At 38.1% G+C, this 72,089-nt stretch overlaps 1 protein-coding gene across 1 annotated transcript; it reads left to right on the top strand.

The window, feature by feature from the left end:
- Nucleotides 1-25,296: 25,296 nt before the first annotated feature.
- PSAT1 (phosphoserine aminotransferase 1) lies at nucleotides 25,297-64,439 on the top strand. Its single transcript, XM_043972430.1, is given in 10 exon segments — nucleotides 25,297-25,480; nucleotides 25,482-25,502; nucleotides 31,179-31,239; nucleotides 31,568-31,637; nucleotides 32,588-32,793; nucleotides 33,736-33,908; nucleotides 35,868-36,037; nucleotides 45,396-45,524; nucleotides 61,948-62,085; nucleotides 63,133-64,439. Coding segments are annotated over 10 exon segments (1,113 nt in total). The 5' UTR covers nucleotides 25,297-25,441; the 3' UTR covers nucleotides 63,239-64,439.
- The last annotated feature ends 7,650 nt before the right edge of the window (nucleotides 64,440-72,089 follow it).

Here is a 72,089-nt window from a genome sequence, read left to right as displayed (position 1 = left end):
AACTTAGCAGAGAGAGACTGGATACACAGGTATGAGAATCATTTACATAGATATAATTGAACCTATGGGAGCTGATGAGATCACTAAGTAAAATTATATAGAGTGAAAGGTAAATAAGGTCCAGGAAAAAACCTTGCAAGATATCCATGACTAGTGGGCATGATATAGATGACCAACCAGCAAAGGAGTCAGAGAAGGAGCAATTGGATAGTTAGAAGAATCAGGAAAGATCAGTGTCACAAAAACCCAAAGAGGAAAAGGTATTTAGGTGGAGGTGATCTATAGTACCAAATGCTGTAGAAGGGTTAAGAAGGATGAAGAACAGGAAAAGGCCATTAGATTTGACAATTAAAATTTAACTTTTGTGACTTATAGACACATCAGTTGAATGATGCAGTTGTAAGCTATATTGAAGAAGGTTTAAAGAGAATAAAAAGAGAATTGGAGGCAGCAAGTATAAGGAGAGATATAGGTCAATATCTATTAGGGATGAGAGAATAAAGAGCATACGTGGGTATATTTGTAGGTAGTAGGGAAGGAGCCAGTCAATATTGGGAGATAGAAGATAGGAGAGTGGATATGATAGTAGGGGCAGTTTACTAGAGTAGATGGAATCAAGGGTAAATGTAGAAGGGTAAGGGGTAGGAGCCTTGGCAAAGGAAAGGGATACTTCTTTCTTTCTTTTTTTTTTTCTTTTTTCTTTTAGCAACAAACATTTATTTTATTTTTTCCAGTTACATGTAAGGGTAGTTTTCAACATTCATTTTCGTAAGATTTAGAGTTCCAAATTTTTCTCCATCTTTCCCTCCCTTTCCTCCCCCCTCCACAAGATCACAATCAGGTTATATATGTATAATCCACAAGTGTTCTTTTTATCAGTTCTTACTATGAGGATGCACAGTAAGCTTCCTCATTAGTTCCCTGGGATTGTCTTGGATCATTGCACTGCTGAGAGTAGTCAAGTCATTCACAATTGCTCACCGAACAATACTGCTGTCACTATGCACAATGTCCTTCCAGCTCTGTTCACTTCACTATACATCAATGTTCATTAGTCTTTCCAGGTTTCGTGGGGATCATCCTGTTTGTCATTTCCTGTAGCACAAGACCATTCCACTACATTCATATAGCACAGCCCTTTCCATCATTCCTCATTTGATGAACATTCCCTTTATTCTCAATTTTTAGCCTCCACCAAAGGTTGCTATATATATTTTTTGTACAATTTTTCCCCCTTTTCTCTTTTTCATGATTACTATTATTAACTGTCTCCCTTCCATCCTATTCCCTTCCCCATGATATTTATTCTATTATCCATCTTCTTTCATCATATCAGTCTTCAAAAGGGATTTGCTTCTGTCTATCCCCTTCCCCACTCTGCCCTTCCTTCTTTTGACCCTCTCTCTTTATCCCCTCCTCCTCCTATTTTCCTGCAGGGTTAGAGAGATTACTCTACCCATTTGAGTGTGTACATTATTCCCTCCTTGAGCCAATTCTAATGAGATTGAGGTCTTTGAGCCAATTCTGATGAGTATTAGGCTCATTTACTGCCCAGATTAAATAGATTGCTCCACCCAGTTGGGTGGGTGTGTGTTAGTCCCTCCTTGAATCAGCTCTGATGAGTTTAAAGTCTTTGAGCCTTTTCTGATGAGTGTAAAATTCACTTACTGCCCTGCTTCTCTCTCATCTCTTCCCCCACTCCATAAGCCTTTTCCTGTTTCTTTCATGTAGGATTTCACCTCTGCCCTTCCCCCTCCCCCAGTGCATCCCCTTCACCCCTCAATTGAACCCTAAAGATATCATCACCTAGCTAGGTGACACAGTGGACAAAGCATCACCCCTGGACCCAGGGGGATCCCAGCCAAAACCCAGCCTCAGACACAAGACAGTCACCCACTGCATGACCCCAGGTATGTCCCCCAGCTCCAATTTTTTATGGTTCTCTAGGGTCTTGTATTTGAAAGTCAAATTTGCCATTCAGTTCAGGTCTTTTCATCACAAATATATGAAAGTCTTCCTTTTCATTAAAGTCCCATTTTTTCCTCCGAAAGATAAAGATGAGTTTTGCTGGGTAGGTGATTCTTGGTTGTAATCCCATTTCCTTTGCCCTCTGGAATATCATATTCCATGCCCTCCGGTCCTTTAATGTAGAAGCTGCTATATCTTGTGCTATCCTGACTGGGGCTCCACAGTACTTGAATTTTTTCTTTTTGGCAGCTTGCAATATTTTCTCCTTGACCTGAGAGCTCTGGAAATTGGCTATAATATTCCTAGGAGTTTTCCTTTTGGGAATCTCTCTCTGGTGGTGATTGGTGGATGCTTTCAATTTCTATTTTAGCTTCTTCTTCTAGAATTTCAGGGCAATTTTCCCTGAGAATATCTTGGAAGATGATGTCTAAGCTCTTTCCTTGATCATGGTTTTCAGGTAGACCAATAATTTTCAAATTATTTCTTCTGGATCTATTTTCCAGGTCAGCAGCTTTTCCCAGAAGATATTTCACATTTTTAAAAAAAAATTTATTCATTTGGATTTGCTTTATTTTGTCTTGGTTTCTCATAAAGTCACTGGCTTCCATTTGTTCAATCCTCTTTCTTAGGCAATTATTTTCATCAGAGAGTTTTTGGACCTCCTTTTCCATTTGGCCAATTTGACTTTTCAAGCTGTTGACTTTTTTCTCATGTCTTTCCTGCATCACCCTCATTTCTCTTTCCATTTTTTCCTCTACCTCTCTAACTTTATCTTCAAAGTCCTTTTTGAGCACCTCTATGGCCTGAGATCAATTCATATTTTTCATGGAAGCTTTAGATATAGGGGCCCTGATGTTGACATCTTCCTCTGAGGATGCCCCTTGGTCTTCCTTGTTACTGAAGAAACTTTCTATGGTCCTCACCTTTCTCTGTCTGCTCATCTTGCCTTTCTTTTACTTGACTTTTAGCTCCTTAAAGTGGAGCACTGTTTCCAGGCTGCAGTATCCCAAGCTTAAGAAGTCCCAGGTGGTATGATTTAAGTAGGATCAAGTTCTTCATTCGCTTGGCCTGTTCCCTGGTCAGTAGATAACCCCAGGCCAACTTGCTAATCAACCAGCTTTGTGTGTTGTGGTTGTTAGCTCCAAGAAGCCTGTGCCCCTCCCCCACCTGGGCCACTGCTACTCAAGTCTACTTCCTGGTTCTCAGGGGTAAAAAACCCAAGTTCTGCCTCAGCACCAGCATAGACCCCTGTAGTCTCCCCCCTGCCCAGGGCTCAGTCCTCTCACCAGACTGTGAGCTTAGTTCCAGATGACACTGGTGCTTCAGTTGATTCAGACGCTCTGGGAGTCTCTTTCTCTGGTGAGGCCTTCCTGGGACTGGATCTGTGTCAGGGTGACTGTGGAGTTGGGCTCAATTCCTGTATCAGTGCAGCAGCTTCCTCCTTCTGACCTTCCAAGCCATGATTGGTTAGAAGATGATTTCGGCACATTCTTCTATGAGTTTTGCTGCTCCAGGCATTTTCCTATGGCGTTATTTGGATGTTTTTTGGAGCAATTGTGTCATGAGTTTGAGAGCTCACTGCCTTTCCTCCGCTATCTTGGCTCCGCCCCGGAAGTCCTTCCCTCTTGTCTGGATTGGCCACCTCTTTCTTAAAGAGTGTAGGAGAAGATAGTGAGGTGAGGTCTGAATAATGTAAGCTGAGGAGGAGATCTGGGGGAGTAGTTCTCAAATGGTTTCAATTTTTTCAGTGAAATTTGGGGCAAGGTCATCAACTGAGAGGGTAGGAGGAAGGAGTTCCTAGGGATTGAAGAGAGATAAAAAGTTTTGGAATAGCTGCTGTGAAGAGTGCAATAGTGTATCAAGAGGAAGAGAATGTTTGCCTACTTACAGTAAAGGCTCAGTTGAGATTAGATCACATATATTTGTAGTGGATCACAGTCAGCAGGGTTTCATGATTTCCTACAGCTCTGTTCAGCAGCATGTGAATAGGAATGAAGGTGGCAAGTGGTGAAAGTTATTTAGGAATAGGGTTCTGCAAGACATGATTAGCCATAGGAAAAGGGGGTTAAGGTAGGGAAGGTAGTAGAGTGTAGTGAGTGCAGGGATGATTGCCTGGGAAAGAACTGAGGAATGGAAGCATTTGAGGTCACTTAGTGGATATTGGCTCTAGAGTCATAAGGCATAGGGGAAAATAGAATGACAGAAGTTCTCCATCAGATTAAGGAATTGAAGAGTGTGAACAAGGAAGTGATTGATACATGTGGGTGATGGCAAGATCAAGGATATGACCATCTGTCAATAGAAGAGGTGAAGGGGAGGAGTAGGTCATGAGGATTGAAGAAATTGAAGAACTGAGAAGTTAGGTTATTTGAAGAGGGTATTAATATGTATGTAGAAGCTGCTAGTGTGAGGGCAATAGATGAAGAGGAGAGAAATACAGTGAATCTGGCATTGAACTTTCTGAGGAAGAAAAATACCCTGAAGATTAGTAGATGATGGCCACAAGTATATAGAAGCTGGGATACATTTGGATAAAGTGAACCTCAAAAAAGGAGAGGTGCTAGACTCTTCTGGAAGGGGTGATGGGGAATAAGGATTAATATGACTCCCTCACCTTGATCAGTGAGTCAGGAAGTATGAGAGAAAGGGTAGGAATTACTAGAAAGTGTGGAGAGGGAAGCAATGTCATCAGGAGAAAGCCATCTCTCAGTGACAGCCAGAAGATGGAAGGAGTGAAAAAGGCTGTACTTGTATATATTGTTTTCCTTGTTTGTTTAACTATGTAGCAATTCATTCAATTGACCAATAAGCATTTATTAAGTACCTACTGTGCTAAACATATTAAACTTATTATTAAATTCACCATATGTCTCTGAATTCCTATTATTTTTCCCCTCTTTGTAAAACCAGTCTTATGATGCAATTGTCATGGGGAGCTCATACACCATAAGGAATTTACTGTAGAGTAAACTTCCCTTATAAATGTAGATTCATACCTACTCTGCAACTTAGAGAGTTAGAGAGTCACTTGAGGCACTGAGGCACTTGCTCAAGGCCAAATAGCCAGTATGTGGCTGAGGTAGGACTTGAACCCCAGTTTTCCTGGTATATGGATTGAGGATAGAACAAAAACAGTTAATAGAGAACTTCAATCCACAATAAGTGAAGCGATAGTAAGAGCTTAATCTAGCTGCCCTCTGAGTACAAATCACCAAGGTTAGATGGCCCATATTCCTGGAGACAGAAAGAATTTCAGTAGTGTTTACTGAGGCCACATTGGTGGGCTTCTCATTATTAATCTTTTCCTATTTCTGCTGTATTCGACCCTTTTCACCCCATCTACTCCTGGAAATTTCCTCTTTTCTGAGTTTTCATGTCATTAATCTCTTTTAGTTTTCTTACCTATCTGACCTCTTAGTCTTCTTTGTTGGATCATCATCAATTCCATATTGACATCTCAAGTATAAATAAAACCAGCAACTAATGGAAGGACAGCTTACAGAGTTTCCAAGAGGTGAAACCTGGGCAAGTCATTTAACCCTCTTTGCCTCAGTTTCCCTCATCTCTAAAAATGATCTGGAGGGATATTTTTTTCATTATATGGTTGAAAGAAATACATAGATCCGTTGTACTTTGTAAAGCCAATTTCAGTCCATCAATGTTGTCCAATACAGTGATGTATTTTTTTTTATTCTTTCACTGTGTCATGGTATGCTGAGCATTATACTATTGGGGAGTGTTTTGGCAACATTAAAGAATTTTGCCAAAAATTTCCAAATCTATGGTCTTCCCTATGTGGTGGATTTGCATTTATCCTTTATGTTTAGAGATTACCTGACTTCATGCTCACAGCTCCTTGACTAGACATTTACAATTTTGATAGCTCTAAGTCACAATCTAAGAACCATAACCTTACTCATGATATATGTCATCCTAATAATTCTATATCAATACTTATGTTCGTTTAAAATAAATTCATTTCAACCTTCATTACTTTTGCAAATTTGTAATATATAGTTGAACTTCTTTCAAATGATGCATTCTTATGTGTTTGATTCTAACATTCACTTTTCCTTCACTTCTAAAACATGTTTGTTTTCCTCATTTTTTTAGGGAGACCTCAACTCCATGTTAGTAGCATGGTATAATGGAAAGGTAGATTGGCTCTAGACTTCAAATCCCTGGGATTCAAATCTTACCTTAATACTAAATAGCTATGTGACTTTAGGTAACATACTTAGGAAAATCTACTTGCTCCATACTGAAACCCTTAATGAAGATGCCCTCAATCCATGGATAGATTACTTTCATAAGATATTTGTGTAGATGAGAGAGCAGGTATATATGTCAGTAGTCATTTTTGCCCTCTTAGGCATCTTTTAAATAATATAATATAGTTAAATATATAATATAGTTAATAATATATTTTAATATTAAATACAATACTTTAATATTTAATAATATAATTGTTATTTAATTTAATAAAACAATATAGTTGATAATATGGAATATAATAATAATAGTGATATAGTTATTGATGTTCTTTTGGTCACTCTTTTTGTAGTATTAATAGGGTATGAGATTTTTCCCAAGTCCTTGGAATCTTCCAGGTACCTTCTATTAGTCCCTCAACATCCTCACAATTGTGTCACACCAGTCATGGATTTCCTTATATTGGTGCAATCAGGCGGTTTTCCCCATCTCTGTTCTCTAGAGTGTCATTTCCCCTTCTCTATAAGTACATCTGGCACTGTGATTTTGAGGGCCAAGTGTGATGGTTCCACTGTTTCTGACAGAGAAAATAATTTAGTATAATAATTTTTAGGAATCTTCCATTTTTCTTATGTATTCCCCCCCCCCAATTTTTACTGTTAAATGCCCTTGAGATGACTTTGCTTAGTTGGATATCTTGGTGAGCTTTCTTGAAACCATTTCTTTCTGCATTATGAGGCAATGCTGCTCATAATCACCCATCATCCTCACAAATTAGTTTCTATTCTAACTCCCCATTGCCTTTGGCAGACATCTCTCTCCGTTTGGCAAGTAAATCATACATTGCTGACTAAGGTGCTTTCTAGCCTTTTCTGGAATCCTCATTGTAGCAATTAATTTACATTGGTTCAACTTCTGCATGAAATTATTATAATTAGTGTCAATGTAATTTATGTTGATCATTTTCCATTTTTGATGATCAATTTTCTAAATAGCTTAGGACTGAGTTTTCAATTATATCCTGTCCCTTTTTCTTATAATTTGTCTTTTTGCTTTTTACTAATTCTTAACTTATATCTGACAAGTTGATGATCTGATTGTACACAGACAGCTGACTCAGGGATAACTCCCACTTCGATAACAATTTTTTTCCTGTCAAATATATTATATTTTGTGCTTGCTGTGTCCAGTACCTATCAATTCCTTTCCTGAAGAAAGTGTTCATGAGGCATGAAGTTTCTGCATAATCTTCAAATCTTCCTTTGTCTTCTTTCATTACCTCCAAATGATAATTTTCTACACACACACACACACACACACACACACACACACACACCTCCCTATCCTTATCTTTCCCCACCTTTGAATGAGTCACCAAACATCATAGTATATGTTGATTTGGTTTGGAAGGTCTTATCTAGTCCTTTATGGAATTTGTCCACCTCTTTTATTCTCAGCAATAAATTCTTTATATGGTAATCCTTTTGCAAATATTTGTTATAAGTACTGTAACATTATTCACCAAATAAGCCATGAAACAATTAGTCTTGTTGCCTTTGGGTACATGATAAAACCCACTCAGCCAATTCTTTATTTGGTTCTTCACTGAGTACCTATGAACCATCCTTCCTTTTAGTCCATTTAGCTACAAATTCTTTCTTCTGGTTTTGTTTATAATAAGAATGGCAAGATTGATATAATTTAACATCTCCAGCAAAATACTAATAGTCTAATTGAAGTTTATTGACAGTCCAAAAACTGTGTGATTCTTACTCTCCCTGACCCCTTTCCTGATACTCTGCCACCATCTCTGTAGATGCATAAGGGTGCTGCATACGACTCTGGGAATATTTGTTGTGTTGTGTTTCATGGCTTGTCATGGCCAAAGGATTCATCACAATTTGGAATACATAAAATTCATTTCTGGGATGATATTCGAAGTATTTCCAGCATGGTGGAAAACCCAATAGAGCTCATGCTTTGCTGGTAGAGTCTTTGAAAAACAAAAACAGGGAAACCATGGTGAGGCATCAGAATAGAACTTTGTAGATGATATCAACTAAAGTAGGTTTAATATTGTGTTTTCCCTGTGATGCCATGATCTTTGAAATGTTTTTTTTTTCCCATGTGATCACTTACTATTGATGTATTTAGTCTGTCTTTCTCTTATTTCTTTTCTTTTTCAAAAAGAGGATTTTTTTGGGGCAGGTAGGTGGCACAGTGGATAAAGCACTGGCCCTGGATTCAGAAGGACCTGAGTTCAAATCTGATCTCAGACACTTGATACTTACTAGCTGTGTGATCCTGGGCAAGCCACTTAATCCCTATTGCCCTGAAAAAAAAAAGATATTTTCTTTTTTATTCTCATAGAAGATTAATTTAGGGGATTTTAATAGTCTGGATGGATAAAAAGCATGAAGTTATGCTTTTGTAGATTGCATTTCCAGTGTATACAGCTCAATTAAGCAAGTTCTCTCCATGTTACTCTTAAAATAAATGGAAGGCCCGTAAAACTTTGAAGATCCAGGGAATACCAACAAAGTATGGATGAAAAGTGTCTGCAATCTATAGTTTACTATACTGGACCTGGCACTGGAAAGACAAGTAGCTAAATAGACCTTTGGTTTCATGAATTAAAGAAAACCACTGAGATTTTGTAAAATCAAAATCAAAACAAAGAAAACAACATCACACATAATTATTTATTTTCTATCAGTAAAATATAATTGAGGGTGAAATGTTCATACTTAATTGAGACATCCAAACGAGAGCTCCATTCATTTTTTTTTGTTACTAGTAGACATAATTTAAGAAAAAATAAATTTGATTGATTATTTTTGTTTTTATATCACATCATTTCTGGATATATTCCCTACTCCTACACTATCCCTCCTTCCCCCCTCCTTTTTAACAAAAAAAAAATGGTTAAGCAAAATCAATTGAGTATCAAACCAAGTGTAGCAGTATATGCAACATTCTCTACCCATAGTCTCCCACCTCTGTACTGGGCATATCATTCTCTTTGTTCTTTGCTCTATATCAATTAGTTTCTCTGAATTCCTCATGTTTATTGTTTCTTACATTATAATTTTTCATTAAGTCCATATATCCCTTTTTCCAATCATTTACCAATCAATGAAAATGCATGTTATTTCCAATTTTTTTTAATCACAAAAGTACTGCCAAAAATATTTTGGGATGCATTCCTAGTAAGTAGTAGAATAACCAAGGAAAAGGGAATGGACACATTAGTGATATTTTAGCATCATTTCCTGAAGTGAGAAACTACTAAAAATCCCAGTAACTCAAATCTGGCATGGGGGGAAGGAGAGCACCAAGTGAGTACTTTGTCATTGATTAAAATAAATATATAAAATATAATTACCTATAGTATGCTTGATGTGGCTTTAAATGCCGTATTAGTTCAGTTTCCTTCCTTAATTTCAATGTTATAATAAATCCTATAGAGAGATGGATGCTTTCTTAATGAAGGTCATGCTGGATTTTGGTGACACAGATGTAATGATTTTAAAATTGAAGCTAAAAAAATGAAGCTATCATACTGATACTATAATTCTATAAGGATATGAGGCATAGTTAAGAAAAAAACATGATAAAACCACATACACATTGACATGTGATGAATGTTAATCATTGTTAATCTGAGAATGTTAATCAAAGTCAACTAGGTAGTGCAGTGGGGAGAACACTGAACTGGGAGACAAGAGACCTGAGTTCAAATCCTGCCTCAGACACTTACTAGTTTTTTGACCCTGGGCAAATCACTTAACTGCTCAATGCCTCAGTTTCCTCACCTGTGAAATGGAGATAATAAGAGCATCCACCTTTCAGAGGTGGATCCTCATCTCCCAGAGGTCATGAGGATCAAATGATATTTGGAAAGTGCTGTGCAAACCTTATATAAATGGTATCATTATCATTGTTATAATTATCTTGTTTTTAGAATTGTTTTGAATTTCCTTTGGCTAGCTTCTGTTCATTCTGTACACACTAAATGGTTTACCAGCCTGGGCCATAATATGTAGGAGAGAGCACAGCAGCACATCATTCAAGAACCCCAGTACCTTGTTTTGACTTGATGTCGGATCACTAGGCAGAGGAAGAGACCTAGATGCAGAACCTTAGGACGTTACTAATAATAGTTAGCATTTAAGCCGTAATTGTTTAAAACCACACTAAGACTTTTTGGGACACCCTGTATAGGATTTTAAGGTTTGCAAAGTGCTTTATATATTTCTTTTTTCTCCCAATTTAGTTAGTATTTTATTTTTCCTAATTACATGTAAAAACAATTTTTGACATCTCTTTAAAAATTTTTGAGTTCCCAGTTCTCTCCTTTCTTCTCCCCACCCCAACCCTACCCCTTGAGAAGGCAAGCAATTCGATATAGGTTATATGTATGTAGTCATGCAAAACATTTCCATATTAGTCACATTGTGAAAGAAAACGGACAAAAAGACTTCAAGAAATATAAATTAAAAATATATGCTTCAATTTGTTTTCAATTCTTTCTCTGGAGATGGATAGCATTTTTTATCATAAGTCCTTGTCTTGGATAATTGTGTTGCTGAGAATCACTAAGTCATTTACAGAGGATTATCTACAATATTGCTATTACTTTGCACACAGTACATTTCACTTTGCATCAGCTCACGTAAGTCTTTCCAGGTTTTTTCTAAGAGCATCCTGCTCATCATTTCCTATAGCACAATAGTATTCCATCACAATCACATACCACAATCTGTTCAGTCGCTCCACAGCCTATGTGTATCCCCCCCCCCCAATCTCCAACTCCTTGCCACCAGAAAAGAGCCGCCATGAATACCCTTGTACCTATAGGTCCCCTTCCTTTTTGTTTTTTATCTCCTTTTGGATACAGACCCAGTAGTGGCACTATTAGGTCAAAGAGTATGCATGGTTTTCTAGCCCTTTGGGCACAGTTCCAAACTGCTCTACAGAATGGCTGAACAAGTCCACAGCTCCACCAACAGTGCATTAATGTCCCATTCTTCCCCACATCCTCTCTAATATTTGCCATCCTCCTCTATTCCACTAGCCAATCTAATAGATATGAGGTGGTACCTCAGAACTATTCTGACTTACATCTCTCCAATCAATAGTGAGTTAGAGCATTTTTTCATATGGTTATAAATAGGTTTGATTAATTCATCATGGATTCAGAAGGACCTGAATTCAAATCTCACCTCAGACACCTACTAGCTGTGTGACCCTGGGCAAGTCACTTAACCCCAGTGGCCTTAAAAAACATCCAGACCATCTCTAGTCATCCTGATATATATCTTGCCACTGGACCCAGATGGCTCCAGAGGAGAGAATGAGGTTGGTGACCTTACACAGCCTTTCCTCACTTAAATCCAAATCACTGCAAGTCATGACATCACCCCAATGTCATGGTCCTCTTTGAGAACAGAGGACAAACAACAACAACAACAATTAGGGAATGGCTCTTATTTTTATAAATTTGATTCAGTTCTATATATATTTGAGAAATGAGGACTTTATTAGAGAAACTTGCTTCAAAATTTTTTCACAGTTACTATTGCTAATTGTATTTCCCTCCATCCTATTCCCACCCCTCCATTTATTTTATTCTCTCTCTCCTTTTACCCTGTCCCTCCTCAAGTGTTTTCTTCTGACTATTCTCTCCCCCAATCTGCCCTCCCTTCTATCAACTGCTCTACCCCCTTTTATGCCCTTTTCCTCCTACTTTCCTGCAGGGTAAGATAGATGTCTATACTGTATAGAATTAATTGTTATTTGAGGTTTTTATGACCCCAACTTTTGGCTAGAATTTTAAAAAACCCGCATGCTTGGGGCTCAGGCCAGTGCCTCTGCAAACGGCATGTTGCTCCACCCACTGGTTGTAGCCGTAGCCACGGTGCTGGCACCTCACGTCATCAGCACTTGCCAACGCCTTCGTGGGCCTGGCAAAATTATAATGACTGGAAGCCCAGTGAGGGCAGTCATGTGACTGTCGGTCAGAGCTGCCAGCCAATTGGCTTGGGGGTGTGTGTGGTCAGCCTGGGGTCTGCTGGGAAGAAGGGAGGTTTTTCACCATTCTAGTTTGAAGCTGGAAGGTGACAGGATCCTGCTGTGTGTTCTCAGCCGATTCCTGGGCGGTGGTATTATTCAGGTTGGATTATTTCCCTTTCCCCATTTTATTTCCTTTCCCTTAATCCTACTGATCCTGTTTGTGTTTGTTTTTTTTTAAGTTCGTTCTTGCTAAATAAATCCTGCTCTGTTTTGAGGGAGGCTGTCGGTCTCCTTCCTTACCCCAATATTGTGGTGAGCCGCCTAGCTAAACACTCCCCAATTAAAAATTGATCCCTACAATACCCAGTTGAGTGTGTATTGTTATTCCCTTTTTGAGCCAATTCTGATGAGAGTAAGGTTCACTTACTCTCCATGTCCCCCATCTTCCCCTCTATAAGCTTCTTCTTACTTCTCTTATATGAATTAATTTACCCTATTCCACCTCTCCCTTTCCCTTTCTCCCAGGGCATTTCTCTCTCACCCCTTAATTTTATTTTTTTAGATACCTTCCCTTCATATTCAACTCACACCTGTACCCTCTATCTATATATACTCCTTCCAACTGTCCTAATAATGAGAAACTCTTATAAGTTACAAGTATCATCTTCCCATGTAGGAATGTAAATAGTTTAACCTTTTAAAATTCCTTATGATTTCCTTTTACTGTTTACCTTTTCATGCTTCTCTTGAATCTTATATTTGAAAGTCAGATTTTCTATTCAGCTCTGATGTCTTCATCAAGAATGCCTGAAAGTCCTCTTTTTCATTGAATTCCCATTTTCCCCCTTAGGGATTATACTCAGTTTTGCTGGATAGGTGATTCTTGATTGTAATCCCAGTTCCTTTGTCCTCTGGAATAATAATATCCTAATCTCTCCAATCTTTTAATGTATAAGTTGCTAAATCTTTTGTGATCCTGACCATGGCTCCACAACACTTGAATTGTTTCTTTCTAGCTGTTTGCAATATTTTCTCCTTGACCTGGGAGCTCTGGAATTTGACTATAATATTCTTGGGAATTTTCATTTTGGGATGTCTTTCAGGAGGTGATCGGTTTCTATTTTACCCTCTACTTCTAGAACAACAGGGCAATTTTCCTTGATAATTTCTTGAAAGATATTTTCTAGGCTCTTTGTTTTTATTATAGCTTCCAGGTAGTGCAATAATTTTTAAATTATCTCTCCTGGATCTGTTTTCCTTTTTCTTTTAAATCCCTTGGATCTGTTTTCCAAGTAAGTTTTTTTCCAATTAGCTATTTCACATTGTCTTCCATCTTTTCATTCTCCTGCTCCCCCCTCCCTCCCAGGCAATGGGGGTTAAGTGACTTGCCCAGGGTCACACAGATAGTAAATGTCAAGTGTCTGAGGCTGGATTTGAACTCAGGTACTCCTGAATCCAGGGCTGGTATTTTATCCACTGTACCACCTAGCTGCTGCCCCCCCCCATCTTTTCCTTCTTTTGGTTTGTTTTATTATTTCTTGATTTCTCATAAAGTCATTAGCTTCCATTTGCTCAGTTCTGATTTTTAAGGAATTATTTTCTTCAGTGAGCTTTTGTACCCCCTTTTCTATTTAGCCAGTTTTACTTTTTAAAGAGTTTTTTTTCTTCAGTGAATTTTTGTGCCTCTTTTTCCATTTGATTAATTCTGCTTTTCAAGGCATTCTTCTCCTCATTGGCTTTTTGTACCTCTTTCCTCATTTGGCCTAGTCTGTTTTTTAAGGCATTATTTTCTTCAATATTTTTTGTGTCTCCTTTACCAAGCAGTTGACTCTTTTTTGATGATTTTCTTACATCACTCTCATTTTTCTTCCTAATTTTTCCTCTACCTCTCTTACTTTATTTTCAAAGTGCTTTTTGAGCCCTTCCGTGGCCTGAGATCAATTCATATTTTTCTTGGAGACTTTGGATGTAGGAGCATTGACTTTGTTATCTTCTTCTGATGGTGTGTTTTGATCTTCCTTGCCACCATAGTAACTTTCTATGGTTGGAATTTTTTCTGTCATTTGCTCATTTCCACAGCCTATTTCTTGACTTCCAACTCTTTGTTAAATTAGGGCTCAGCCTCCAGGTTAGAGGGTGCATTGTTCCAAGCTTCAGGGGTTGTGTGCAGCTGTTTTCAGAAATACTTCCAGGTACCTGTAAGTTTTTATTTCTTCCAAGGTAGTATGATTTAATAAGTGTGTTTACTACTCTCCTGGCCTGTGCTCTTGTCTCTGAACAACCAGAAACCGTATTTTCTGCCCTAGAACTGTGATGAGGGTCCCTACTTCACCACAGCCACAAGCTGTGGTGTTCTAGTGCTCCTCTTTGCCCTAGAACTGCCACCCAACACTGGAACTTGGATGCAAGTATGGGCAAAGAAACAGAGTTGTGTCTCAGTGCCAGCAAAGAAACCTCTGTAATTTCTTTCTGACCAGTTGTTTTACCCTCTTACCATCTCTGGGCTAAGAGTTCCAGAAACATCTGCTGCTGATTCAGTGGCTCCCAAGGCCTGCTCCTGATTTCCTAGGGCCTGGTCTGTGCTGAAAGTTTGTGCTGGACTATGCTTCACTCTCATTCTGATACAACAAACCTTTCCTGCTGACTTTCTGAGCTGTCTTTGGCTGGAAAATTATTTTACCCTGTCCTTTTATGGGTTCTGCTGCTCCTGGAATTGTTTTGTGGCATTATTTAAAGGTATTTTGAGAGGTTTGGGGGAGAACTAAGGACAGTCACTTGCCTTTTCTCCACCATCTTGGCTCTATTTTCTATAGTTACTCTCAATTTAATTTTTAAGTGACTTTAGCCTGATTTTGATAATGGAAGGTTACCTTGATTGAAGGGTGAGTCACTAAACAATATTCTCCTGTGAATTATTGGTTTTTTTCTGTCTGCAAGTACATTTTGTTATTTATCAATTACAGCATCTGAACTCCATTGTGATTTTGAAAATGGGCTCTGCAATTGGCAGTGCTTTATATATTTCATTTGATCCTCACAAAAACCCTTTGAGGTAGGTAATGCTATCATTCCCATTTTACATTTTGAGGAAACTAAAGCAAACAGAGGTTAAACTACTTGCTCAAGATCACACAGCTAGTTAAGTGTCTGAAGCAAGATTTGAAGTCAGGTCTTTCTGACTTCAAGTCCAGCTCTCTACCTACTGTACCTCCATAGTTAATTTGGTTTAACTTTTAGTTATTAACTGGCATCTGACCATTTTTTTTACCCTAATCTCTGGGCAGTATGTTCTGTTTAATTCCCATTATATATTGCTTTCAAACCTAAGTAATGGGTTCAAGAAAAATTAAAAGGATTGCTGGGTGTGTGGGAGAAGCAAGAAGAAAAAGGAAGAGAAGTACCCTTTCTTCTCCCTTCCCCATTCCCAAGCTTGCTACCTCCTGTGCTTTTAACTGTGAAGCTCATTCAATCCTAGTCTCTTATAAGAAGATTTTTGAAGTATTTTTTCCAATGCTTGGAAAAACTATCACAGTAGTTCCAGATAACCAGGAATAATATATTAGGAATTAAGAAGCCTGTAAACATCTTAAGTGATAGGTCTGGATGAGGAATGGAAAGAAGAGGTGCCTAACAGACCTAGGTGCCTCCCACATATCACAAACATGCATTTTGATTCATTTCTGTAGTCTGTTGGTCTCCTGTTTTCTGTGGAAATAATTCCAACATAAATGGTTTTAGCAGCAGAGACCTGTGATTCCTTTAGCATTGGGAATTCTCCATTAGGAAATTCCTTCTTCTAATACACACCAGCCAACTGTTGCATAAGGCAAAAGCTAGTTCTCTGTTGCAGTCAAGGCTGAAAACAGGGTGTCCTGACTCTCTGGACCACTTTACTCATGAGGCATTCTGCCTTTCTCCATATACATTTTAGTTTCTCCTTCCTGGTCATTTATAATAATGAGTGAGACATCTATAATGATTCTAATATTGGTGAAACAGAGCTAATGTCACTAATAATTGTTAAGCATGGAAAAAGTAGTGGGCATGACCAATTTGGGGATGGAACATAGAGAAAAATAAGGTTAATGTAAAAGCTACAGGAGAAAATGTGAGGCAGAAGGCATTACTAGCCAAAGGTGCTTATGAGTACAGAGCCAACACAGGGAATCATGGTAACTGACATTTATAGACAGCTTCAGGGCCTGCAAAGTGCTTTACGTGCATTATTTTATGTGATACTCAACATCAGTTTTCCCCATTTGAAAGACAAGGAGACTTATTTGCTCAGGTCACACAGAAGTATCTGAAGCAGGATTAAATGCATGATTCCCCTTCTCTAATACACTATCCCTTTAGCCAGGAAGAGAGAGAATAAGAGGGTCTGTCAATTGAAATGTCTCCTGGGAGATTTATTTTATCATGCCCACTAATATTCATTTTAAAGGGGAATGCTGTACTCAGTGAGGTAAGATGAATTGCTTATTTTATGAAGGGAGTGGCAGTCTTGTAAAAAGTGTTCAGGCAAGGTAAGGCATGTATTTTCCTGCATTTTCCTCTCCTCAAACATTTAATATGCTGCATTAAAATTTCAATCTATAAGGTTTTGTATTTTTATCTTTTCTATTTCTTTGTAGCATGGATTCTTTTGGAAAGATTGCAGTCATTTTCTTTAAATCACTATAAGTTGGGGCAACCAGCCTTGGACAAAATGCAGTGTTTTTTCTGGGTTATTCAGACTCTTGGGGATTTCTTTCAAGATTTAATCATTAATGCCTGTGGATTAAGGTAAATCACAATTGAGCCTTGGCTTTCCCTTCTGTAAAATTGGGAAGATTAGCACTACCCAGCATGGCATAGTAGAAAAGATCACTGACTAAGTAGGATAAGAAGACCTGGGTTCTTCTCGCATTCTAATCCAACCTAGTTAAGTATTTATTGATTTCCTACCAAATGCAAGGACACTGTTTTAGATTTTAGACAAAATGAGAAACAGTCTCAGGGCTTTTGGGACTCACATTCTACCAGGGTGATATAATATATAAATTTGATTATTCGAGGAAGGAGAAAGCACTAGTCACTTGGCCATTGTGTGACCCTGGGCAAGGGTTTTCTAACTTCTCTGGGCTTTGGTTTCCTCTATCAATATATTGGAGAGAGTAAGGAAAATTTAACCAGATAATATTGTCTCCTTCCAGCTCCATATTTTTTAGAGGCAATAGAGTAGTTACAGGACCATCCTTGGAGTCAGGATGACCAAGGTTCAATTCCTGCCTCTGATACATACCACTTGTATGACCATGGGCCAACTTCTCAGTGTCTCAGATAGTGGTGTACGACTATAAATTACAAATAATTGCTGACTTGCTTCAGTAGGGGGACTTCTGCAGGGGGAATTCCTTGTTCTGATGGAATTATAGGGGGGAAAAAAAGCAAAAAACATGTATAACCTGTATCTAATTGCTTACTGCCTCAGGGAAAGGGGAGGAGAAGGAGGGATAGAATTTGGAATTCAAAATTTTAAATAAAAATGTTTATTATTATTTTAAAAATTAAAGTCAATTAAAAATTTTAAAAAGCAAAAGCTGAACAATAAAGTAGCCAACCAATACAAATTTAAGGAAAATTGATGCAGGGAAATGATATTATCATACACTGTTTTATTCTTCTTAAAATTCTATCATAGTATTTTCCTTTGTCTGTGATAATAGAGTGTTGGAGAAACTAAGCTAATCTTGATCCATCACTTAATATTATCAATTGTCTGGTTACTGTTATATATGAAATTTAATGATTATTTTTACCTGATGGTGTACTTGACTTGGGACAGTGAAGTACGCCAAGCTATCTTTTTTTAAATCATAAAAGTATTTTATTATTTTCCAGATAGTTTTCAACATTTGTTTTCCTAAGATTTTTAGTTCCAAATTTTTCTCCCTCCCTCTCTTTTCTCCCTACTCCCCAAGACAGAAAGCAATCTGATATATGTTATATATGTATAGTCACATTAAATGTATTTCTACATTAATCATGTTGTGAAAGAAGAATCAGAACACAAGGGAAAAACCTCAAACAAGAAAAAATGGAAACAAAAATGAAAGTAGAAACAGTATGGTTTAATCTGCATTCAGAATCCACAGTTTTTTTCTGGATGTGGAGAATATTTTCCATCATGAGTTCTTTGGATTGTTTTGGATCATTGTATTGCTGAGAAGAGCTAAATCTATCACAGTTGATCATCACACAATGTTGCTCTTACTGTGTACTGGTTTTGCTCATTTCACTCAGCATAAGTCCACCCAAGTCTTTCCAGGTTTTCTGAAATCTGCCTGCTCATCATTTCTTACAGCATAATAGTATTCTATTACATTCATATACCACAACTCATTCAGCCATTCCCCAATTAATGGGCATTCCCTTGATTTCCAATTCTTTGCCACCACAAAGAGAGGAGCTATAAATATTTTTGTACATGTGAGTCCTTTTCCCCTTTTTTATGATCTCTTTAGGACACAGACCTAGTAGTGGTATTATTGGGTCAAAGATTATGTGCAGTACCATAGCCCTTTAGGCATAGTTCCAAATTGCTCTCCGGAATGGTTGGATCAGTTCACTACTCCACCAATAATGCATTAGTGTTACAATTTTTCCATAGCGTCAATCTATCTTTTTAAGGAATGTTTTTCTCAAATCCATGTAAAAATAATTTTTAACATTCTTTTAAAAAATTTCTGAGTTCCAAATCCTCTCCCTATCTTCCTCCATTCCCTTTCTTGTTGAGAAGGCAAGCAATTTGACGTAGCATGGGCAAAACATATTTCCATATTGTTGTTGTTTGTCCTTCGTTCTCAAAGAGGACCATGACATTGGAAGGTGATGTCATGACTTGTAGTAAATTGGATTTAAGCGAGGGAGGGATGAGCAAAGTCACCAGCCCCACTCTCTCCTCCAGAGCCATGTGGGTCCAGTGGCAAGATATACATCAGGATGATTGGAGATGGCCCCGGATGTTTGAAGTAATTGGAGTTAAGTGACTTGCCTAGGGTCACAGAGCTAGTAAGTGTCAATTATCTGAGGCTGGATTTGAACTCCAGGGCCAGTACTCTATCCACTGAGTCACCTACCTTCCTTTATTTCTATATTAGTCATGTTTTTAAAGAAAACACAAACAAAAAAAACATTTTTAAAAAGTATGCTTTGATCTGTATTCAGATTCCATCAGTTCTTTCTCTGAAGGTGAATAGCATTTTTCATCATAAGTCTTTCAGAATTGTCTTGGATCGTTGCATTACGGAAAATAGCTAAGTCATTCACAGTTGATCATCATACAATGTTGTTGTTACTGTGTAGATGTTCTCCTGGTTCTGCTATTTTCACTTTGAATCAGTTCATAGGTTTTGTGAAAGCATCCTTCTCATCATTTCTTATGGCACAATAATATTCCATCACAATCATATACCATAACTTATTCAGCAATCCCCCAGTTGATGAGTGTCACTCCAATTTTCAATTCTTTGCCACCATAAAAAAAACTGCTAGATTTTTTTTTACATATAGGTCCTTTTCCTTTGATCTCTTTGAGGTAGAGACCGAGTAGTGGTATTGTTGGTTCAAAGGGTATGCACAGTTTTATGGCCCTTTGGGAATAGTTTCAAATCGTTCTCTATAATGGTTAGATCAGTTCACAACTTCACCAACAGTGCATTAGTGTCCTAATTTTCCCACATCTCCTCCAACATTTGTAATTTCCTTTTCTGCCATATTAGCCAATTTGATAGGTGTCAGGTGATACCTCACAGTTATTTTAATTTCCATTTCACTAATTAATAGTGATTTAGCACATTTTCATATGACCATAGATAGCTTTGCTTTCTTCTTCTGAAACTGCCTACTCATATCCTTTGACCATTTATCAATTGGAGAATGATTCATATAAATTTGATTCAGTTCTCTATCTATTTGAAGGATGAAGCCTTTATCAGAGAAACTTGCTGTGAAATTTTCTCCTGATTTTCTGCTTTCCTTCTAATCTTAGCTGCATTGGTTTTGTTTGTGCAAAATCTGTTTATTTATTTATTTTTTTAGTGAGGCAATTGGGATTAAGTGGCTTGCCCAGGGTCACACAGCTAGTAAGTGTTAAGTGTCTGAGGCCGGATTTGAACTCAGGTACTCCTGACTCCAGGGCCGGTGCTCTATTGATTGTGCCACCTAGCTGCCCTGCAAAATCTTTTTAATTTAATGCAATCTAAATTATCTACTTTATATCTTGTAATGCTCTCAATTTCTTTTTTGGCATTAATTTCTTTCCTTATCCATATATCTGACAGGTAAACTACTTCATGCTTCCCTAATTTGCTTATAATATCACCCTTTATGTGTAAATCATGTACCCATTTTGACTTTATCTTGGTATATGATATGAGATGTTGGTCTACACCTAGTTTCTGCCAAACTGCTTTCCAGTTTTTCCAGCAGTTTTTGTCAAATAGTGAGTTCTTGTCCCAAAAGCTTGGATCTTTGCAGTTTTTAAACACTACATTATTATGGCCATTTAATACAGTGCACTGTATACCTAATTCATTCTACTCATCTACCATTTTATTTCTTAGTCAGTACCAGATATTTTTTTGATGATTACTGTTTTCTAATTCATTGTGATATCTGTTGTGGCTAAGTCACCTTCCTCCACATTTTCCCCCATTAATTTCCTTGATATTCTTGACCTTTTGTTCTTCCAGATGATTTTTTAAATTATTTTTTTCAGGCCCTATAAAACATTTTTGGTAGTTTGGTATAGCACTGAATAAGTAAATTAATTTAGGTAGAATTATAATTTTTATTATATTTGCTCAGCCTACCCTTGAGTAATTAATATTTTCCAGTTATTTAGATCGGACTTTATCTGTATGAAAAGTGTTCTGTAATAGTGTTCATGTAGTTTCTGGGTTTGTCTTGACAGGTAGACACCCAAGTATTTTATATAGTCTATAGAATTGAGTCACAAGATTGAGTCAGTGTGGTTCACCCAGTCCTACTACTACCACTTACTGTTCTAATTCCCTCAGCATCACATAGCTAATAACTGTTTGAGGCTGGATTTGAAAACATCTTCCTGAATCCAGGCCCAGTGACACTTTTGAGTTCCTTACTTTGCAAATAAAACTTTTCCAAAGTTTGGAGTCTAAGTGTTGGAAGAGGAAGCTATAAGAAATATATAAAAAGTCTTTCCTATCAGAAGCAAAGCTCTGACAAAAGACAAAGAGGGTAGGAGGACAGGACTGAATGGTAACATTCCTGGTGGTTGAGTGAGGAATGAAATGACATGAGTGAATTTAATGACCGAAATAGGATAAAGGAGCTATTCCCCTCCCCCTATACAGGGAATCATCCCTTGCATTGAATCCCCAGATTGAAGTAATGGTTGTGCTGGTCATGTATGGGCCCCTGCTTTGATGCCTTTGTTGGCTTGAGACATTTCCTTTTAACCCCTGGAATTAGATCAATCCCACAGAACCTGGACACACACCTGTCATATGGAGTTGCTCAAAGATTCCACACAGCAGTGCTGCAAACATGTATGCCAATTCTTTCATAGGATCACAGGATTTTAGAGTTGAAAAGGAGGTCAGGGGCTATTTACTGAAAACGTCGTCTCCTTTTACCTAGAGTAGGAGATCTTAATCTTTTTTTGTGTTATGGGCCCCTTTGGAAATCTGGTGAAGCTTATGGATTCTTCTCAAAATCATGCTTTTAAATGCACAAAATACATAGGATTACCAAAAAACCCAAATTATAGTGAAATAGTTATAAAAACATTTAAAAAGTTTACAGACTAGATTAAGAATCCCTGATTTAGGCTTGCAATAGCTTCTTTTCTTCTTTTTTTTTGGGGGGTGGGCGGAAATAATCATGGGTGACTTGCCAGGGGTCACATAACTAGTAAGTATCTGAGGCTAAATTTGAACTCAAGTCCTACCAATTCCTGGGCAAGTGCTCTATCTACTATGCCACCTAATTTCCCTGCAATGATCTCTTAATTGGTTTCCTTGCTTCAGGTTTCTCCCCTTTTCAATCCATCCTTCCCATAGCTCCCAAAGCAATATTGCTATAGTGCATGTCTGACCATGTTATGTCCCTGCTCAAGAAGTTCCAGTAGCTGTTACTCTTTATATCCAAGATAAGATATAAACTTCATTCATTGGCATTTAAAGCCCTTTGCAACCTGGTGCCAGGCTATCTTTCTAGGTCCATTGTACTTGACTCATTCTGCTTTATCAAGAATCCCTCTTTGTGATTTTATGATCACAGAATTAGAGCTGGAAGGTAACTTCAATAGTCACCTATTCCCTCCCACCATTTTATGGATGAGGAGATTGAGGACCAGAGGACTAGTAATTTGTCTAAAGCCAGATATTGTAGCACAGCCAGGATTTAAACCTGTCTTGATTCTAGATCCAGTTCTCTTTCTCATGCTACAGGTTAAAGAAGGCTCATAAAGCATTGTAAGAATTAATTTCTTTAAGACATGGTAGCTCATGCCTGTAATCTCTGCTACTGGGGGAAGCTGAGGCTGAAATGAATGAATGAATAAAGCATTTATGAAGTACCTATGTGCAAAGCTGGTGCATCTTGAGCTTGAGATTTCTCAGCTGCAGTGGGCTAAGCTGGTGGAGTGTCTGTACTAAATCTGATGATCAATATTGTGAGTTTCCACAGCAGAGCCACCAGCCTCAGGGTTCTTCATCTGTCCAGCTTGAAAATGAAGCAGGTTAAAGCTTCCATGTCAACTAATCAATAGTGTGATCAGCCCTCAAGTACCTCCCATGTGGGTAAGAGGAAGATCACCTAAAGTTTTTTTTTAAAGAGTTAATATTTTATCTCTTTATATTTCCCAGATTTGTAGGATATAATCTTTTACTCCAAAGTCTCAGTGGCAATAATTTGTGACCTGCTTTGTACAAAGGTCTCATTACAGAAATTCAAGATTGAATGCCAGCACATGCCTAAAAGTACCAATATAACACCAGATGACAAGGCCAGCTTCTTTCAACCCTTTGAATTTGAGAAATTGGCATAGTTTCCCCCTCCCCCAACAAGTTTGCACAAGCAACCTCCTTTCTACTCTGCCTCTCACTTATCCAGTCAGTACACTTTGGAAAGTCTGTTGAAAGTTAAAGAGTTTGAGTAGTTGGCAAGTTAGTTTAAAAGTTAGAGAATGGGGGCAGCTAGGTGGTGCAGTGGATAAAGCACTGACCTTGGATTCAGGAAGACCTGAATTCAAATCCAGCCTCAGACACTTGACACTTAACTAGCTGTGTGATCCTAGGCAAGTCACTTAACCTTCATTGCCTTGCAAACAAACAAAAAACCACCAACAACAAAAAGTTAGAGAATATGATCAATTAGCAAGGAGGTTGAATCAGATTAAGGTCTGCATTAAGTAATCTTTTGGCTTCAAGTCTTCAGTAACATTAACAATAAATTCCATTATTAAATCTAAATATCTTGGCAACATATTGTTAGGATGGAGTGCTAATCAGAAATTGAATAATAACCCAGTTGGACTTAAAGTGTCGGCAGGTCCCTGGTGTTATAGCTTTTCCTTAATAACACTGTTCTCTCTCAAATGTCTGCCCATGGTACAAACTCCAGTGTACCTTAGAATTGTCCTTACTTATTAAATTCAATTGATTACCAACCACTCACTACTGCTTCTTTCCTCCATTTTGATTTTACAACTGCATTTCTGGTGTAGCAGACTGGGTCAAGATAGATAGAGGATGGAAAATGCAATAAAAGGGGAAAAAAAGGTCAACCAAGAATAGAAAGCACGACATTTAGAACACTTTATCGTTGAGAGCTTCCTCATGATAGATTTGATTGCGTAGACCTTTAAAGGCATATGCATAGGCTGGCTAAATTACTTATTGAGTCTGTTGTAGCTCTCCTATTTTTGGATAGAGCACTGGACTTGGAGTCAGGAAAATCCACATTCAAATCCTGCCTCAGAAGCTTACTAGCTGGGTGACGCTGACCAAGTCATTTTAGTTTTCTGGGGCCTCGATTTCCCTCATTTGTAAAATAAGGTTAATAATAGCACCTGCCTCATGGAGTTGTTCCTCACAGAACTATCAAATGAGATAATAATTGCATTATATAAATGTTAGCTATTGTGATTAAGAATAGTGAGAAATTAATACATTTTTTCTTCTTTATTAAGACATCACAGTGAAATTAGTACAAAATTTACAGTCTGGGCCCCAAAACAAGAATTTCAGAATCAGTTTTCTCTTTATTAATTGCAAAAGGAGCACTCCCCATGAAACAGTCTTTCTTTCATATTGTGGTGCCCTCCCCCGAAGTCCTTCCACTGCCTTCCCTCTCCCAATCTCCTCCTTTGCAAGAGATGAGGGATGAAGGGATGCAGTGGACGTTCTATTGACCCTTCCCCTAAACTACAAGAAGGTACCAAGCTTCTTCAACAACAACAACAACAACAACAAACAACAACAACCAAAGCTAGGTCCAAGGTTAGGTGAGAGCCTAAGATAGCTGTGTTATATAACTAAGGTCTACAGCTCACTGCCAAAGATCCTGTGTCGGTAAAGCCCTAACCCCATTAGAATGTAAGCTCCTTGGGGTAGGGACTATGTTTTTCCCCCCTTTCTTTGCATCCCCAGCGTTTAGCAAAGGGAATGACGTTTAACGAGCACTTAATAATTGCTTGTTTGTTGATTGACTTATTGACATACCCAGGCCACGGCTCACTTTTTTTTTTTTTTTTTAATAAGCATTAGTTACAGTCCTCTGTCTCTAAGTCCTCTTTGTGCTCAGAGAATGGTTTGGGAGCTAAAGCAGGGAGAATGAGAACAGGACCGCCCTCTAGCCATGTCAGATGGTGCAATCTCAAGCCTGCCTTGCATAGAAAAGGGGCTGGAAACTTAAAAGCGAGCAAGCAAGCAGAAGCGATGGAAGGAGGAGCGATCACGCTGCCAGCTCGTGTCTACTTAGCCAATGAGATGGCGAGCCGCTTCGGGCCCCACCAATCCGCGGAAAGCTGTGGACAAAGGGGACCAATGAAAAAGCAGGGCCGGTGGGGCTGAGAGCGGAGCTTGGGGGGCGCGGAGAGGGCACCGGCAGTAGACACCCAGGAACTCTAGCTGCTCGGATCCTCGTGAGGCGCGCGCGCTCTTCTCTCCTCTCTTTCCCCTGATTCTCGTGCTTGAGCTAGTGCACTTCGCTCAGGACCATGGACACCCCGCGCCAGGTGGTCAACTTCGGCCCGGGACCCCGCCAAGCTGCCCCGTTCAGTAAGTGCCCGGAGCTCCCGAGATGGGCGGAAGGGCCGGGAGTGGTGGGTGGGTGGGAGGCAGCATTGTAGTTTCCTTGGCATCTTTCTTTGCAGCCAGGAGACCCTTCTCCAGCGGGATTCTTGGCTACGCAATTTACCCCCCCCCCCCCCCAATTTTTGGGCCGTAGAGCTCTTGCCCAAGGGAACTTGAAATGCACAAGGAACCAGGCTGGCTTGGTCAAGGCCACTGCCAAGCTCAGGTTGGCGTCGCAGCAACTCGAGCTACAATGCAGAATTGCCCCGCGGCCACTTGTCTGACTCGCCGCCAGGGGCTCCGTGCCCTGCCCGGGCGTGCAATCGGCACCTGGCGAGTTACCTGCAGCAGCCCCCCACCCCGGAAACTTCCCGGTCCAGTTTGACCTAGGACAGCCTCCAAAGCATCACATGCTGTCTTTTGTGGACTGGGTGGGGGTGGGGGTGGATCAGGGGAGAAAAGGGGGGGTAATAAATCACAAAGATGGAAGGGACCTCGTTTTTCAGTAAGCTTTACCAGGGTAACCTTTTGGTAAGTGACTAGACAGGGGTGAAGTTCACACCTAGTTCTTTCCAAGGTCAGCGCTCTATCAATTACTCACCACTCTGGTCTGGGTGGTCCACTTTTCCTCTGCCCCTTTCATCTCGAGGCAATCAATCAGTCTGTCAATCGATTAATCTTTTAGCATTATTAAGTTGCTCACCACGTGCCAGGCGCTGTGCTAGGCTCTAAGAAACTCCGTCCCAGTGTACCAACAGACACTTGTTATAATAGTTGATAATCTTAGCGCAGAGGCCCTAAGAGGGGTCGGGGGGTGTGGTTTGGGGGTGTGTGTGTGAACTAAAGAAGTGATTCAACCACTCTTGGTTTGGAACGGAATTCAAGTGAACTGGAATCAGTCTGATCGAAGATTTGCTTAGGGAAATGCTATCCAGCCTCTCTGTTCTCTCTCTCTCTCTTTTTTTTTTTTTAGTGAGGCAATTGGGGTTAAGTGACTTGCCCAGGGTCACACAGCTAATAAGTGTCAAGAGTCTGAGGCCGGATCCGAACTCAAGTACTCCTGACTCCAGGGCCGGTGCTCCACCCACTGCACCACCTAGCTGCCCCTGTTCTCTTTTGTACAAGACACTGCACAATGATAAGAGAGACAAGTTTTCTCTTGGTCAAAAGGGAAGAAAAATAAGGGGAGGTTAATACTTCGATTTCCCTTTTTCTGTCAACTGAGCTGTGAGCTAAGCAAACTGCTTTTAGTTCTTAAGATAAAGGGGGCGGGGGCGGCTAGGTGTCGAAGTGGATAAAGCACCGGCCCTGGAGTCAGGAGTACTTGAGTTCGGATCCGGCCTCAGACACTTGACACTTACTAGCCGTGTGACCCTGGGCAAGTCACTTAACCCCCATTGCCCTGCAAAAAAAAAAAGAGACAAAGGGGGCAAAGACAGGCTGCTGCTTTTGCTAGATTATTTTTATTTTTCTAAATCAGGTAAGAGGAGATAGAAAGGAGGCCCTGGAGTTTGAAAGACTTGTTTCAAGTCCCCTCTCTGACAGACTGGCTGGGCAAGTCATAATCTCTCAGTGCCCTGGGCAACTCTCAGAAACCAAAGTTGCCTTAAAAGCATTGGTGAGGGTGCTTCCCTAGTTAAATGGTTGAAATCACTAGTGTTCCTCCCCCCCAAAAAAAATACAAAAGGAAGGAAGGAAGAAAGAAGGAAAGAAGGAGAGAAGGAAGGAAAAGGAGAAAGAAAAAAGCAAAAGCTTCTGAATGGCAGTCTCTGTGGCCAAACTGAGTCCCAACAGTGTTGTCTAAGTAAAATGCAATTCAGTCAGGGACAAAAGTTCTTAATTTACTATTGTCCTTTCCACCTAAAAATGTGGTATGTTCTTGTTCTCAAATAGTCAAGGGGATCTGTGATTTCTTAATCACTTTGGATCTGAAACTCAATTGTGCCCACCCATCCCATCCTGTGTGATTCTTGTCCAAGTCCATATTAGAAAAAAAATACATAAAAATGGGGCACAAAAAGTAAGGGATAATGTTGATTTAAAACTAAATTTTAATAAATACTTAAGGGATTTTTTGGGGGTGAAAAATGCATTCTTTGATAAAAAAGCTAACTCTTTTGCAGTGTCAACCAATATGAAGCCTGCTGAGGCATTGTAACCCTTATGTCCCATAGTTGAGTAGTGATAGTTCTTTTCACTATTAAATTTGAGCTTGAGGCTCATGCTATGAAGCATTCTTCCCTTGTGTGCCACAAGATCTAATGCTATGACAGATAAGAATACAGCTTTGTAGTGTTAGAGATACAAAATAGATCCTCAGTTTTGAAAGCCCAGAGAATTTGAGCACTGAACAGTTCCTCAGAGGATGATGTCCAACTAGTGAATGACAAACCATCCCTGTGGCTGACAGATAACAGGCTTTACTTTATTCCTTAGTTTTGACATTACCTTTAGTTCCTCTGCCAGACTCATGCACTTATTAATTTTTATGTCAAAGTTTTTGCAACAGTTTTATTGAGTGGGATGCGACTTAGTTTCAGGGCATTATTTGTGTAATAGACAATATTTTACTCATATAATTATTACCAGAATTTTAACATTATAAGAAAAGGACTTAACTATAGAAGTACTTAGGCTCACATAAGCATAGATTTAGAACTATGAACCACAGATTCAAGAATCTGTGATTTAAATAGTGTGAGTAAACCTTCCACAGATATAGATTACCATCATCTTATGAGTTAGTAGATGGTGTGAGAGTTTGCTATATCTGAAAAATTCATTACTATGTGGTCCCAATCTGAGCCTCAGATAACATTTTGGGTCTGAACTGCAATACTTTCCAGCCTGGCAGGACCCACCAGAATCTCTGTTCTATCAGCATAGCCGTTGAGAGTCCAGGGGTCATCCTCACCTCATGATGAAGCAAGAAAAATGCTGAATTTCAGAAATTAATAACTTCAGGTCCCAAGTGGTCTAGGGGTAGGTACCTCCTTGACCTGGGTGAGTCAGAGGGATTAGAGGTTCATTTTGGAGTTATAGGTCATTAGGACTAGAATCACATCATAATGTCCAGCCCGCTCATTTTGCAGATAGATGAGAGAACTAAGGCCAGAGAGATAAAATCACAAAGGTAATTAGCAACAAATTTGGAATTTGAACCCCATGCTTTTTCTCACCACACTCTCCTGAGTAACTGCTTTTCTTTGCATGGTTGAGCTGCCATAGAAAGAAGTTGAACCTGTAAGGGGAGGGTCTGTGTGCTTATGTGTTTTTTTTTTTTGTACTCTTTATGAGGAAGGCCATAAGTCTCATTGCTTCCTGGCATTTTAATGGAGGTGGTTTTGTTGTCCTTGTCTCCCCCCGCCCCCCCCCCCCCCCCCCCCCCCCCCACCTCCCAGGATTATAATTTTTACTTGTGTGGGGAACTTCTGCTTTGGAAACTGCTTTCCTCAATGTATATGAAGTTAAGTGAGTTGCCCAGGGTCACTCAGCTAGCCTAAATGGCTTGACTGTCTATTTCACCATTCTGTCTACTTATTGTATTTATAACCTAAACATATACCAGATTTACTTTGATAATTCCTTTTAATTTGTCTCTCGTAAGCAACATCAAAGATCCAAAATAAAGTAGGTTGTTGGAGCAGTTACTCTTAGGTCATTCATGAGCTCATGGAGTGATAGATTCAGAGTTGCAAGGGACTTCAGAGTTCAATTCCCTTATTTTACATATTAAGACCTTTCCCAAGACTACACAGGTAGTAAACATCTGAGGTGAGACTTGAACCCAGGTCCTCTGACCCCAGCGTCAGCATTCTTTCCAGTGTATCAATAGTCTAAGGACAGAGCTAGAAATGATGGGAATTCCTTTTGTCTAATCCTCTCATTTTACAGAGGAGTAAACTTGAAGTTTCAGAGAGGGAACTTGTGATTTATTCAAGGTCACTCAGCTAGTAAACCTCAAAGCTTTGACTTACACCCAAGCCCTTCAAGTCCTACAGTGCTCTTTCCACCACATCATACTTGCTGTCCACTTCTTTTTTACAGATAAAGAAACACATTCTGCTTGACTGGATGCATCAATTTTATAGTTTTGCTCTGGGAGAATTGGGAATTACTTTTACATTTTAGAATGGAAGTCTTACCAATATATACCAATATAAAGCATGGTTTGTTTTTTCCCCCAAGTGCTCCCACCTTGTAATTCAATTCAACAAACATCTATAGGACTTTGAAAAAAAAAGTATTGACTTGGCAGTTTGTAAAAACAGAACAACCCCCCCCCTCCCAAACCCCCTAGTTTATATCTAAGTAAATTATACCTTAGGAGAAATATAGCATCAATATCATCTCAGAATTACAGTTTTAACATTTGGGTGGTTGCATCAGCAAAAGTCAGAGCTGGTCAGTAGAAAAAGTATCTCCTCCTGCTGCCTGTGGCTGGGATGCCCCCACATAGTTTAGTTTGGTCAGCATTTTCTACCACCAGTCCATGCCTTTGTTCCCTGTATCATCAACTATGTTATGTGGCAATGAACTCTGGTGAACTCCAAAGTGCAGGAGGCAGATAGTGCATGTAAGCAATTAGTTAAGATTTTTTTTTTTTTGCTGTAGAGTGGAATTTTTTGCTCCAAATTTACCTGCCTGTCCATATTTTTGGAATGTAGTTCTATTTTTCAGTTTCCCTTAAAAAGCAACCCCCATACCATGTATAAATCCAAGTCTTTTTTGTTTGTTTGTTTGTTTTAAGTGTTTAAATCTCAGTTTAACTGGAGTTATTCAGTGACTTTGAAAAAGTTTTAAAACACGATCTTCAAGGTTCTTTCTGGTTTTAAATACTGTAAACCAAAAGGATAGTTAATTAGGATAAAGTGGGAAGGATGAGCTTCTGAACATTAAGACAAACTTGTCCTTATCCAGGGGTGTTTTCAAACCAACTCAGACAGGCTAGAACTGATTGTTAAATTTTCAGTAGGAGCACTTAAAATTCATCATCACTGTTCAGTTGTTCTTCAGTTGCATCCAACTCTTCCTGACCCTATTTGGGATTTTCTTAGCAGAGATACTGGAGTAGTTTGCCATTTCCTTCTCCAGCTCTTTTTACAGTTGAGGACACTGAGGCAAAGAGAATTAAGTGACTTGCTCAGAGTCACACAGCTAGGAAATGTCTGAGACCAGATTTGAACTCAGGAAGATGAGTCTTCCTGGCTTCTAAGTGGACACTCTATCCACTATGTCACCTAGCTGCCCATTTACAATTCAGAAATCAGAAAATGCTATAGATAAGGGCCTGATGTATTGTTTTGTTGATTGTAAAAACTCAAAGTGATGGAAAAATATTAATAATGCAGGTTAAATTTTAAAATGAACACATTTTCAAGAGCTGATTGTTAAACATTTACGGGCATACCTCTAAATTTGTCTTTCTACACCCCTTTATTCCTTGACAAAAATACCAATCTCAGGCATTCCCTTCCCTCCCCACCATATACACACTGTTTAGACATAACCCCTTGTGTCCTAAATGCTTCTTTATCTGAACAAGATTTGTTAATATTTTGAGTGTCTGCTTCTAAACGTGGGTCTTTGGGTCTGTGTTACTTGATTTAGAGATGTGTGGATACAAATGCTATTATGAAGAAATTTTCTTTTTTCCTACAGGTATTGCTTGAAGCACAGAAAGAGTTGTTAGACTACAAAGGACTTGGAATTAGTGTTCTTGGTAAGATCCCCATATTTTGTGAGACTTTGCAGGTTTGGAACGTTACTAATTGTATGTATTTTTTTTTTTGGGTGGGGCAGTGAGGGTTAAGTGACTTGCCCAGGGTCACACAGCTAGTACGTGTCAAGTGTCAGGGGTTGAATTTGAACTCAGGTCCTCCTGAATCCAGGGCCAGTGCTTTATCCACTGTGCCACCTAGCAGCCGCAAAGGTGACTAATTGTTAAACTGGCATCTAGCTAGAAACAATTTAAAGATCTATTGTAGGTGGAATCTTTCATTTGTGTTTATTTATGAAAATTTCTTCTACTTTTTTCCTGTTTCCCACAGAAATGAGCCATAGATCATCTGATTTTGCTAAAATTGTAAACACAACAGAGAGTCTGGTACGGGAATTGCTGTAAGTTTTATTTTAAACACTGACTTATGTTAATATTGTTTATTTAATATGCAGCATATATTTAATACGCTGCATATATTTTGCCTCTTCTAAGCCTTGTGTGGGTTTTTTTGTGTAGTTTTAATTTCATATTCCTTTCATGAAAGATGGGAGTTGGGACTTTTTGGTTTGGAGAGGGAGCTGTGGTTGAACATTTTGTGTATTTTCAGATAGGGACCTACATTTCCATGAGTTAGTAGGATAGTTACTTAAACTTTTCTAAAATCTCAAGTTATATTGGAAAAAGTAATTTTGTTTAAAACTGATTTTGTTGTGAAAAAATCATTCTCAGCTTAATCACTTATAAAAAGCTGTCTACTCCTGTTTTGGGTGTTGTGAAGATTTCTGATGCCATGGAGATTTTTTTTTGTCCTCCAGTAGAATGTTTGAAGAGAGATAATAATATGTATACATGCTGTCATTGATTATTCTGGTATATTTTTAACCTGCCAAGGTAAAGAGGGATGTTGTAATATTTTATGTAGTGTAGTGAAACCCCTGTGTTTCTCTGGTGAACAGAGGAGGATTTTGAGAGGAGAGAAATTTGCTTGATGTCTTTGTACAAGGGACACCTGATGAGATCCACAGTGTAACCAAACTGATCATATAACAAGGTGATTTTACAATGCGGGTTTTACTCTTTTTAGTGTGATAGAATTATAAAGCAGTATGGGACTTTAGAAATCCTCTTAGTTCCCTCATTTTACAGATGAAGAAACAGAGAGGAAGGGGCTCAGTGTCCCACAGAAATTTAATGTCATGGAAAGGAGTAGAACTCATTTTCTCAGAACCTAGTTCAATGTCCTTTTTATTACATTCATCACACCTAAACACTGTATAAGTGAGTTAATCAGAATCCCAAAGCCCCGTGTTGCTTTGTATTAAATGTTACTACCTCTGCTTTGATACAGAAATGTTCCTGACAACTACAAGGTGATTTTTGTGCAAGGAGGTGGATCTGGCCAATTTAGTGCCGTGCCCTTAAACTTGATTGGACTCAAGGAAGGAAGGTGTGCTGATTATGTAGTGACTGGAGCTTGGTCTGCCAAGGCAGCTGAAGAGGCCAAAAAGTTTGCTACTGTTAACCTCGTTCACCCCAAACTTGAGAGATATACAAGTAAGTGGGGATGGAGTTCAGTGCATAAAAGTGCAGAAAAACTCTTTATATTACAAGTTGCTTCTGATCATTGGCTCTTTCATGTTTTAGGACAACCCAGAGATTTTTAATTCCTTCTCCTCATATCAGCTACATTTTCATTAAGTTCTCATTGAGCAGTGAACTTTTTAAAATTTCCTAGATTTGAAAGATAGCATCTTCTTATTGAGAATTGTTCTGTCCTGTGAAGGATGGGTGCAAAGTATTCTTTAGGATGGTGATGATTATTATTCAGGGTGGAAATTGTTCTAAAATATCAGTGTGGTCTAGTTTGTGTATGAAATGTTTTGAAATAAGATTCTGACTACATAAACATAAGGTGATACCAGTGAAGAAAAATGGGGGAACCAGCTGTCTTAAAAAACCAATGTACCTGCATAGGAAGTTCATTGTCCAGCTCAGATTTTTAAAATAAATGCCTGGAAAATGGAAAGAAGGTACCTAGGATGATGGCAAAGGATTGGAACAGTCTTACAGGAATGACAGGAATGCTAAAGCCTTGCTAAGAGTACAAGTCATACCAATTATGCCCTTGGTATGTTCCTTTTTATTGACATGTTTTCTTTGCCATTGAAATCTAAGTTCCTTGAGGGCAAGGACTGTTTTTGCCTTTCTTTGTATCTCTTTTGTAAATTTGCTTCTTTACTGAACATGATAGATGAAATGTACTTTAAAAAGAGATCTAGCTCAGTGCCTGGCCCATAGGAAACCTTAATAAATGCTTGAGTGATTGAGTCATGACTTCCCTCAAATGTTGTGGGAGGTAGACTGGCATATTAATTACACTTATCGTGTGGAGGGATTTGTGAATCTGTTTTCAACCAAAAAGGAAAAAATTCATCAACGAGTAAAGTAAAAATGGGGCCCCATCTTGAATCTTTTTTTTTTTTTAATTACTGCTAGAAATTCCTGATCCAGGGACCTGGAATCTCAACCCAGATGCATCTTATGTGTATTACTGTGCAAATGAGACTGTCCATGGTGTGGAGTTTGACTTTGTACCTGATGTCAAAGGAGCAGTCCTGGTCCTGTGACTGTCTTCTAACTTCTTATCCAAGCCAGTGGATGTTTCTAAGGTACAGTACCCAAAAAATGCCATTTTGGGGAAGTCAGGTGTTTTAATTATTTTCCCTTCTCTTCTTTTTTCTTCCTTCCTTCCTTTCTCTCTCTTCCTTCCTTCCTTTTTTCTCTTTCCCTTCCTTTTTCTCTTTCTCTTCCTTTCTTTCTCTCTTTCTCTCTTTTCCTTCTTTTTTCCCTTTCTCTTCCTTCCCCCCCTCTCTCTCCTCCTTCCTTCCTTTCTCTCTCTTTTTCTTCTTCCTTTTCTTTCTTTTTCTTTTTTTCACTTTAAAAAAATTTTTTTTCTTTTTTTTTAAACACCGAGTCTTCCTATCTCACCCACACTGGAAGTTCAGAGGCTACTCACCCGCTCACAAACAATCCAATACTGATTGGCACAGGAGCTCTGACTATCTCTGTTTCTGACCTGGGCCAGTTTGTCCCATGCTCAAGCATCCTGGTTCTATGAAACAAGTGTTCTTTTCAGTTTTCTGAAAGGACACAAAATATGACTTTTGTTCTCACTTTTCTGTGGGGTAGAGTTTGGAAAGGGTTTTAGACTGAAGAACTTGTTATTTCTTAATATTTTTAGTTAAACGAAAAAGGCTTAAAAAAGTACTTTGAGCCCATTCAGAGCAGGACCACTTTTCTGGACATTGCATTAGCCAAAGTGTGGCTGAAAGCAATGGGCATGGTGAAAAATTGAGGGACACAGTTAGAAGAAGGCTTATATTCTATCCACACCTGGGTAGATGCATAGCTTGTGCTTTCATGGGAAATAAGGAAAATCAAATTGTTTTTTTTTTTTCTGGAAGAACATCTCAATTGGGAATACGGTATCACTCACTGCAGGTGTAATATTCTACACTGTGCCTGGCTTTGACACAAAATAAGATTTCATCATCATTTATCTCTGGTTTCCGCTTGATGGGGAGCCAAGGTAATATACTATACATATGAGGTTGGCCCTAAGTGAAAGGAGGATAAAACTGGCCTGGTCTCTTCTGAACACAATAGTCATGAACCCAATAATACTTCCTTTGGTTTATCAGGAACAATAGATGTCAAGACCATTTTATTGCTTTGGGGCAGAGGAGATAAAGAGCAGGAAGATGACTGTTAATATAATTACCCCATGTTAAGGAAGGTTGTCTTCTGAACTTAGTGCTGATTGAATTCAACAAATACTAAGTGCCCATTATTGATACCTGGTAAAAAACAAAACAAAACAAAACATTGGGTTGTTTCTTTGCCAGGAACACATCATTGGGTGGAGGGAAAATATAAATGCAAATAAATGTAATAGCTGATAAAATATGGTAAATAAAGGCAAAAGAGAAAGCTAGAGAAAGTACTGTTAAAAAACATCAGAGGCAAAATGGTATTTTGGAAGGACTATTGGATGTTAAGTCAGAGCACCTGGGTTCAAATCCTGCCCTTGACAGTAACTTTGTGATTTTGGGCAAGTTATTTAGCCTCTGTATCGCAGTTTTTTCATCTGTAAACTATGAGGGCATTGGACTAGGAGGTCTCTTTAGATCCTTGATTCATGGTCTGTGCTCTAGAATGAATAAATATTATATACAATGTACAATATTAGGTATAGAATTTCTATATTCTCTCTCTATATATATTTATAATTAATCTAAATTTACTTGTATGGTTGAAAACCAAGGATATAGGCCTCTGAAATTTGCTATACATTTATCTTCTGACAGTTTGTTGTCATACATAGATATAGTTTAGAAACAAATACCTATCAATGAAAAGAGGGTTCAGAAGCTCATGTGACTTTATGAATCATGATCAAACAGGGAGAAGCTGTCTTGGCTTAGGGAATGGAGTACCAGACTTGGGATCAGAAGACCTAGATTCAAATAACTGCTTCACACGCTTGCCCAGGGTCACAAATTCCCTCTGGGATTTCATCCAGCTCTTTCATTGCATGACCTCTTAAAAATCCTTTTTTTTTTTTAAAGTTTGGCGTGATTTTTGCTGGTGCCCAGAAGAATGTTGGCTCCGCTGGGGTCACCGTGGTGATAGTGCGGGAGGACTTACTGGGATTTGCACTGAAAGAATGCCCATCTGTGTTAGACTACAAAGTACAAGCTGGGAATGGCTCCTTATATAACACTCCTCCATGTTTCAGGTAATTGTGGTGACTTTGTATTTAAGAAAGGGGACTTTGGGGGCTATATCTTTAAAACAAATGTGGAAATGCCTTTTTTAAAAGGCATTTACATTTTAAAATGGCATTTAAATATTTAAAAATATTTCTATTGGCTAATGACCCAATAGCCCCAGATCCTTTTATTAATGACCCTTCTCTCATCTTTCTCTTTCTTGGACCTCACCATTATCATTGGTTCTTTACTTGCCACTAGCCAGTATTCACTATTAACCTACAAGTTGTCCAGGGCCTCACTGCTGTGACATGCATTCAAAATAACCATTTTATTTTTTAAAATTACATTAATACATATTTATGGAATAATACAAGCATTTCCATAGCATAATGCAATAAAAAAGGTGAATTTCCATGAAACTGCAAATCTTCTATGCACACCTTGCTATTTCTTTCAAATATGCAACAAAATTGTCATGCAGATTCCTTTTTTTCTCCCCTCCCCCTCCTTATTTAACCATTTCATTTTTTGTGAAGGATTTGAAAAGTCTGAGCCTCCTGCCCTTTCCTTCTCTTCCCCTGACCCTGAGCTGCTGAAAGGTGGCCTCTCTATGGAGTAAAACTGTTGGCTTCAGAACGCGTTTTTACTTTTTTAGCTCAGTCTGCAGGAGGTTCTTCATCTAAGTGTCAAAGTAGCTGAATGAGAGCTCACACAGCAGCACCGTTCAGCAGCAGTTTTTCAACTTTTCAACTTGGTGCTCAAGGGCTTCTCCTTATGGAGATCTCCCAGCGCTCAGGATTTATTAACTGCCCATGAGTCTCCAGAGGGACTGGGAGGAGAGAGGAAAAAGAAGATTTAGGTCCTTTGTGTGTGGATGGCTGGATATATTCTTTCATTCTGGGACATTTTCACTTATTAATAAAATGGATAAAAGCCATGTTGCCTCTCAGAGAAATGAGAAAGCAGTGAGAAGAAAATTCTTCAGGGCGGATTTCTTCCTCTTAAAGAATTCAATTGTAGACATTGCATAAATAATCACTAAATACCCACTCTGTTCTATGCTGCATGTTAGTTGCTAGGTATCTAAATACAATGACTTTGTATCCCTACTCATAACGAGCTTTCATTTTAATAAAGGTGATAACAACTGCATATTTAAGTACATGCAGAAAAAATATAAAGAGAATAAATGCAAAACATTTAAATACAAGGTGATTTGGGAGAGAAACACTCAGGAAGAATTTTGGCCAGAGCATAGCTAAAAGCAGGAAATAGAATCTCCCTCTACATTTGAGTAAGAACATATAATTTGGGAGGAAGTGAAAGAAGGATGGTGCCCTTTTGGGGAGGATCATCTCTACTCAATGGAATTTTTCTTTTAAAAACAAATGATCGGGGCAGCTAGGTTGTACAATGGATAGAGCACTGGCCCTGGATTCAGGAGGACCTGAGTTCAAATCTGGCCTCAGACACTTGACACTTATAAGCTGTATGACCTTGGTTAAGTCACGTAATCCTGATTTCCTTGACAAAAATCAAAACAAAATAAAAAAGAAAACCAAAAGGCAAATGATCATATAGAGTGTCAAAGTATAGGTAGATTGATAAATAAAAGATCCTGCAAAATCTCTTAGCAATAGCAGTTGATCTCAGAAGTAGGAGATTTGGTTTTATGGAACCAGTGACTCTGCTTTGTTTGAAAACTTCCCAGTATAAACCCATTTTCATAAATAAATTCCTAATGAACCCTTCCTTCCTCCCCCTTCATGGTGAGCCATACTTTGTATCAAAGAATAGAAGAGAAAAACTTTTCTCCAACACATTGAAAAAATTTGCTATTATATATAATATTCCATGCCTTTCTCCCTTATCTTCCAAAGAAAGCAAGAATGTACTTTCATATGATTAAGCCCATGCACAGATAAGAAGCCTAGCCACCAAACATAGATATAGATATAGACATGTGAACACACATTTGGTGGCCAGGCTTAGTCATCATCATTTCACAGCATTCAGTTTTGATTGGTATTTCCATTTCCATTGTTATAGTCCTAGTGTCTGTTTGTTTCCCTGGTTCAGCTCGCTTCATGCTTCTTTGTACTCATCATTTCCATAATTTCTTATAGTGGATGTAATGTAAATGTGTGTGTGTATATATATATACACACACACATATATATATATACACATACATATATATATATGTATGTATAAAAATATGTAGAGTATGTAACATATCTACATATAGCTAAATATCTACACTATTCCACTATGTTCATGTACTATATCTTTTTTGGCCATTCCCCAATTGATATGCATCTATTTCATTTCTCTGACTACTACAAAAAGTCCAGCGTAGTCACTGTTGGAAGAGTTTAATTTCCATTAGTCCAGTATCCTACTCAATGTTCTACAACATCTGTGACTCGTGATTGTGTGGTCTATTTTTATTTTCTGTTAACAGGAAGGCAACACTTTCCATTTTTGTACACAACTCTATTTATTAAAAAGCTTTTCTATATACTGAACTGAAAAATCAGTCTCCCTGTAACTTCTTGCCCTTCTTAGTAGTTTTGTCTTCTTTGAGCTTTATAGGGCCTTTAATTCTTCTTCAATATAATAGCCCTTGAGATAGTCAATGACAACTGTATTAATAAATCTCAAATTCCTTCCTCCTCATTTTTAATAGTATTCTAGTTATGGGATCCCTAAATGGAAGGACATAATTGTTTTTTTGGAATACTTATTAGTTGTTGTTATATGACTTTGGCCAAAGGTAGTGCCATTCTTTTCATTTTATAAACTTTTTGAACTCTAGAGTCTAAAGTATGTGTCTGATATTATGAATTCCTTGGTGATCACAGATGAGGCAGTCAGTCACTTTTTCCTGGAGTTGCTGGAGTTGCTGGAAGATCCTTTCACATTACTGACCATTTCCTCCTGATTGGTTACAATTAAATGCATAGTGGCACTTCTTTCATATCCATTTCTTCCACCTTCAAAGAGATTTAAACTTTGGTGTATTTAACAAGAGCAAACTCCTGTGGAAAATAATTTTTGACTGGATTAATTTTTATTTGTTATTATTTTTGATGGGATGAAGTAATGACTTCCCAACACAAATGAAGATGGACAACTGATCAGCTATTTTCTTTTTTCTTGGTTGGGTTTATAATCCAGTCAGCATTTCTGGAACATTTCTTCAGTGTTTCTATCATATAAAACAATTGGGGTAAGTATACTATAACCTTGAGACATTTGGGGTTTGGAATGTTTTAATTTTGTTATCTGCATAATTAATATTATTGAGTTTTGTTTTTATCCTTATTGAAAATGTTTTTGAATGTGTGAATAAATTTTCTTCTCTTAGAGAATATGGTCTAGTGAGTATAATTAGATCTTTTCTAATTGGGACTATCAAATCCAATAAACATTTGAACGGGAGTATTTTTTGTCATTAGCGTCCCATGTAAGAGTTTGGATTGAATGTATACCAGTTGCTTGGGGGCAGCTAGGTGGTGCAGTGGATAAAGCACAGGTCCTGGATTCAGGAGGACCTGAGTTCAAATCCAGATTCAGACACTTGACACTTAATTACCTGTGTGACACTGGGCAAGTCACTTAACCCTCATTGGCACCCCCCCCCAAAAAAAAGAATGTATACCAGTTGCCTAGGACATGCTGTGAAAGTTGTTTTTTGGTTGTTGTTTTCCACTTCTAAAAGTGGAAGGAAAATTCTGTTCTGGTTAATTGAATTTTCTACTATAATCACCTGAAATGTCTAGAGGGATACCTGAGGCATTTTAATTATTCACATTTAGAAAGTTAAAGGTGAATATATGAAGAGCCAAGGCCTAGGTGTCAATAGGCAATCATAACATCGTAAGACTTATGTGAAAGCTGATTTTATTATAAGAGAAATGAACATGTGTGTGGAATACAACCTGCTTGAAGTTTTTACAGAAGTTTATGCTTTTATAATAGCAGCAAAAAGGGAGGAGGGGATACCAGGAAGGGGCATAACATGGGAGGGGGAATAGTGTATCAAAGGCACAGGACACCAAAACTGTTCCCTAGGGGGAGGAGCAGGGCTACAGCAAAAGCCCCTTGGGAGGGTCATCTTATCTGCAGAAGACCCCAGCTGTAAAAGCAGTATCCCAGACTGGCACCAACGGCTTGTACCTGTTCTTGCCTCTGAAGGACACACAGGGAATCCAGCTTAGGGTAAAATAACAAATCATGTCAGCTCAGGGGAGCTTCATCCTTGACATATTTAAGGCCTTCTGCATGCTCTGAGTCTAGTGTTTCTGAAAAAATATGGAAACTCAAAAAGACAAGGTCAGGGGATCCCCTTAGCATCAGGGAAATGAGAAGGGGATGCATAACTAAGTAGTAATCCTAATCATTTTTAGGTAAGAGTTGTTATCATAAACTTGGAAAATGAAAGAACATTTTATATCATCACATGAAACAATGTAGCCCTTGAAAACCCACCATTTTTGAAATGATATAAGGTCTTTGGTTAGTTGGCTTTTTTGGAAATCAAAACAGAATGTCAGCAGACTTTGAGGTTTTTTGCTTTTTGTTTGATTTATATTACAAGTGGACAAATGACCTTCAAATAGTTGATCTGTAAGCCATGGGAAATGAATGGGCTTTCATGCCATGTCTGGGCTCTGGCTTAGAGTAAAGGGCCTTATTCTTATATTATTTAGCCCATTAGTGTTCAGTTCTAGGCAGCAATTAGCTCTATTTTAAATCCACATCTCCAAAGAAAGCTTAGGTTTCCTAAGAAATGAGGTAAAGGGTATAAGGTGTTTTAACTTGGGAAATTGGTTAAGTAGGGTTGAAATCTTTCAAAATTTCCATTCCAAATCCATAACATAATTACTCTGCAAAGTTACGTCAGATGAGAATTGTAACCAAAGGGAATCTACCTGCTGAGACAAATCTAAATTTTATGTGAACACAATCATGCAACACTTTTCACAGAAATAAAGACAGATCTAAACAACTAGAGAAATATTAATTGCCCATGGGGAGACTAAAAATAACAATTCTACCTAAGTTAATTTACTTATTCAGTGCCATATAACATTCATCTGGAGGAACAAAAGGTCAATAATATCAAGGGAATTGATTAAAAAATATGAAGGAAGGTGGCCTAGCCATACAAGGGGTAATCATCAAAACAATCTGGTACCGACTAAGAAGTAGAGTGACAGATTGGTAGATTAGGTACACGATACACAGTAATAAATGACCATTGTAGAAATTCCCCTTTCTCCCAGTGCATTCCTCTTTCTCACCCCTTGTTTTTTTTATTTTAGAGATCATCCAATCATATTCAACTCACATTTGTGCCTTTTCTCTATGTATACTTCTTCTAAATGCCCTAATAATGAGAATGTTCTTAGAAGTTAAAAGTATCATCTTCCCATGTAGGAATGTAAACAGTTTAATCTTATTGAATTCTTTATTATTTCTCTTCCCTGTTTACCTTTTTTTTTTTTTTTTTGCGGGGCAATTGGGGTTAAGTGACTTGCCCAGGGTCACACAGTTAGTAAGTGTTAAGTGTCTGAGGCCAGATTTGAACTCAGGTACTCTTGAATCCAGGGCCAGTGCTTTATCCACTGCGCCATCTAGCTGCCCCCCCCCCCCCGTTTACCTTTTGATGCTTCTCTTGAATCTTTTATTTGAAAGTCATATTTTCTATTCAACTCTGCACTTTTCAACAGGAATTCTTGAAAAACTTCTATTTCATTGAATATCAAATTTTTTTCTCCTGAAAGATTATACTCAGTTTTGCTGGGTAAATAATTCTTGGTTGTAATTTTAGCTCTGTGGCCCTCTGGAACATCATATTCTAAGCTATCTGATCCTTTAAGTTATAAGCTTCTAAATCTTGTATTAACCTGACTATGGCTCTGTGATATATGAATTGTTTCTTTCTGACTGCTTGCAATATTTTCTACTTGACCTGGGAACTCTGGAATTTGGTTATAATATTCTTGGGAATTTTAATTTTGTGATCTCTTTCAGAGATGATCAGTAGATTCTTTCAATTTCTATTTTACTCATAGCTTCCAGAATATCCAAGGCAGTTTTCCTTGATAATATCTTGAAAGATGATGTCTAGGGTTTTTTTTTGTTTCGTTTTGTTTGTTTGTTTGTTTTTTGATCATGGCTTTTATCTCTCCTGGATCTATTTTCCAGGACGATTATTTTTTCAATGAGATACTTCATATTTTCTTCCATTTTTTCAATTTTTTTTATTGCTTCTTGAAGTCTCTTGGAGTCAATGAATTTCCACTTGCCCAATTCTGATTTTTAAAGAATTTTTTCCTTCATTGAGAACTTTTTATCTCCTTTTCCATTTTTTAAGGAGTTCTTTTCTTCAGTGAATTTTTGTACCTCTTTTACCATTTGACCTAGTCTGTGTTTTAAGGTATTATTTTCTTCAGTATTTTTTTTTTTTTGGTGTCTCCTCTCCCAAGTTCTTGACTCTTTTTTCATGATTTTTTTGCATCACTCTCATTTTTCCCCCCAATTTTTCCTTTACCTCTCTTACTTTAATTTAAAAATCCTTTTTGAATGCTTCCAGTAATTCTTTTTTTTTTTTTTTGGCCTAAGAGCAATTCACATTCTTCTTTGAGACTTTGGATATAGGAGTTTTGACTTTGTTGTCTTCTTCTGAGTTTGTGTTCTGATCTTCCCTGTTATCATAGTAAGTTTCCATGGTCAAAATCTTTTTTTTTAAATTGTTGTTGTATTCTCATTTAGCCAGCCTATTTTTAAACTTTTGACTTTATATTAAAGTTGGTATCTGCTGGAAGGGTGGGGGGTTGCTGTCCCAAACTTCAAGATTTTTGTGTTTTCGGAGCTAGTTCTGGGCATTCATAAACTTTCAGTTCTTCCAAGGAGATATGATCTAAGGAGAAGTGTGTTTACTACTCTTCTGGACTGTACTTTAGTTTGTGAGCAGCCAAAAGTACTCTTTTCTGCCCTAGAAGTGTGATCAGAATCCCTGCTCCCTTGTGGTCATAAGCTCTGGTGTTCTAGTGCTCCTCTTCTCCCTTGGACTTCCACCCAGGACTGTGACCTGGATCTTAGTATATGTAATGCAGCAGAGCAATGAGACCCCTGTAATCTCCTTCTGACTAGTTGTCTGACCCTCTTACCTTCTGTGGGCTGAGTTATCAAATCATTCATGGAGAAATTCCCAGAGCTCATAAAATTATTTGTGAAGAAGATACAAGGTAGTAGAATGACACTAACTAGTATATACACGTATAATGTATTATTATCATTAATTGTTAGTGTAACAGTATATGAAAAGTGATACTTTTAGTTGATATTGTGATTTTAAAATAGTGTAAAAAGCAAATTCTGGATTCAGTAATATGAGGATGAACAAGTCAAAGGAAAGGCCCCAGGCATTTCCAGGCCTACATGCTTTCCTTGTTAAAGATGAAATTGAAGCAGTTTAGGGCAACTGATTTGCAAATGGGATTTTAAAGTTGATAACATAATATGTATAAAAAGAAAATAATGAACCTTGAAGTTAATAATAATTTTCTCTTAAGCGTTTTATAATACTTATCTCATTAGATCTTCACAATAGTCTTCTGACACAGGTAGCACCAACATTATCATTCCTGGTTTTACTGTTTAAGAAATTGAGGCATTAAATGATTTGTGTAAGGTTCAATAGCTGGCAAATGGTGAAGCTGCCAGTCAAATCCAGGCTTTCTCCTCTTTATCCCAGGTTCTTTCCACTAACGAAGCTAAGAAGACCCCAAAGTTGTTGAAATGGTATTAGGGAGATTTGGGGTCAGATTGTAAGATAATTTAGACATTTTTGGACGATATGTTATAAGGCTTTTGTCCTCTTGACTCCAAAGCATGAAAACCTGTAGCCAAGCTTCATCTTCTAAAAACATCATTGTTTATGAATGATAATAATATTATCTCACATTTATATAACTTGACATATAAAGCTGATCCTTTCTGAGTGGTTGGTGATAGTGTTTTTGGGGATGAGGGCAAACTTCCTTTGTGTCTGAAGAAGTAAGTGGGGTAAAGGTCTTACTTGTCCAGGTACACAGATGACTTGATCACAGCAATGAGTTTACAGTAATAATATCTTTAAGGGCTTGGTAGGTTAGAGTATTCTTTTTTGTTATTGTTGTTGTTGCTTTTTTAGAGTGCTCTTTTACAGATATTATTAACAGCAACCTTATGAAATAGAGCTATTATGAACCCCATTTTCAGATGAAGAAACTGAGGCTCAGAATAGTGGTAAACATGGGAATTCAAACCCAGGACTTTCAGCTCTGAACCTAGCATTCTTGTCATTATATCTGAGTACATGGGGTATATCCTGCCCAGCCATCAGGAATCCTTTTAGTAGTTGGAATGAAGTGATTTTTCTACATAGGGGCTAAGTATCATAGTACCAGATCTACTAAAGAGAACAGGCCTATGAATAGCTGGAAGATTTTGTTGTACTCTCACTCTGTCCCTTTCCCTAAAACAACTTGATATTCTCCCATCATCTTTAATGAAAAACTGCAAAATGGAAGTGTGCCACCTCTCTCTCTCTCTTTTTTTTAGTGAGGCAATTGGGGTTAAGTGACTTGCCCAGGGTTACACAGCTAGTAAGTGTTAAGTGTCTGAGGCCGGATTTGAACTCAGGTACTCCTGACTCCAGGGCCGGTGCTCTATCCACTGTGTCACCTAGCTGCCCCTCTCTCTTTTTTTAAAAAGGCTTTGTCAGATTAGGGTGGGTATCTGGAAATACTTCTTCAACTAGCACTCTTGCAAATGTTTGAAATATTGTTGCTTTTGTTCCTATTCTATAAACCTCCCTTCCCTACCAGGGTTCAGAAGGCCTGGAAATGCCTTTAAGTCAAGAGACCTGGGTATCAATCCTGGTTCCAAAACCCTCTAGATGAATAACCATTGGCAAGCCTCAGTTTTTGTATCTGTAAACTGGGGACAATAGTATTTGCACTGTTTACTGCAAGGTTGTTGCAAAGAAAGGGCTTTGTAAACCTTTGAGCCCTATAAGGCTCTAATAATAATAATAATAATAATAAATTATCATCATCATAATCATTATTATCAGTGGTGGTAGTGGTTATAGTAGTAATAGGGGTAGTAATAGTAGTAGTAGAAGAAAGTATTAGTAATCATAGTAGTAGTGGTGGTAGTAATGCATAATAATATAATAATAGTAGTATTTTTAAGACTTACAAGCAGTAGAAAGTAAAGCCTTAGTAGGGATTCCTACTATGCCACTTGCATGTGTCCTTTTTTTTTTTTTTAAATTTTGCTTGCCAGAGCTAAACTAAATCACTTTTTTTGTTATTGTTTCAGCATCTACATCATGGGCTTGGTCCTGGAATGGATTAAAAACAATGGTGGTGCTACAGCTATGGAGGAGCTTAGCTTAATCAAATCTCAAATGATTTATGCTATCATCGATGAATCCCAAGGATTCTATGTGTAAGTTGATAATGATCTCATTTTGTGTTTTTGTGTTTCTTGTTAATTTAGAAGGGTATGTATGTGATACCACATCATTTATTTGACAGTGTCATCACTGGTATTAATGTCATTCATGACAAGTTTTTAAAAATTAAGTACCCACCATTCTCTGGGGAAAAAAAAAGATTAATCAGTTCCTTCCAAGACTTTTTTGAGATGTTAGACAAGCACCCTTGTTAAATTGTTTAGCTTTATTGCCACTTGAAGCTCCATAATTCCTCCCAGAGTTGAGCATTAGAATTTGTGCTATTTTTCTCTGTTCATAGGATTTTTTTCCTCTAAAATTAAAAGAATTCATTAAATTCTGCTACCCTTCATAATTCCTATATTTGTCAGAAAATGCCTTTGCAAATAAGTGATTTCTTGTTAAATCAGCATTCATACTAGGAAAAGAAAAGGAGAGAAAGAACCCATGCACAAAACTTATCTATTTTAATGAGATTTATGGCTGTAGACAGTTGTTGTTCAGTCATATGTGACTCTTAGGGACCCTGTATGAGGTTTTCTTGCCAAAGATACTGGAATGGTTTGCCATTTCCTTCTCGAATGGGATTAGGGCAAACAGAGGTTAAGTAACTTGTCGAGGGTCATACAACTATTGAATGTCTGAGGTCAGATTTGAACTCAGATCTTCCTGACTTCAGGTCTTCTGCTCTCTCCATCGAGCCATCTAGCTTCCCTCTTGCTGCCATCTAGGTTGGAGACAGGGGACACTGTAAATCTCCATGTCTGCATCAGACCAACATATGGGGGGCGGAGAAGGTGGAAGAGGAGAGAGGAAGGCAGAAGCTCCAAAGATGGTTTTCCAGCTTTCCTCTTTTGTACAGGAAAGGTCCCATCTCTAATGTGTAATACTGGTGTGGTGTGTTACCAATTTCCCTCAGCTTCCTTGGGATGCTAAGTAAGGTGTTAATCTGTTACTTTCAAGGCAAAATCTGTTTTGTGAACATTGTAATTGGTTAATAGGCTGTAGAAGGGAGCAAGGGAAGTGGGAGAGAATCTGATTCAATCTAACCCAGGACTGACTTGTACAAATAGAGATTAGGAAACTTATGGCTTTGACTGCATTCTGTGAAACTTTTCCACCCCTCACATGCTCATTTTTTGTTTGTTTTTTGCAGAACAGTGAGGGTTAAGTGACTTGCCCAGGGTCACACAGCTAGTAAGGGTCAAGTGTCTGAGGCCAGATTTGAACTCAGGTCTTCCTGAATCCAGGGCTGGTGCTTTATCCACTGTGCCACCTAGCTGCCCCTACATGCTCGTTTTTATACATTGGTGGTTATGATTTTATAAGATGCTGTGGCAAAACAAAGGATAGGAGAAGGGGCACACACCAGATTTAAGGTACAAACAACTCATTCTAAGGCACAGAAGAAAATGCTCTGTTTAGGGACAAAATAGGCCAGTTTTGGCTGCACGTAGACTACTTGAAGGGGATTAATGAAGAATGAACCTGAAAAGGTAAGGGTATTAACAGCCAGGTCACTTTTCCTGTCCAGATGCCCTAGATGGAGTCTTAGTGGCTGGGGGATAAAAGGATAGGGACTGGAAAAAATAGATACCAATTTTATTTTTATTATACAGTCATCACTGTTGTATAGAGTATTCTCTTTGCCATTATTGTGCTCAAATGAATCTGTGATCTCATTAATATGGGCATTATTGCCAGTAATATAGATCATAGCCCATCCATTATTCAGCCTCCCATACTACTCTTGTTACCAGTGATAGAGATCATAACCCATCCATTTTTTGCCCTCCCATACTACTCTTGTCCAGTACAGGGAATGTACTCAGGGATCTGGGAGTGTACCTTAATCATCTTTGGATGATGATGGTGGTGGTGGTGGTGGTGGTGGTGGTGGTGATGATTTATTTATGGGGCTTGAAGCCATAAAGTCAGTTTACCAGCTTTATGTTTAATGTATAGTTATGATTAATTCATGCATGGGCTCTCCAGTTTGTAATAATGATATCATAAAATCCTATGGCACTTTAAGATTTACTAAGCACTTTTAGAATAACAATGCCATGAGGGAGGTAGTTCTTTCAAATATGATTATTCCTCTTTTGGATTTGAGGAAGCTGAAGCCCAGAGAGGTTAAGGGGTATATCCAGGCTTCCATGTCTGGTAAGGATCAGAACCAGAGACTCTCAGTCCCAGATCAGTGCTTTATTCTGTGATTTTTATTGATCATCCACAGCAAGTTTTAAAATCTGAGTTTGGCATCTCTTACTACTGGAATTTCTGGGCTGGTTTTATTTCATTTGTATACAGAGAAATGTAGATGGATTTTGCAATTAGTCAAATGAAAAATAGTGATGCATTCTGAAACCAGTTTCTTTTGGGGGAAGGGAAGATGGGAGAGAATAATCTGTGCAAAAGCTACTCTTCTTGCCATTAATTCATATAACCAATTATGCTGTAAGAGAGAAAAGAACCTTAATTAATCTTAAAGAAAACCACCACAAATCTCCTTGTGGGTTTCCATTAGCAAAGGGGATGGATAGTAATGGGGGTGGAAAGCCTATCAATAGCATTTCCTTGAAGAGGTAACAAAATTGTACTCTTATTTCTTTGGTCATCTGCCTGGCCTCATTGTGATGACCAAGTAGACAAGACAACATGTACAAAGTGGGATTCAGAAGAGGGAAGTACTAGGGAAAGTAGGAATGGAATAGGAGTTAAAACAGAGGAAAAAGGGTAAGAGGGAAAGGTAAAACAAACCCAAAGGAAGTTGAGCTTGTAAGCTTAGAATATAAGATGCCTCTCACCACCAAAGATGTGACCTTGAAGAAATCCAACCAATCCAATCAAGCTAATTTCCCTCTCTAGGACAGGGGTTCTGAAGCTGGGGTCTTGTAGGGGTCAAATTTAGTATGGGGAGAATTAGTTGGGTGGCTCACCACAATATTGAGGTTCAGAAAATAATGAGAGACCTCTAGGCCCAGAATTTCATCTCTTCCAAACTGCCTTTTTTTAGTTATTTCACTAAGACTGATAAGAAAGGAAATTAACAGCCTCTTTTCTACAAACAAATCAGGCTTTATTAATTGGAACAAATCTACAACACAAATAAAGTTAATAGAGCCAGGGACAACGAGAAAGGGAATATGGGAAGGGAAAGATATGACCCACTTCCCAGATGATTAGAATCTAATTCTCTAGGGTAAAAAGGCCCCCAGGTACCTCGAATAAGCTTTGTTTCCTCAACTACTCAGAACAATTTAGTTCGAACAAAAACTGACTCAAACCCTAAACTTGCTTCTAGCTCAGCTAGCCTAAACAGCTATCCACCCTTCAACAACACAAACTCACCACCACCTGGAACATGTAGTTCTAAGGAGAATTGGCTGTGCAGTCTCTCCTGGTTTGGTCTGAAGGTCTACCACACACCAGCTTCTCTCTCTCTCCTCTCTCTCTGCTGTCCTTCCTGCCTCTCCCACTGGAAGGGAGGTTCTTAGCCCTGCTGAGTCTCCAGTTAGTTCATCATACCTCCTGGGCCCCATTATAATTTGGCCAGGCACATGTGGGCAGCGGGGAACTCCTAGGTGGGGCTTTTTCAAGGTTACATCTTTTCAGTCTGAACATGATGAAGCAAAGATGGGGTCATGGAAACCCCAAATCACAATTAATTTCTTATAGTCTGGGAACTTTTAAAAATATTTTGAGGGGGCAGCTAGGTGGTGCAGTGGATAAAGCACTGGCCTTGGATTCAGGAGGACCTGAGTTCAAATCCAGCCTCAGACACTTGACACTTAACTAGCTGTGTGACTCTGGGTAAGTCATTGCCCTGCAAAAAAAAAATTTGAACTAAATTCCAATATAATTGATTTCCTTTGTAATTATATGTATTTTATTTTATGTGTTTAAAAGCAGCATTCTGAGAAGTGGTCTATAGGCTATAGACTGCCCATGGGGTCTGGGACACACAAAAAGAGAAGGAAGTCTGTTCTAGGGAATATGACCCTTTCTATTCCCTGCCTCTTCTATATGCCTCTTGGACAGACTTACGTGTTTTATACTGGGGATACCTATCAGAAGCACTTATTTCATTCCTTGGATCTTAACTCCTACTCTTTTGATACCCTTCCGCTTGGTATTTGCTCTTTAAGAGAGTAAACTGCTTTCTGTGCCACAAGATGGAATGTCATCTTCCTCATACTAGCTCTATGAGCTCTGCTTCGGGGACAAGTTAGTTCCCTGCAACCAATTATTTATAAAACCAAATAATCAATTAAACTATATATTTTCACTAACTGCCCTTTTAAAAAATGCCCATCATGATGTGAGGTTCTGTGGAGGAATCAAAATAAGCATGGTATTTAATTGCTCTCCTTAAAAGGTTTATAGTCATTAAATTATAGATTTAGATTTGGGAGGGACCTTAGATGTCATCTGCTCCAACCCCCTCAATTTACAAATGAGGAAACCGAGGGTCAGGAAATGGTAGAGCCATTTTGTCCGGCCAGTGTCTGCAAATCAAGCATCTTCTTCCACTGTGCCACATTAACAGGCCCATACAAGACAGTATATTATCAGGTGGTGGAATATGTGGAACTGATTAAACATGTTTTAGGAGTTTAGAGGTAGGGAAACATTGTGTCTTAGAGCAAACAGAAGATTTCATGTTGGAAGTGGAAAATGAATTGGTTTTGAAGGATGGGGAGGATGTGTATAGGGGTAAGGATGGGTGGGGAATTCTAAGAAGACAATATAGCAAAAGTAAATCTAATACTAAATCTAGCATATGTTGGGGACAGAAGGTTATGGGTCTATTTAAGGTGGAGAGTTCAAGATGGGAATGGTAATAGATCTCTAGCCCATCAATACTCCACTACTACCTTCCCTCCCTAGGGCCTGATACTGAGTGAATATCATAGGCATTCAACAGTCTGAATCCAGACTACAAGATAAATAGTTGCTATAAAGTTTTAATGATAAGGCATAGTTAGAAACAGGAATCTGGGTCTTACCAGGATCCTTACTATTTATCCAGCTATAGCTCTACTCTAAGTGGGAAAAGTTGGGCTCTTGGAATGATTCAGCCTCTGATTTTAGCCCCATTGTATCCTGAGGTCTTTCATATTTTTTGCATTCTTTGTAATAAAGCTTGGGGAAACCATCTGGGAATATAAAGGTCATAATCTATTTACCCTTGGATTTGCCTCCTGGTGATGGGTAGTGACCAACTATAAAGGGCACTATGTTCATGATGATAATTGAACCATTGATCTAATTCAGTCATGGCATAATTCTCTGAAACTTTCTTCTGGATCTTACCTTGAAACCTATTCCACACTTATCTCCTAGTCTCTTTGAATTCTCCCCTGTGTTCTCCCCCTACCCAATGCACACATAGATATGGAAATATACCTATTTTTTCCAGTAAGCCATTTTCCCCCAGTATAAAAATGTTATTAGAATGGTTCTTATCTTCAAATGCCCATTTTAGAAGTTCCTAATTTCATTCAAATCATGTCATTAAACCTTTCTTATTTCAAAATACTTTGCCTTTTGGGGGAAGAAAAAACTTTCCCCAGTGGCAATACTTCCTGGACTCCCCTCTCCCTTGCTTTCTCATTGGGCTTCCTTTAATGCATACTTTTTTAAAGGAAATGGACAAATAAAAGGAAAACCCCCCAAAACTTCTTTATGTATTTATAAATCTATGAGCATATGGTCAAAACTTAATATGTAAAAGACTAGGGAATGATTGTGGGAAAAGGCAGACATCTTAGAAAACGGTAGAAAAAAATGAAAGTTAAAAAGAATGGATGGAGCTAAAGGGAAGGGGAACCTCTGAGCACCTTTTTCCCATTATACACCATTGGAGATAGACCACAGTAAAGACATTCATTCTCTAGTAGACACCTGTTAATTGAAGTGTTGTATATGGGACAATCTTATCCTGAGACCTCTGTTCCCTTAGAACATCCCCTCCCATTCAGGTTTCTGTACCTATAAACAGTGTTATCCTAGGGTTTATATAGTCTCATATAGAATAAACTACAAGCATGTCTTTTCAAGTTCTAAACACTCCTGTCCCAAGAAATGTAATTCATAACATTAATAAATAACAATCGACATTTATATAGCACTTTAAAGCTGGTGAAGCACCTAACGTCCTTTATCTCATTGTAGCATCACAGCAACCCTGTGATATAGGTGCAGTAGGGATCATTATTATCATTTTACAAGTGAGGAAACACTCAGAAGTTAAGTGACTTGCCCAGGGTTAACACAATTAGTAAGTACAAGGTAGGAATCAAAACTGGATCTTTCTGAATGCAAATTTACCGCTCAATTTCCTATGCCATATTATACTAAAATATTCTTGCACAATTATTCTTCTGACAAGAACAGATTTCTGGGGCAGCTAGGTGGCGCAGTGGATAGAGCACCGGCCCTGGATCAAGGAGGACCTGACTTCAAATGTGGCCTCAGACACTTAATACTTACTAGCTGTGTGACCCTGGGCAAGTCACTTAACCCCAATTGCCTCACCAAACCAAACCAAACAAAACAAAAGAACAAAACAAAACACAGATTGCTATTGTTGATGTCATCTTAAAATGGCCAGTACTTAACTTCCTGGCAGCTCCCCAGTGTTTCCCTGCATCTACCTAGAGCTGTTCTGAAATTTTGCTCTTTTCTCTTTTTCTAGGAAACAGTACAAGTAGTCTATCCCCAAGAGAGGGATGGACAAAATGTGCTTCAACCCAGAGGTTGAAAATAAGATTTTTGGATAAGATAAGTTACTTTGCAGGTACAATCAACACCCTCTCTTGCTATTGTTTTTTTTGTTTAAGAAAGAGAGACTACATTCCATTTCAGTGACATGGGTTGATGGATGTTGACAGGGAAGCATAGTTCTCTGGGAGTTCACTGAGGAAAAGAATTCCCAGTTAAGCCATTCTTTCTAAATTACTTAGTAACCTTAGCAGTAGGAGTTCATGGACCAGAATGGGGGCTCTCTTGTATGCCCCTGATTCCCTTGAGTTTTTTCTATTGCCCAGTTCAAATAGTTCTGTTCCAAACAATTCCAAGCCATTTTTATAGGAATTCTGAGTACCAAATCTTCCATTTTATCTTCACAATAATTCCTCTGCACCTGTGCCAGGCTCTTTCCCAGGATTGTGCGACCAGAACCTAGAACATAGCAGGCGCTATATTATGTTTTGAAACATTCTCTCTGGAATAGGTTTTTTAAAAATGTTGTTATCTTTTTTTTTTGTATAACCTAGAGTTCTGATGGATTCCTCCTTGTTCTTCACCTTCCAAGAGAAAATCTCTTAAAGAACAAAGACAGGGGCAGCTAGGTGGCGTAGTGGATAAAGTACCAACCCTGGATTCAGGAGGATCTGAGTTCAAACCCACCCTCAGACACTTGGCATTTACTAGCTGTGTGACCCTGGGCAAGTCACTTAACATTCATTGCCCTGAAAAAACAACAACCCCCAAACCAAAACCCAAAACAAACAAAAAAAGAATAAAGACAGAAAAAATTGGCGAAATAAAACAGTGCAAAAGTCTGACATAATGTCAGACTTTCCCCACTATATATGTTCTCTCTCTATATGTATATATATAATATATATAGGAGATATGATATATAGTAAAATATATAGTATATACACAGATGGAATATATAATGGGTGTATATATACTTCTAAATGTACACATATATACACACATAATGCAATTTATACACATGCGTACATGTATGTGTCATATCCTATACCCATAGTCTCCCACCTCTGCAAAAAAGTAGGGCAAGGTGTTGATTCATGTTCAGAGATCATTTGCAAATATTTATCCCATAGAAGAGGAGACTTGGCAAGACTTTCTTCACTGCTATCTTCAAATGTTTGAAGTCTTCTCATATGGAAAAGGAATTAGCCTTATTCTTGTGTCCATAGGAAGTAAAACTAGAATGGGTGAATGATATCAACTCAGTATTAAGAAAGAGCTTAACAGGGGCAACTAGGTTGGCTCAGTGGATAAAGCACTGGCCCTGGATTCAGGAGGACCTGAGTTCAAATCTGGCCCCCCAAAACGTGACACTTACTAGCTGTGTGACACTGGGCAAGTCACTTTAACCCTCATTGTCCTGCAAAAAAAAAAGAAAGAAAGAAAGCTTAACAGTCAGAGTAGTGTGGAAATGGAATTGAATACCTTGATAGGGAGTGAGTTCTCCATTACTGGTAGTGTTCAAATTGGGGTTCGATGACTAGTTCTTGATATTCTCAAGAGACTTCATATTTCTGGCCAGGGTCAGACCAAATGACTTCTCAGGTCATTTCTAATTTTTACATTCTTTGAACTCAGTGTTCATTCTGGCACTTCTCTTTGCTTCTTGAGATAGTCTTCCTTTGGAGTAGAAATTAGTATGGGATGGATGCACCCATCACATACCCCTTCGACAGTTTTTCTATCTATTGTCTTACATAATTCTGGGGAAGCTTCCTTGAGGAAAAGTATTTCCAGTTAGGAAATACTTTCTCAGTGAACTTGGCAATCATTAATAGGAGATGATGTGCACTCAAGTGTGATTCCCATGAATTCATCTCACTGCCTCATTCAAATAGCCCCAAATGGTCCCAAGCCGTTTGAGGAATGCTGAGCACCAAATTTCCGGTTTTCCGGTTCTCACCTTCTTGAGGCAGTACAAATCCTGTAATTTTACTGTCTTTTCAGCTATAAGTTCCCCTGGGATGCTGCTTTCTCTTTACACTTACCTCCCACTGATCTTACATTGATATTTTGGGGAGTTTAAGCACATTATTCAGAGATGACTGGAACTCCTTGGCATCAGCTCTTGGGAGTTCTATGAGACACAAACATACCAGCAATATTTAGGGAAATACATTGAGATCTTTAGTGGGTAAAAAGATGGAAGCCAAGAGAAGGAGCCTTACCTAAAGAAGACAGACAGCTCTGACCACTTTTGTGCTGCTGCCGTGTTGAGGGCTTTTTTCCTTCTTTTGTTTTTGCTGCTCACACACCTAAAGAACAGTGTCTGAGTCAAACTCTTCCCTTTAGTGGAGCCATAGGATCTCCTGTTTTAAGTTGGAAGTGATCTCAGAGGTCATAATATTGTCTGGATGAGGAAACTGATGTTTGGAGCTCTTTAGAATCTTGCCCAGGGTCATACAGCTAGTAAACGTGCATAAATCTCAAGTCTTCTGTTTTGGTCTTTATAAGGGGAAGAAATAGTATCAAGGAGGGTCTATGTTTAGAATTTTTGTGATGGCTGTTGAGCTTCCCTACCCAGGCCCCCCCATCCCAATATGAAAATGTACTAATTCTGGCCCATAGTCTATTATATCTCTGTTAGGAAGTAGGTAGCATCTTTCCTCCTAAATCTTCTGGAGTCCTGATTAGTCTTAGATTGATCATGGTTCTTAAATCTTTCAAAGTTAATTCCAATGATGTTACTGAACAAGTGGTTCTGGCTTTGTTCACTTTACTCTGCATCAGTTCATACAAGTTTTCTCAGGTTCATAACATTTTTCATAGTGCAATGGTATTTCTATTATATTCATGTATCATACTTTGTTTAGCCATTCTCCAATTGATAGGCATCCTGTTAGTTTTCCAGTTCTTTTGCTACTACAAAAAGAGCTGTTATAAATATTTTTGTACCTGTGGGTCCTTTTTTCTTTCTTTGTTCTTTTTGAAGTATAGACCTAGTATTGATACTTGGATTTTGGGGCATAGTTTGAGCCAAAAGTGCACCACTATCCATAACTGCCCAATTTTTTTTTATTTTTGCAGGGCAGTGAGGGTTAAGTGACTTGCCCAGGGTCACACAGCTAGTGAGTATGAAGTATTTGAGGCTGGATTTGAACTCAGGTCCTCCTGAACCCAGGGACGCTGCTTTATCTACTGTGCCACCTAGCTGCCCCCACTGCCCAATTTTAAAGCTAGAAGCTCGAAGGCCATAGAAAAATAACAACAACATGAGAAATATTGTCTGATTAAATCCCAAGGAATCCTGGGTGTTTAGTTTCTTCTATTATATGATTTCTCTAGTTTCCCTAATCTGGGAATTAATCTCAGAATCCCCAATCTCTTAATCTGAGAATAGGGGAGTTTAGGTCTACATGATGTATATAGGTGCCTGCTTGACAGCAGTCTGGTTCCCAGTTTTCTAAAGCAGAATATATTATTTCTCCCCTTTTTCTCAGTCACCTCTATAGTGGCTAATGGTTAAGACATTAGTCCAGAAATATTTTCAACACGTGTCAATGTGGAAGACAGTGCACAACATGGGGATGCCTAGAAGAGCACCATCTCTTCAGAACCTTAGGAGATCATTGACTTAATTATACTCCTTCCATGAATATAGATCAAGACCTTTTAGTTCATGATTTTGTGAGTTACTATAACACCTACCTCCCAAGATTATCATCGGGATAAAATGAGATAATATTTATAAAGCACTTTGTATACCTTAAAGTGCCATATAAATGCTAGCTATTATTATTATTAGTTTAAATTATAAAAGTATTTTATTACTTTCCAGTTACATGTAGAGATAGTTTTCAACATTTGTTTTTATAAGATTTCTAGTTTCCAATATTTTTCCTCCCTCCCCCCTCCCCAAGACAGCAAGTAATCTGATATAGGTTATATATGTACAATAACCTTAAACATATCTCTGCATTAGTCATGTTAAAAGAGAAGAATCAGAGCAAAAAGGAAAAACCTCAAAAAAGAAAAACAACAGCACCAAAAACAAGAGAAATGGTATGATTCAATCTGAATCCATATTCCACAGTTCTTTTTTTTTTCTGAATTTGGAGAGCCTTTTCTATCATGAATCCTTTGGAACTATCTTGTACCGTTGTATTGCTGAGAAGAATCAAGTCTATCACAGTTGATCAACACATAATGTTGATTGTTCTCCTGGTTCTGCTCATCTCACTCATCATCAGTTCATGCAAATCCTTCCAGGTTTCTCTGAAATCTGCCTGCTCATTGTTTCTTACAGCACAATAGAATTCAGTTACATTCATATACCACAACTTGTTCAGCCATTCCCGAATTGATGGGCAGCCCCTCAATTTCCAATTCCTTGCCACCAGAAAAAGAGCAGCTATAAATATTTTTGTTCATGTGGGTCCTTTTCCCTTTTTTATGATCTCTTTGGGAAAAAGACCCAATCGTGGTATTACTGGGTCAAAGGGTATGCACAGCTTTATAGCCCTTTGGGCATAATTCCAAATTGCTAGCTATTATTATTAATCATTATCATTATTAGAGGCAACTAGGTGGCACAGTGGACAGAGCTGGACTTGGAGTCAGGAAAGCCTGAGTTCAAATCCTACCTCCTATACTTACTATCTGTGTGACCTTAGACAAGTCACTTAACCTCAATATGCCTCTGTTTCCTTATCTATAAAATGGGGATAGTAGCACCTGCCTTCCAGGGTTTTGAGGATAAAATGAGATAATATTTGTAAAATGCTTCACAAACCTTAAAGGGTTATATAAATGCAAGCTATTTATCGTCATCACTACCATCATCATCATCCAGAAAATTCATTCTCTAGTTGATGAGCCTCTGAAGTTAGCCAAGTTGGTTTGGGGATGACAGTTCATCCCTAGCCCATGTCCTAAACTTTTCCAGCTAGAGAGGACCTTCCATAATTCATACTTATTGCTGTACCCTTTAGTAGCCCTAGGTTGACTTTTGTGCAGTGATCGTGGTTTCCTGTGGTCCTTTGGTAGAGTTACAGCCCATTTACTAGGCTAGAATGCACAATAGGGAGTGGTAACTTTTCTTACTTCCTGGGACCATCTCTAACTTACCTCAGATTACTGTATGCAGCCAGTTAAATTTTTAAAAATGTTTTATTGGTGCTTTCTGTTTCTTGTTTTATTTTGCTACAATAATTTCCTTAAATACCCCCTCTGTGATTAAAATCACCTTTTTAGTAAAACAAAACTGAGAGGGGAAAATACCCCCAATCTATTCTGATAGCATATACAGCATTCTCCATTCTCAGTTCTTCATCTGAAATGAGCAGGAGAAGGAAATATCAGACTACTCTAGTGTCTTTGCCAAGAAACCTCTAGATGGGGTCAGGAATTGTCAGCCCCAACTGAAAACAACAAAAACCAACAAAAAAAGCATTTATAGCACTTGAAGGTTTGCAGAGTGATTTGCATGGGCTATCTCATTTGATACAACTCTAAGAGGTGGGTACTATTAATATCTCCATTTCACAGAGGAGGAAACTTAGGTTGAGACTAAAATTTCAAGGTTGAATTTATTATTTTTAGTCCTTGGCATTCCCCTCCCATCTGAGATGTTCTGAATGTGCTTTGGCCTGGATCCATGGTCATGGCTAAGTGGTCTTTTAAAATTCCTTGCATTTTGTGAACTTCAGGTTTTCATTTTCATAGAAATCTTGTAGAATCTTGGTGCTAGTAACAGACCTTAAAGATCATCTAAACCAACCCCTTTATTGTGCAGAATAAAGAGTTGAGCCATAGACACGTGAAGTGACTTTCCCAAAGTCACGCAGTAGGGCCAGTGGCCAGGCTATTTGAAAGGTGTCTCTGTGGTGTGATAGACTCTTATATTCCTTCATAGTAGCTAAGATTTAAACATCACTTTAAGGTTTGTAAAGCCCTTTACTTGTTATCTGATTCAATCCTCACAACCACTCTGTGAAGTATATATTATTATTCCCATTTTACAGATGAGGAAACTGAGACAGAGAGTGGTTAAGTGACTTCTCCAGGGTCACACTGTTAGTTTGTGTCTGAGGTAGTATTTGAACTCAGGGCTCCCTGACTCTAAGGCTAGTACATTTTATCCATTGTGCCACTTGTATTGCAGTAGAAAAAGTGAATGTTTTTGGGGGGAAAGCCTTAAACACCAATTTTCCACATGGTAGCTGTTCCTTTTTCTAAATAAGATGTGCATTTAATTGCTGAACATCAAGACAAGAACCAGTACATTGCATTTTCCCCAGCAGTAGAATGTCTAAACAGCGTAGCTGTGGTGTTTTTAATTTAAATGTCAGCTATGAAATAACCTAGCATCTCATGGAAAAGAAAGGGACAGCAATTCAAGTCCAAAGCCCATTACAAGGTATTTGGTTATTCCCTTTAGTATCTATTCTGCCTTAAAGGTGTACGCTTGACTCCTATTAACTTTCATAGGAATTATGTATGTGCCTCTAGGGGAGAGTATAACTCTTAATGGGAACTTCCCTTCCACTGCTTTTATTTGCAGTTTAATTTTAATGAATCCCACCTAGCAGAGACTTCAAATAAAATGGAATGTGCTTTTGCTTAAAAATAAATAAATAAGTAAATGAATGATTACACGATACATCTAGGTTTTTGTCTCCTAGAACAAAGCTTTCCTTGTTCTTTCTTACATCTCCATAGTATCCCAGTAAAATACTCTGAGTTGCTCATTATTTTCAAAATCAGAACCCAAGAGCCAACTGTGATTTTTTCCCCCTTAGGCAAGAGTTGCTGGTTGTCAATAAGGTTCCCCCATATCCTTGAGCACCCTCCAGTCAAGCGTGGCAGATAGAGCTGCTTAGATGTGGGAATACTGTTCAGATTCTGACTACTACTACTTGTCCCCCACTAATAACACTTTCAAGTGTTACATTCACAAATTTTTATGGGGATACATCAGATTTCTCTAAGAGATATTTCTTGTCTTGCCTGGAAAGTCCCTGGTCCCTTCCACACTGTTTCATACTGTAGTAGAAAGGGCCCCTTCTCCTGCCTCATCGTATTTCTCCTCTTTTCCTTGATCTTTTACATCTCCCCAATGGCAACTTAGCCATCACACCAGCCAGTTCTTTTAGGGCCAGAAGATGTAGTTTTTTAAAAATTCTTTTAGTATTTTTTCCAATTATATGTAAGTATTGTTTTCATCATTCATTTTTGTAAGATTTTTGAGTTCTGGATTTTTCTTCCACGCTCCCTACCTTCCCTTTTCCTGAAGCCACCAAGCAATCTGATATAGGTTATACATTATATTCATGTTAAACATACTCTGTTATTTCTAATGTATTTCTCCACAGTGAAAATAGAAACAAAATAACAGCTAAACGCCTCTGCTGCCTTCCTGTTGTCAGTTATAATTGTTCCATCTACCCCCAAGCAGAGGTACTATCCCTTTCTTGAGTCTCCTTTTTTTCTCCCAATCTAGCTTAAAAGCAAAACCCAAGACAACAGACCCTTTTTGTTGCCCTTAGCTTTCTAAAATAAGCTTTGGTATATTTTGGCATTCTATATTGCTGACTATTTTTATGTCATCCATACCACAGTAATATTAATTCTCTGTAACCTGGCCTTGATTCTGTCATCTCTAAATTTCTTTTAAAATTCTAAGTTGGCTAGGGAGTTCCCTGTGCATCCACATCTGTGTTGTATAGGGGAATAGTAACCAGGGAAGGAAGCTATGGTTAGTGGAGTCATAAAAATGGTGAGTAAATCAAATCAAGGATAGCATTTATTTAATTACTGTGCCCAAAGCAAGAGGTAGGAAAGAGGGAGATAGGAGTGAGACCTGATCTCTTGTAGGGCAGATGGCAGGATGGCCCAAGTGGGCAGCTAGATGGGTAGATGGGCTGTAAAGCATGATCTAGTTTGCAGCTGGCTAGACAGAGTAGGCCCCATTCTGCTTCACCATGGGACCTTTTTTAGATGAAAAGCTGAAACACAAATTATAGCATATTCTTAAAGAAATGGAGCTTTATTACTTTTAAGTACCTACAGTAACTGCTGACAAAGTGCCCCCTGCTGGGCCTGCTATGCAAAAGTGCCCCCTACTGGGCTTGCTATAATGAATAGATGAAGTTTGTGATAATTAGCATTATTTGCATTTAAACAGTTTTGTATGCTGAAGCTTTGAAAAACAGTTTGTTCTCTCCACTAGATTAATCATGCTTCCTATAATCTCATTTACATTATTCATTTACTTCCTACACCCTTTCTTCACAGATTGTGCAAAGAGAAACCTCAGCTCAGCCCAGATCTAATTATTGGGGATTTTAAGTTAGTGGAGTCCAGCATAATGATAATTTGCTATATTACATAAATACCTTAAGAACATTTGATTTGCTGATGGATGTCAGTACTCTTTCTGCTCACACACCATTCCCAACCCTTTTCTAATTTAGTTGTTTAAGAAATTCTGGAGAATTGGAGAAATTCTGAAAATGCCCACCTCCTTCAGCCAGCCTTATATTGAGGTTTTCTGTATCCAGTTAACTGGTCCCTCCACAAAAGAAAGGTCCCATACTCGGGGCCTTTCCAGCTTTGTATAGCACCTGACAGAGCTTGCACTGCCTTGATATATAGAGTTATCCTCATCCTGGGTGTGGCTGATGAGGTGTTGGGTTAAGACTGTAGTACAAGACTTTATATCACTTAATCAGCAAACATTTATTAAGCACCTACTATGTGCCAAATCCTGTAGCAAACATGAAATAGTCTCTTGCCCAGGAAGCTTACATTCTATTGGAGGAGACAGCATACATACACACACACACATACATACAAACATGCATACACACACATATATACACATACACTTACACACATCACACACATGCACACATATACACATATGTATATATATATATATAATTAAAAAAATAAATACAAAATAATTTTTTTCTTGTCAGGGAAAGTAGAAGAATACTAAATAATAAATCTGTAGATAAATGGAAGGAAGGAAGGAAGGAAGGAAGGAAGAAAAAGAAAGAAAGAGAAAGGAGGAAGAGAGGAAGAAGAGAAAGAGGAAGAGAGAGGAAGGAGAGAGAAGAAAAGAGATGAGAGAAAGAGGAAGCAAAATGAAGAGAGAGGAAGAAAGAGATGAAGAAAGAAAAATAAGATAGAGCCTAATTCTTACATGATGCTTTATTACCCCTAATTAGAATGCAATACCCTCTTCAATCTGTTGAAATCCTTTCAATTCTATAAGGCTCAGATCATCCCATCACCTACTCAGTAAAAGGCCTACCCTAAGTACCCCCACCCAGGCTTCTAGGCTTCTGTGATTTCTCCCTTTTCCTTGAACTCTTCCCCTATCCTCCTGCAACTTAAGTTTTCTGTTTGAGAGCAGGAACTGTTTATGTTTTGCCTTGTTTTCTCTGTCCAGTGGTTAGCCCAGTGTCTGGCACAGAGAGGTGCTTAGTAAATGCTGGTTGACTGATGGATTTGCTATTTCCTCATATTACCTTTTCTTGTGTTCCTTCCATTCCATCCCGACTAGATTATTAAATGTCTCGATAGCAATGCCTTACATGCAGGAAGATTTCAAGGCATCATTTGTTGATAATAAGCTACCCATTCCAGAGCAGCTACTTTAACCAATGCAGTGTTTTTCAGATGCCCAGTGGAGAAACAGAACAGAAGTAAAATGAACATCCCTTTCCGTATTGGTAGTATTAAGGGAGACGAGACTTTGGAAAAGACATTTCTTGAGAAAGCTGTTGACCTTAATATGATCTCTTTGAAAGGGCATAGGTAAGTATAATGACTCAAAAGTTTGAGACAGAGATTTGGCTTAGCCTCTACAGGAAAAAGTAGAAGTTAATTGAGTTGGATGGACAGGGACCTGCCCTTTAGTATTTTTTGTTTGTTTGGTTTTTCAAGCATACCAACTATATAATTTGCTGAGAAAGAACCATCATCACAGAAATGATCCTGCCTCATTTTCTATTTACTTGTGGAATGTGAAATTTACATCATGTCTTTATTTTTGAAATGTATTAAAATATGTATTGTGGCCTGGAATTGTGGTTGAAAAAACAAACAACTTTAGCTGGTAATGCTCTGCTCTACCCTCCTTTTTTTCCAAATCCCAACTTCCCCATAAATATTAGTGGCATTAGGTAGTCTAAATCCAGGCTTAGTGTGAAACCCAGTGGCTATCTGTGCATTTGTAGAGGTCACTATTGTTGGAAGCTAGGGGTGAAAAGACGTAAGGAAGACTCGTTAGTATTAGAGAAGGGATTATACTTTTACTGCTCCAGACATCAATATCCATGACCAGTGAATGGAAATGAGAGGGAGATGTATTGGGGTTTATTATAAGGAAGACTTTTATTTTAATTAAATTTTTTTTTTTAAATCTTTATTTATTTATATTATTACTATTATGATTATGATTATTATGTTTTGTGGGGCAATGAGGGTTAAGTGACCTGCCCAGGGTCACACAGCTAGTAAGTGTCAAGTGTCTGAGACCAAATTCGACTTCAGGTCCTCCTGATTCCAGGGCCCATACTTTATCCACTGTGCCACCTAGCTGCCCCCAGGAAGATTTTTAATTAGAATTGTCTCATGCTGGAACTGACTGTTTCATTACATAGCCAGTTCTTCATCACTAGAAGTGAAGGCCAGATGACCTTCCTGCCTTCTTATATTAGTAAAAAGGCTGGATTTGATACCCTTGAAAGGTCTCTTTATATTCTGAGTCCAGTCTTGACAACTTCCTTCTGAAAAGGGTGAATGGAAAGTAGCATGCTCAGTCAAGCAAAATGTCAAACATTTTCCCTTTGGTTTCTCCAGGTCTGTTGGAGGAATCCGTGCTTCTTTGTATAATGCGGTCACCACAGAGGATGTTCAGAAGCTGGCTGCATTCATGAAGACCTTTATGGAAATGCATAAGCTGTGAATACTTTGGTGCAAATTTATCTACTGCCTATTTAAAAACAGGCAACCTATTAAAATAATTGTGGCATATGTAGCTATAAGCACTTAACAAAGTAAGTTATTTCCCCCTATAAACAAGCCTACTGTAACTCTTTAAAAAATATCAAAACTGTTACAAGATACTTTGCCACTACAAAGCCAATGACAGCTGCCATCTTCACTTTGACTAGTACTGTACAATTTTTAAAGCTATACTTCTGTGGTTTTTTTGAGATTCAGTTTTTTCCTTCCCTGTTGCTTTTTGTTTTCCTTGCTAAATCTCAGTATGCAAATTTTGACTGTGTGCTTAGTTCAGCTTTTTGAATATCCTGGCCTCTCTTGGCACAAGTGCCAATAATAGAAAGGACCAGACACTTCCTGGGGTTCCAGGGATGTTCTGGACCAGGGGCAGCAAACTACAGCCTGAGGGCCAATGTGGTCTTCTCCTGTTTTTGTATAGCAGGCTAGCCAGGAATGGTTTTTACATTTTTTAATACAACATAACTTTATTTTAAAGTATAAGAACCATCCTTAGCTTTCAGGCTATTGGTAGGCCAGATTTGGTCCATGGTCTATAGCTTGTTGACATCTGCTCCAGATTGATGAGCTGGGCTACACTCATGGTCTGCTTCCATTTATTAAGATCACTGATTGGGAGCTCAGAGAGTAAAGGCACAGGGCAAAGCATGGCTCTTTCTTTGTCCCAAATGTTCTCTTAAAGAGACAAAACTTGTAAGACTGTTCCTCATAAGGTCTACTTTTAATATAAAATATTATCTTTCTCTGCATTTATATTTCAAGTAACAGTTCTTTGTAGGATACATCAGCGCTTTGATATATACTTGTAATCACAGTTGTTATGCAAGAAGCCTTATTTAGTATATTTACAAGGGGTTGTGATGTGGGCTTTTTTTTTTTTTTTTTTGCTTTCTGCTTCTCTTCTCAGACTGGAGGATTTGCTTCCCTCCCTCCCCCAATGCCTTTCCTATCTGTTAAGTTCAAACCAGAGCCTTTGTTAAAATCCCCTAAAATCCCTTTGCTTGTTGGCTTTTCTTTGCTTGATGGGTCAGCACTCTGACTTCTGGGGAGATGCTTGGTGAAAAACCCTATTCTCATTCTTTTATGTGCATTGATCAGTATGTGATACAGAACACATTAAGCCATATTAAAAGTACTAAAACTTGTCCCTCTTCTAAGTGTCTTTCCTGCTCTATTGAGCACTGGCTGTGCTTTATAGTTTTTGTTTAGAGAAAGTGGATAAAATAACAACATGTCTAGATGTGGTAGAAAGCACATTGGATCTGGAGTCAAAAATACCTGAGAGTTAAGATTTAGCCTCACATACTTACTAGCTCTGTGACCCTGGGCAAGTTGTCTAAACCTCTCTTTGCCTCAATTTCCTCATCTGTAAAATGGGGATCATAAACCTCCCAAGGTTGTTGTGAGGATCCAATGAGATAACATTCTGAAATGCTTTTGCAAACCCCAAAGCACTGTATAAAAGCTAGTCATAATGTGATGTCTGATAAAGGTAAATTGGTCTTTTAAGTTTTATATAATAATCATTTCCAGGTAATTTTCCTGTCTTTATCACTTAGAAAACCTTCCCTTGTGACAAAGAAAAATAGCTAGGTGGCATAGTGGACAGTGCTGAACTTAGTCAGGAAGACCTAGATTAAAATTCTGCCAGACCGTTGCTAGTTGTGTGACCCTGAGCAAGTCACTTAATTTCTTAGCCTCAGTTTTCTCATCTGTATAAAGAGGAAAATAAAAGCACTTACCTCCCAGGGGTTTTGTGAGGAGCCAGTGAAATAATATGTGTGTTGTAAGCTCTATACAAATACTAGCTATTATTGTTAGCTAAACAAAGCCAATATACACAGTGACTTTGACACGATATTCTACACCCGTAAGTTGATAAACATTTTGAGCACTGTGCGAGGCACTAGGAATACATAGATGAAAATGAAAATGATTCTGCTTTCAGGGGAGATAATATATACATATAAGTATTTGCAAATATATGCAAAATGAATACAAGTTAATTGGTGGAGGGAAGGCACTAGAATTAGGGATGTCAGTTAGTTATCTAAGGAAAGGAGGGAAACATATTTCTTCATCTCTTCTTCAAGGCCTTCAAGATTAGTCATTACAATTGTATAGGATTATGCATCGTTTTAGGGTTCTTTTTGTTTACATTACTTTGGGCATCATGTGCATTGTCTACCTGGGTCTACTTCCTTAATTCTGCATCAGTACATTTCTCGATTCTCTGAAGGTTTTTAATTTGTGGTATCTTTTAGCATGATAGCCTTCAATTACATCCATGCACCACAATATATCCAGTTATTCCTAATCAGCGGTGACCCATTTTGTTTCCAGCATGTTTTGCTACCTCAAGAATGCTGCAATTAATATTATGACATATATTAGGCTTAATTATTTTTATATCACCTAAATTTCCTTGTGGCTTGCCCGTCATTCTTCAGATTTGGGCTTTTAACAAAGAATTTTTTAAAAGAAAAAGAAAAAAGAGTTAGCAAAGTCTATGAGTACATTAAAAAAAATCTTAATCATGCTATATCCTATACCCACAGACCCCTTACTTTTTACAAAGGAGTGTGTGGTGGTAGTGGGGGGAACATCTCAAATCTCATTTTTGTGGCCAAGCTTGTTCTTTGTAATTTTGTTACATTCATTTTCTTTTTTTGTAGTTATTTTATTTCCATTTTTGATAGTCATTATGTATATTGTCTACTTGACTCTGCTTACCTCACTTTGTGTCAGTTCATGGAAGTCTTCCTATGCATTTCTGTGTTCAGCATATTGACTAGTATTGTCATTTCAATTTTACAGATGAATAAACTGAGGTAGATAGCTATTAAGTGAGTGACTCAGGGTCATGTGGTGCGCGTGGGTGTGTGCGTGCATGCGTGTGTATGTGTGTGTGTGTGTGTGTGTGTGTGTTTAAGGGTTAAAAAAAAAAGGGTTTTCTGCCAAGATTAGCATTCTATCCAGGAAATCATCACAATCTAGTAATCAACATTAAGCACTTATGTGCTAAGAGCTAAGAATAAAAAGCCCAAATTGAAACAATCCTGCTCTTAAGGAATTTATATTTTATCAGGGGAAATACTGTGAGTACACATAAGCATATATAAAATATGTATGAAGTAAAATATAAGGTAATTTTGTGGTGTGGAAAACATTAATAACTGGGGGGAAAGGCCTCCTAGGAAATCCGGAGGGAGGGTATACCACTCTCTCCTCATGGGAGACAACATGTGCAAACATGAGAAGAAAGCAGGACTAGAACGTTGTTGGTGAGACTCAGCAAACAGACCAGTTTGGCTGGTCCACAGCATGTATAAAGGGAAAAGGGAGGTCGCATCAAGGTGGTAAAGGACTTTAAACGACAAAGAAGTTTATATTTGGTCCTAGAGATCCTAGTAGTCACTAGAGTGTATCAGGGAGGGAAATGACAAAAGTCATTTTTGATAAATGTTGCAAACCTAAGTAATTGCAGAGAAGAAAGCAATCTTCTATTTCGTGTTCTCCAGATCTGGGAGAGTTGGGAAAGAGTTTATATTTTCTTACCAGTTTGACAGAGGGGAAATTAACCATTAGATTAAAGAATGAAAGAATACACTAAAGAACCAAACATATCTCCTTCATTTCCACTGCCTATCATTACAAACTACCACAGATAGCAAATAAATAGTCTATGAGCACAAATTAAACTTATTTGGTGTGGACTGCAGGGAGGCTCGGGGTTTCCATGTATGACTTTCCACTAGTATGCTCTTGTGGAAAGAAGATGACTTGGGTCCATGGTTTGAATCACAGCCATGCCAGTTATTACTTGTGTTAACTATACCTCTCTGGACTTGAGTTTCCTCATCTGTAAAATGATAGGCATGGACAAGATGTCCCCCAAACTCCCAACTCTAGGTCATTTGAACTTGTGACATTCCGTAAAAGTGTACTTATTAAAATTGACCTTTGAATATGTTATCATCAAAAGAATGGCATCCACATCAATAGAATCAAGGAATATTAGAGCCAATGGGCCTTGAGGAAAAGAGAAGTAAAATGATTCTCTGAGTCCAAGTTGGCAGTGCCAAGGGACACCATGTTTTAGAAAGTAGGTTTCTTTTTTTTTATTGAGGCAATTGGGGTTAAGTGACTTGCCCAGGGTCACACAGCTAGTAAGTGTTAAGAGTCTGAGGATGGATTTGAACTCAGGTACTCCTGACTCCAGGGCCGGTGCTCTATCCACTGCGCCACCTAGCTGCCCAAGAAAGTAGGTTTCTTGATATCAATTAATCAGTTGATAAGCATTTATTAAATGCTTGTTATGTACCACACACTATGCTATGTATTGGAGATACACAGAAAGATCAAAATAGTCCTTGCCCTCAAGGAGTTTACATTCTAATAGGGAAAATAATGTGTAAACAAGTAGTTACATACATAATATAAATTATACAAGATAAATGTATAAAATATGTAAAAAATACAAAATATTCAGAGAAGATGGAAGATAAAGCTCTTGACCTTTACATGATCTCTTTGCATGGGCATAGGTAAATGTAGTAAAATTTTATTCAGAGAGAGATCTGACTTAGTCTCTTCATTATTGAAAATTAAGGAGGATGGCCCTGTTTTCATTCTGTTGTATAATGGGGATCTTTTGGTCTGCCTCTTGCTAAAATGCTATACAAAATTGTATTGTAGCCTGGAATTATGGAAAAATTTAAAAAAATTACTTCAGTAGTGTTCTGTACCACACCTTTCCCCACTCAGATCCAAACTTTACAATAAATACTAATAGCATTAGAAAGTCTGAATCTAAACTTACAACTGAAGGTGAAAAGAACTCTTGTTTGCTGTCACTAAGGTGTTGAAGGAGGGATCAAATATATTATTTACTGCTTTAGAGGACCACAAGATCATCACCAATGGGTGGAAGCTATGGGGAGGCATATTCAGATTCATTAAGAAAGACCTTTCTAGGGGTGGCTAGGTGGCGCAGTGGATAAAGCACCGGCCCTGGATTCAGGACTTCCTGAGTTCAAATCCGGCCTCAGACACTTGACATTTACTAGCTGTGTGACCTTGGGCAAGTCACTTAAGCCCTGCAAAAACAAACAAACAAACAAACAAAAAAACAAAAGAAAGACCTTTCTAATAATTAAATATGTCTTAACAATGGAATTGCTTGTCTCATTAAGTAGTGAGTTCTTTATCACTAGAAGCAAAGGTTAGACCATCTATCAAAGATGTTGCAATTCCTGTCAGCTGAAGTTTCCTTCCAGTTATAATAGTCTGTGATTCTAACCTTATGCCTCTTTTCCAGCCCTATTGTTTTAGGGACAAGGAAACTGAGGCCCACAGTGGAAAAGTGAATAGGGGAAAAAATCCTTGATTAACCTTATACATTGAGGAGTGTACATTTCTCAGCAGTTCCTGCAGTTCTATAGTTTGCACTTAAACCCTAATATGAGAAATAGAACTGAGTTTTAACTTTGACTCAGATTTTCTGTATTTTTTAAAGAAAAATTAATATAATTTGATTACATGGTGTTTTTCCCTCATCCTGAAAAGCTTTGGGATTTTAAAAATAGGTGAATTGCTTTATGTAGCAAATAATTCTTCCCCCACTCGCTATGTTACTACTGTTAATATTTTAGAGTAATCATTATTAGAAGAAACCATGTATATCCATAAAAAATGGACAGGATACTTTAATAGATTGAATATTGTCCAATTATGCTGAAAGCATTATCAGGTCTGGCATCATATCGGTATATGATTAATGTTTGTTGTATCTCACTCTTTGAATGGAAAATAAAACGAGGAAGAATCTTCTCACATTTGATCAGAGTGAGCATAATTAAAAAGTGAAATGCTACTGGGTCTTCTATGAAATCAATCACTTTAATTGGAAAGAAGGATCCCTTACTTCTGTTGGTAATTGGGCTCTTGATAATTTAAAATTGGAATTCATGACAGTTTGTGATAAATTGGCTCCTTTTAGGCTAAGAAGCTAAGAAGTTATAATTACCCATGGATTACTTCTGAATGGTTGGGGAAGTTTGATCAAAGAGATATTGAGAAATATATAGAAAAACTAGTAGCTTGCAGAGATATATTGGATTTTTAAAGAATAAAATTGTTCGTTTGATGTGGTAAAAACAAAAGCTCTATGGTATTTGAAATTCTAGCTACATAAAATTGGATTTTCTAGGAAAGTATAGTATGGGGAAAGAGAAAAGTGAGTATACTAATGGAATGAAATCATATATACTCAAAGAAGTATATGAAGGGTTCATCAAAAGAACTGAGGGTCAAGTATATGTTATTGATATGCTTTTGTTGATGTGTCTGTGTTGAAAATGAAGACTGACTCACAACTAATTTCCAAAGTATAGAATGGCAGGGAAGGACAATTAACAAGTGCAGCATGTACAGTTCTTTTTATAATCCTATTGTGAAAGTTAACTTAAGTACAATTTTATGCCTTGCTCACAAATGTGTCAGAAAATCTTGATGAGCTTGGTCTTAGTTATGTACAGAATTACAAAATATAGGCATGCTTGTGAAAATGAAAATATGTTCTTAGTTATGAACAAGCACTAATGAGTTTAATGAGGTTGGACTAGCTTATTTCTAACTAGAAAATTATTAGAATTGATTGTGGAGGTATAATAAACAGGGTCCTAATTAATGAATTTTCTAGCCCTTTTTTTCCTACTAAAGAAGGAATGACATATTTAGTCTTGAAACATATTCTTATTAGGTGGGGAAAGGAACTGGTTTTTAACAAAAACAAGTGGTTGGAAGGTGGCAAGTTAGGGAATAGAATGCTCTAGATGGTTAAAGTTTCCAATAAATCTGTATAGGTTAAATAAGGGCCCAAGCAAGATATAAGAATGGGTATATGGAATTCTTTTTTAGATTTTTATTGACATTTTAGAAAAACTTGAAAATCAATTCCCAATAGCTATTCTCGCCTCTACATTGAACTCTTTAATACAGGGACCCCCCACAACAACTAAAGAAAACCCATTGACCAAACAACAATTTCTGATATTATATGCAACATTTTCTCCCATCATCCCCCACTTCACTATTGGGAGGTGGGGCATCTGTTCTATCATCTATTTCCTATCACCAAGATTTCTCATTACAATTAAACAGAGTTCAGCTGCTTTTAGGTTGATTTCCTTTATATCATTGATCTTCTCCTGTTTCTGCTTTCTTCTCTCTTAATCAGTTCATTCTTTGAATTCCTATTAGTTATTTCTTATGGTGCAACAATATTCCATTGCATCCATAGATCACAATTGGTTCAGCCATTCTCTAATTTTATGGGTATCTACTTTGTTCCCAAACTTTGTAATCTCCTTTTGCATATATGCTCAATTATATTAGTTATTATATTATTCTTAGTTATATATTTTAATTGTGTATTTGAGAAAACTAGAATTTCCCCCACCACGAATTTCAGCCTAGCTCACCAGACTCCCAAAGAACAGTCTGTACACACTTCCAAAAGAAACTCCATTAAAATGTATGATGTTAAAGTTGTCTCTCATGACTTTTGTTAAACAGAACAAATCCCAACTAGATAAACAAATCCTTTCCACCAAACTTCACCCACCCAGTAAGCATAAAGCTCTATAACTCCCTAAGAAATAAGAGGTTTTTTTTTTTTTTAAATTGCATTAGAAATATAAGAAGTTTTATAGCTGGTGCTGAAAAACAATGGGACAGATGTAAAAGGAATCAGTGGTTTAAATGCATGTTTGAAATTTTCTCTTCAGATCTTACCTTGCAGAATAAACTTGGATTATAGGCTGAATCCTTTTAACCCTCTTTGACATCAGAACTGAATTCTTTAGAAGATGGAGGCAGAAAGCAGAAGACAGTGGATCAGCATAATAACCAAGTCTAGGTGCTCCTGATAACAAAGATTTCATTTTATTTGCTGGTTAATGGGGATGTTTCTATATTTCAGTATTAGGCATCAGTTATTCCTAGAGTATTCTATATTTCCTTAGATAACATGTTAGAAACCTACTGAGTAGAATATCAAAGATAAGATACTGCTTACATGGTCACTTGGCAAAACTCCCATAACATCCAGGCTAGATTTAGAATAGCAAATATTTTATTTAGGGGCTACCACTGGAATCTCTTTCCTTAGAGATCCTTGATAACACTCTTAAGTGTTTCTGTTGGGGAGAACTTGGGAGAAAGTAAGTTCACCCTGGAAACAGGTAGATCTAATGCACTTTCTGTTAACGTCATATATTTCCCTTTAAGTAGGAAGATTCATGCTGATTGTGAGATCATGGATCTCCCACCCTGTAGCATATATGCTCTGTGATGCCTCATGTTCTCTATTTGCCACCAACACTAGAGGGAACAATACAGATCTCTCATGGAAGACTTTGTTCCTGGGTTCTGCCCTTGCTTCTCCATTTCTTAGTTTCTCCGGTGTTGGTAAGATCATCCCCAACGCTCCCCCACCCTTTCCTTGTAAACTATTATGCAGCACACAGAGGTGATTCAGCCAAACTTTACCACCCTGAAGAATCTCACAGGACAAACTCAGGTTGTTGACATCTATATCTGACACTGGTCATGTGTGTCAGGTAGCTTTGCAATAGTTTTCACGGAAGAACACTCCCTTGCAGGTGCTCTCTGATGTTACATCTCCTTTGGTTTTGGAGGTCTATCTGCTAGGTCTCTTACCTGTAGGGTTATGGTTCTCCAGATGAGTCTGCCATCTTTATTCAGTGGTCCTGAGGGGACTGCCCTTTTAG

This window comes from Dromiciops gliroides, chromosome 1 (genome assembly GCF_019393635.1).
Source record: "Dromiciops gliroides isolate mDroGli1 chromosome 1, mDroGli1.pri, whole genome shotgun sequence".
In the NCBI taxonomy this organism is placed as follows: Eukaryota; Metazoa; Chordata; class Mammalia; order Microbiotheria; family Microbiotheriidae; genus Dromiciops; species Dromiciops gliroides.
This window is presented reverse-complemented; position numbering and strand designations above follow the sequence as displayed.